A 72,089-nucleotide genomic window follows, 5' to 3' on the forward strand; every position below is an offset into this window, starting at 1 on the left:
TTTTCTGCAGCAAAGGGTTCCCAGGCTCTGCAAAGCTGGCACATCAAAGCACCAGGGGTTCCAGTCTGCTCACCATCACTACTTATCACAACCTACCTAATCACCAGCTTGAAATCCTGGGTCCCACCATACACCACTGAGCATCTTCCCCTCTTGGTCTCCACACATCACAGTCAGCACATTTGCTTCCAAATGCCTCACCTTTCTCCAAAGCCACCAAGAAGGGCATCAAACTGCCTTGCGACTGCCAGTCTGTCCTCTTGCTCATCTGTCCTCTACCCTCTGCCCTGTACTCTTTGTACAAAGCAGATCTGGTTGTGCTCTTCACCTGCTTGAAACTAACTTTAAATCAGAGCTCAGACACCTGCAGCCTGAGAGCATCCTGTCCCGCACGGAGTCCCAGACCTGCACTGAGAACCCCTGGGTGAGCCTTCAGATATGTCCTTTCCTAAACTCATTCTAAAGCCAATAAATGTGGATGTCTGGGGGTGAGATCCAGGCACTAAGAACTTCCCAGGTGACTCCAGGGACAGCCAAGATTCCACAGTTCTGTTTGCTGGTCAGATGACTGAAAAATGAGCACAGGTGTGGGAAAGTGCCTCCCCTCAGCATGTGGCCTTTGTTTTCCTCTTCCACTGCCACCAGAAATCCATGCACATCATTGAAACATTGATTACTAATTTTCTCATGTTTCAAAAGATCTCAGATGGCAAAGATTCAATTGCCCATAACTCACATTGATAACACACTTACATTGTCCATACTGGCCTGCTTTTATTAAGTTTTTAGTTATTTCTCATAAACCTACCTTGAAAATTCAAGTGTAACAACTTTCATGAAAGTATACGCTTTCCCCTGCCTCCTTCCACCTTTAGGAGTCCTTATTCTCTCACATTCTTTGAAGTTTTATGGAAGCGGCTAGTATTCCTAACATTATATGTGTATGTGTATGTGTTTGTTTGTGTGTACAAATGCATATAAATGTATAGCATATAAGTGATCCTTTAATTTAACAAAAATATTCTGTTGAATGTATCTACATTCTGTGTAGTCTGGGAAGAGATAAGGAGAGAGAGAATGGGAGAGAGATTAGTTTTGATGTGTTGTTTCATATTATGGGAGCAGACAATCAGAAATCCATGGCACTTGTCAGCAGGCCGGAAATTTAGGAAAAAGTAGATGTTGCAATCTCGAGTCAATTCCATAAGTTAGCAGGTTGATAACTCAGATGAGTCTTCTATTTTGCTACCTTGAGAAGAATCCTTTCTGCTTCAGGAACCTCAGTTCTTGCACTTAAGGCCGTCAACTGATTAGATGAGGCCCACCTACACTATAAAGGGTGGCCTATGTTACTCAAAGTCAATGTCAATCACAGCTAAGAAGTATTTTTCCACATCTGGACTGAATCTTAACCAAACAACTGGGGACCATAACCTTGCCAGCTGGACACATAAAAATAGGCATCAAAGAGTGGTGGTCCTTAAACTCACCCACTGTGCTCACTGGTTTTGACTGGAGTCAGCCTGTGGATGTACCTGGTTGCATTGATCACTCTCCTGCTTATGCACTTTTGAGAGATCTCCAGGTTTTTGCTGCTCTGAACCTCATTGCTACGAGCTTTAGGCACAGGCCTCCCTTGTGTGGGACTGTACCTGGTATATGTGCAGGGAATGTGGCTGCTGGTCACAGGGCATATGAGAGGTAAGCCCAGGGATCACACCCAGCTCTCTTCCTAGAGGCAGCATCAGTTGCCACAAGTGTCGGTCACATGTGAGATGCCCTTGGTCTAGTCTCCTTGGAGGTGTCCAGGCACTTTCTCATGGTCTCTTAGCTGTTGGCAATAAAACCTTCAGAAGCTATTTCATTATGAGGTCTATATTTATTGTCATTGATAATGTTATATTCCTTTTCTGTGTTTGATAGTCATTTGTCTTCCTTTGTAAAATTTCTGGTCATATATTTTGGTCATTTTTAACTAGATTAATTATATTTTTCTTACCAATTTGTAGGTTATCTTTACATATTTTCAATTTTCAAGTGTGTTAGTTATATTGAAACCTCTATCAGTTATATTGAAAATATATTCTTAAATTTCAAAACATTTTTAGTTTAAGACATCTTTCTACCCCAGATAATCAAGCATTGATTACATTATTCTTGTATCCATTATTTATAAATGTAAATGACAGTGTGTCTCTTAGTTGCTTTTGGTATATAGGAAAAATTAATCCTTGTGAAAATATTATTAACAATCACACAAAATTGAGTACTACTTAAGTCAATGAATCATAAGTCAAACTTCAGCAATATGGTAAAAAACTACTGACCTTTACATTCAAAGAAAAATTCATGAACTTCCTATAACAATATGGGCATATAATTTAAAAAAAACTCATACTCACTTTACATTATTCTGTAGCTAGTAACATCATGAGATGCTTTTAAAAGTCAGAAATATTGTACTATTTAGAAATACTCTGAATAGGAAAGAAATTAGCTGTAAATTTTATTCTCAAAATTGATCAATAAAGAGGAAAATACTAGTTAAGCAGACAAAAATGTACCAAAAACAGGGTATTGCTCATATATACAGAAGATATGAACAGTATAGATTTATTTCTAGTTGATTCAATCCTATTTACACATTTAAAATACAAAATTACATTTCAATCTGTCAAGAAGCTGACCACATTTAGCATCAGAAAAGGAACTTGACTTTAGCTTCTGATCATGACCTCAATATCCTGGAATAGGAAAAGGAATTTCATGGAATCTAGATGCATTTATCAACACCAATTAATAAAAGTTAATTCTGAAAAGTAATTCCTGAATGTCATCCATTCACAAATGAGTCAAAGGCATTAGGACCTTAACACTTGGTACCACTTGAAGTTGTGAACTACTCTCCTACAGTGGTTGGTTTTCATCTCGTCCAAGGATTGTTACAGTTGCTGAACTAGATGAAGTAGGGTGGCTGAGGCTGTCTGCAGACTTAGGTGTAGTTTTATAGTCACTGCTGGCTTTATCTGTTGCCTGAGACTTCTGCTTGCAGGCTGTACATCTAGTCGCCACTCAAGGCTGTGATAACTGGGAAGGCTGGGTGCCAATTCACCCAGAATAGTCCTGATCTCTTTTCTGTTGTCCAGGTAAAGCTGAAGCAATAATTTGTTCAGTTCTTCAGAGAATCCCAGAACAAAAACAGAGTCTTGGAAACCCACTTCAGAAATCATGAGCTTGGAGCTCTCAGTGAGCAGGTAGGTCAACCCTTCCACACCATGCTGGACAGTGTTACTGCTCATGTTGAGCTTCCTGGCGGCACCCTCATAGACCTTGGGGATGGTCCCTTGCCTCAGGAACTCCACCCTGATCCACCCAAACTCCACCACCACTTTGGCAGGAAGGCCAGGTGCTCCTTATGCTCTTCCGACAAGTCCAGCAGCATCTTTGCTGGGCACCCTTTTCCACCCAGCAGCACCCTGGTCTTCCTGTTTAAGACATCTTTGGACATACAGATGTCTTTAATTTTTTAAAAAAATATTTTTAGTTATAGTTGGACACAATACTTTTATTTTATTTATTTATTTTTATATGGTACTGAGAATCAAACCCAGCACCTTGCACATGGTAGGCAAGCACTCCACCGCTGAGCTCCAGCCCTAGCCCCAGATGTTTTTAATTTTATGTGCTCAAATTATTAATCTTTTCTCATGTGATCATATGTTTTTATGTGTGCATTCTTAGGAAATATTTTATAAGATCAAGTTTTAAAAGCTACCCACAATATTTTCCACTAATCATTTTAAAATTTCCTTTTAAAATATTAACATGGTTAATATATCTAGAGTTGACAATACATATGGAATGATGTGGGAATGCAAGTGTGTATTTTATTTGTGGAATGTCAGTTCTCCAGTCCCTTTTGTTAAGTAATTCTCTTTTTTCCTACTTCTCTATGATGCCATCTCCATCATGAATCCAAGTTGTCCATGTGGACAGTTCTGTTTCTGGGATTCTTAAGAATGTGTTGATAAACTTGTGTTTTTATTGTATTGATACATGATTCTTGCTACATCGGTTGAGAATGTTTCCTTCCACTACAGAGTAAAAAGAAAAAATATAATCATAAGACATCCACTTGTATAGAAGGGTAACAATAGTAATCTGTGTGATATAGCTTTCCTTGGGAAGAATATATTTTGGACATAATTTTTTTTAATGAAAGAGTATCAGAACACTGCTTATAGAACCCACTCAACACTAAGTAGCCACGAAGCAGAGACCTGTCCCCTACCAATGGACAGCTCTCTTTCTTTCATGACATCTATTCTTACCATATGAAAAGTCTTCCATGTAAAATAATTGCCACTTACTCAGTATTGTAGAGAGAGTTGTGAGAGACTCTGTGTCTAATAGAAGAAAAAATAGGCCTTAATCTTATTATGTGGGATTAGGCCCCAATTTCCTTAATAAGACTCTTACTGTACAGGAATTAAAACCAAGAATCAGTAAAAGGGATGGAATCAAACTAAAAAGTTTCTTTTCAGTAAAAGAAACAATCTGTGAGGTGAACAGAGAGCCTACATCCTGGGAGCAAATCTTTACACCTCACATATCAGATAGTGCACAAATCTCTAGGGTACATAAAGAACTCAAAAAGCTAAACACCAAAAAAACAAATAACCCAATCAACAAATGGGCTAAGGACCTGAACAGACACTTCTCAGAAGAGGATATACAATCAATCAATAAATATAAGAAAAATGCTCATCATCTCTAGCAATCAGAGAAATGCAAATCAAAACCACTCTAAGTTATCATCTCACTCCAGTCAGAATGGCAGCTATTATGAAGACAAACAACAGTAAGTGTTTGTGAGGATGTGGGGGAAAAGGTACACTCATAACTTGCTGGTGGGACTGGAAATTGGTGCAGCCAATATAGAAAACAGTATGGAGGTATGGAACCACCATTTGACCCAGCTATTCCTGTCCTCGGACTATATCCAAAGGACTTAAAAACAGCTCCTACAGGGACACAACTACATCAATGTTTATAGCAGCACAATTCACAATAGCTAAAGGAGGGAAATGCAGAAATGTGGGGATAAGAAATATAGTAGAATGAAATAGATGTGAGTCAACCTAGATGTCCTTCAGTGGATGAATGGATAAAAAAAACGTGGCATATATACACAATGGAATTTTACTCAGTATTAAAAAAGAACAAACCATGGCATTTGCATGTAAATGGATGGCACTGGAGAAGATAATACTAAGTGAAGTTAGTCAATCCCCAAAAAACAAATACTGAATGTTTCCTCTGATAAAATAAGGTTGACTCATGGTGGGGTTGGGAGGGAGAGCATGGGGGAAACAGGGTAAAGGGGTGAGAGAGAAAGGGAGGGGGCAGGGGATTAGCAAGGATGGTGAAATGTGGTGTATGAAGACTTGAATTGGGTGTCAACATACTTTTTATACAAAAAGAAATACAAAAATTGTGGTATATATGTGTATTAAGAATTGTAATTCTACAAAAAAAAAAAAAGCATTACCTTAGGTAGAGGGAAGTGAAAGGAGGGAAAGGCAGGGAATATCGGGATAAGAAAGATAGTAGAATGAAACAGACATTATTACTTTATATATATGTGACTGTATGACCAATGTGAATCTACAATATGTACACTCAGAAAAAGAGAAATTGTATCCCATCTACGTATGATATATCAAAGTATAAAAGTGCATTCTACTGTCATGTATAACTGATTAAAACAAATTAAAAATTAAAAAAGAGAGAATTGTGGCTTTGACCAATAGCGTTGCACCTGCATCTCCCAAAAGAGCAAGAGTGCATGGCTCTCAGAAAACTCCCTCTGCTGAGAAGCCTTGCTTCCCTTCAGTCTGGTCCTCACAACTAACCTCTTACACTGTTACCAAGAAAGCCTAATGTGTGCATGGGAGTGGGTATGTCATGAGGAATAGAACATTCAAACATTTAGATTGTATATTGCTTCCACTCTGCATTCTTCTTGCTCACTACCCTAGTGTGTAATTTTGCAATGAATTTCCTTTCATTTTACTGAACATTTTTAAATTCTTCAAAGACTCTGTGATTCTAGAAAGATGTGTTGTTTTGTGAGCCTCTGTGTTTTCATGCAAAATGGAATGTCTAATTGATAGGAGGTTGCTGTTACATCAAAGTAAAGTTTTGCACTTAATGTAATTTCTACATCTGAACCAGCATTTTACTATTTTAATCAGAACAACTTTATAATGACAATAGCTTAATTTATAATATAATAGCTTAATAGTTAATTGATAGGCCAGAACCACTCCAGGTTCCTCTTTAGATTTCATGGTGTTTTAGCCTTCAAAATACTTTTTTTTGGCAGGGAGGATGTACTGGGGATTGAATTTAGGGGCACTCTACCATGGAGCCACACATCCCCAGCCCTATTTTGTATTTTATTTCAGAGACACGGTCTCACTGTATTGCTTAGTGCCTGTTTTGCTGAGGCTAGCTTTGAACTCATGATCCTCCTGTCTCTGCCTCCTGAGCTGCTGTCATTACATGTGTGTGCCACTGCACCTGGATACCTTAAAAATACTTTAAACAATGACCTAGACAAAGTCTTATGTTGACAAATGTAGTATATGCCTTTATGTATTTATGTTCTTTTGCACATCCCCTAATAAAATTTTATAATTTGTCTACAGAAGTCTTAAGTCTATTATTTGATTATTTAGGCAATTTCAGTCTCTGATACTATTGTAAATAGTATATCCTGTTCAATCACGATTTCTAATCATTTGCCACTGGAATATAAAACTTTAATTTTACTTTTATATCTCAACCTTTTATTCAGGAACCTTGACTATTTCTATTTAAAAAATAAACAATATATTAAAAAAATCGTCATCATTTGAAAATAATGCAAGTTTAAGCTTTCTATATTTTAGTATTCCATTCTTCTACTTTCTTTTATTCTCATTATATTTTACTCATGAGGATCTCCAATACAAATTTGATTAAACATGGTGATACCGGGTATGATTATTCTGATTTTAAATAAACATTTCTAGGGAGGAGAGATGCTAGCAAGAAGTCTGACTAGAAGTCCTACCATCCTTCCTCCCATAAAGACAACTCCCAAAATAAGCAATGCATTTTGGTGAGGGTAAGTGAAGAGAGCCCCAGAGCACATCTAAGGATCACCAGAAGCCAGATAGAGCATGGGATCCTGGGATGTTCACACAGAGTATAGGACACACTTAGTTTCTGACACGCCATCAACAGCCAGGAGCAGCTCAGAACAAGGGAGCTTCCTCCCTGTGTGGACTAATCAAGCAAGAGGACCCCAGCAGCTCCCACCCAAACCTTGGACACCTTCCATACTCACTACTAGGACTCTTGTATTCTCATGCCACTCAGCTCTCCTGAGGGGACTGCCTGGAGTCCACACATCTGAGCTCCCAGAAGAGAAGGTGGTGACGGTGTACCCCACTCCTGTGGCCAGCACAGCTATTAGACCATGACACCTGGGGACTGGAAATACTGCTGGATTGTGTCTTGCTCAGGTGACAAACAGCCATGGCACCCCACCTTCCCTGAGACTTAGCACTGCTAAACCACCCACACTTGGTGGCCTGCCACTCCTGAGCTCAGCCCCTGTCATAGCCTACCCCATGGGGCCAGCCTGCAGTGAAGCCACACATCAGTGCTCCCAGACTCTGGTGCATCCTGCCCCTCAGGGCCTGGACTGGGACTGTAGGCTGCCTCCTGGAAGAGGCATCTGAGTGCCCACAGCAGTCATAACCTAAGTCTGACTGAAGTTTCACATCACTTCTTGGTACCTAGCAGAGCAGCCAGACTTGCAAGGACTGAGATGAATGTAGTATTCACTACTGAATGAATTTGTAGTGTCGTGGGTTCAGAAAACAGCATTGGCTGAGCTGCATCCTCACATACAGGTCAGAAAACCCTACAACCCTGGGTAAGACCGAGGACCCTGCAATGCTGGAACTGTGTGATCTTCCTAGACCTTCCACTCCTAGAACTGGATAGGCCTCTGTGGGGGGCTGTTGCATTTTCCTTCCCTGATTGGTTGCAGCTCTGTCAGTCACTTGCAGTGATCTGGCCACATTCAAAGTGGCCCTACATGGCTGCCCTGATCCTGGAAGTAGCAGAATGTGTCTTCATGCTTAGGCATGCCTTCCTATAACCCAGGGGTCAAATTACCTTACTTGTCCTTGTAACCCTGCCCCTCTTGACCTTATTTGGATGAAATTTTCTAAAGAATGAGGGTCTCCCTGGTAAAAGTCCACTCTTGGACATGCTCACTCTCACCAGCCCCTCGTGACATTCCTTGCTCTCCCATTTGGAGAGCTTGAGGCAGAGGAGCTGTCCTGGGTGTTTTATTTGGTATCCTAGGAAATTCACTGGAGTAACCTTTAGTTTGGATGCCTGTGCTGCTGGGGGTGGCAGGCCTCCCAAGATTCTGCAGTCCTGGAACTGGATAAACATCCTAGACCCTACAATGGAGTGATCTCCCAGAACCCTGCAGTTCTGGAACTGGGTGAGTTTTCTGGACCCACCCCCATTCCTGGAACTGGGTGACCCCCAAGCTGCTGAGCTGCTGAGCCACTCTGCTCCCTAGAGAGGAGTCATTATATATTTTTGTTTCCCTTCCCTTCAAAGTGCAGCACTGTGGGAGTCCATCCTTGAACTGACTGAGTTTACTCCCTGGCTAGGTGTGAGGTGCTCAGACACTTTTAATGTGGCAGAGCTCTCCCCACCCTTCTTGGGTTTGAGAGCTTTTCCATGTGATGTGGAGGCATGTCTCACCACTGCATCAAAGACCCAATCATTGCACCTGACCTTGCCACATTGCCCCCCCGCCCGCTTGACCTTCATTGGATGAAATTTTCCCCAGAATTTTTTGTTCCCCAATAAAAGCCCTATCCCTAGTGTTCTCTCTCTCTCTCTCTCTCTCTCTCTCTCTCTCTCTCTCTGTCTCTCCTCTTCAGTTAAACCTCACTGCCTCCCTGGGTGGCTTGAGGCTGAGGGTTCAAGAAGCCATCCCAGAGCTGGTTTAAAGGTAAAATGGTGTCTGTGTCTTTAATTTAAACTCCCTGAGGATTTTCCCACGTGACCAAACTGTTCACACCATCTGCACTGGCCCTGGACTAAATAGCACCACAAACTCTTCTTGCAATCATAGAACGAGAAAGGGCCGACTCTTATGTAGATCAACTAGGAGTTCCTTTGAGTTTGTTGAGATGAAAAGTGCTTAGAACAGTAACTCACCTAATAAATTCTCAGTACACTTCACCTTCACCTGGTTAAGATCAACATTTCTTATTGTGTACTATATATCCTTAGATAGTGGAACTGTGTGCCTTGCCAGTGGTCTGATGGCTTTCCAATGGCCCTGTTCATAGCCCATGGTCCTCATCCCTGCCACCTGCTCCTTCTCCCACATCCTTGGCCAGTGGTTTGCAGACAGGTGCACACCAGGATCATTTGCAGGTCATCATCTCATCTGACCTCCTTCTTAACCTGAGGCTGCTGGCCTCTCTTTCCTGGTTCCCAGGCACTGCTCATGTGATTTGCTGTCCTGGGCCCTTCTCCACATTGATAGAAGGGAGCTGAGCCATTGTGGTTGGATGGTAAACACCAGAACATATTTACAGTCCTGCAGAACTTCTAGCACCATGAAGAGTGCAGGCTCTGCAGCCAGGTGCCTGGGTGCTGGCTCAGCTCCTGCTCCAGTTCTTCCCTGGACAAGTCCATTGCACTAGCCCTACCTGCCTTCCTCTGTGAAGACTGACTCCTATGTGGAGATATGTTGGCATGTGGTCTCAATGATCTACTAAGGAAGAGGCTTAGAATTACTTGGTATGTAATAAGCAGTCAAAATTAAAAATTTTAACTTATCTTTTCTTAATATTCCTCATTAGGAGCTCTAGATCTTGGGATAGTAAAATTAATGGAAGCTAGCTGGGTTCAAATTCTGACTGAAGGACTCATTGGGAGCACAATTTGGAGCACATTATTAAACTAAGATCAGCCTGTTAGGCTATAGGATTAATACTACCTACTTCTTAACACACAGTTATTTCAGAAGTAAATAAAATAAATGGAATTAAGCACTTTGTATAATGCCTAGCATGTAATAAATAGGAATTACTAAACTTCAGTGCAGTGGTTTTTAGACTTTATGATTACTGATACCAGATTTAAGATCAAAGATATCATATAGGACCCTATTTTCATGTCAATTGGAATTTAGCTCTACTAGTATCTAGAATTGCAGTAGCAAGAAGTAGTTTTTTAAATCAGTGTGTATGAACTCTTACAACAAAAATATACTAGAAAAAAATTGAGTGAAATATAGTTTTAAAAAAGTATATTCACATATGTATATTCACTAAAGGCAGACCACAGTCAAAAAAGAGTTAGAAAATTCCTTATGAATTTCAAAAGTCTAGTTTGACCCCTGTTGAGCAGTTAGTCAAGAAAGAACTTTCACTATGTTAACACACCCCTCAGTGGCTTTGTTTCATGGAAGAATTTCCAGTCTGTTATTTTAGTGCTGTGCTACTATGCATTAGATGAACTAGTTTTCCTGGTTGGTTTTCTATTTGTAACATTCAATTGATAATCAACCCAGATTTGTATACAAGATTTGGGACTTTTAAACTCATTACGATGCTTTTTTGTATATACACAGCAAAGAGGCTATTTTCCAAATGATGTTATTTTGCCAACATCATGAATGAGATGCTGCCAATTTGACTGGTTTGTTAAGAAGGTCCTTTTTTTTAGTTTCAGGATTTCCTCTTGTAGGTCACAATTTGCTAAGTGTTTTGTTTTTTTTCAACATGTATGGTGTCTAATTTTATTGAATATTCTTTAACACATCCACAATACCAGTATCTTGATGTGATGCTTCCTCTTTATCAGTGTTGTCCAATAGACCTTTCTGCCATGACAGAAATGTACAGTATCTGCACTGCACTGTCAGGTATAATAGCCACCAGCCCATGAGCCCATGTGGTTACTGAGTTCTTGAAATAAGTGGTGGGACTGAGATAGTGAAATTTGATTTTGTAGAATTTTAATTTAAATAGTCATACAAGGGCTTTGGTTCTTGTATTGAATGACTAATATGTAGGTTAGCAGAAGACCTTTTAATTGGTGTTCATTATAATTTTCTTTTCCTGATCTTTTTCCTTGCCTGCCTTCCTTTCTTTGTTCCTTCCTTCCTTCCATTCTTTTTTCCTCCTTCTCTCCCTCACTTTTCCCTTTTCTCTTTTCTCTCCTTCCCCCATTCCTTCCTTCCTTTTTTCCTTTTTTCCTTCCTTCCTTCCTTCCTTCCTTCCTTCCTTCCTTCCTTCCTTCCTTCTTTCCTTCCTTCTTTCTAGCACTGGAGCTCAATCCCAGGGCCTCAGCATGCAAGGAAAGTGCTTTACCACTGAAACACATCCCAGCCTTCAGGAGAGTTTTCAATTAAAGTCTCCTGAAAGAAAACTGGGTGTACAAATATAATAATTACAATTTTAGAAATGGGAGGTCCATCCATGCGTTTAATTCCAGTGGCTTGGGAGTGTGAGGCAGGAGGATCATTAGCTCAAAGCCAGTCTCAATAAATTAGTGAGATCCTGTCTCAAAAAATAAGATCTCTGAATGTGACTCAGCGGTTAAGCTCCCCAGGGTTCACTCTGCAGTTCTAAGGGGAAGATAAGAATTTTACAAATGGGAAATAATGTTTTTGAAATAGTACAAGTTACATATTTTAGCTTCAATTTAAAAGTTTAGTCCTATTCTCAGACTTTATTTACAGGACATTCTGCTATTTTTTTTACTTGAAAACATGGTACTTAAACAAATCTGACTTTTTCAAATGGAAAATAGAATCCACTGAGAGTTAGCTGCCAATTCCTGATAGTATTTAGTTGTAAGTTCCACAAATACAGAAAGGTTTTTTGTTTGTTTTTAGTACTGGAAATTGAACACAGAGCCTTGCACATGTTAGGCAAGCACTTAACTGAGCTTTATTCCAGCCCAGAAAGTGTTTTTAAAGATTGTCTTGTCTCTGTTATCTAGCATGGTGATGGTGTATAGTAAATTGTCATTAAATGTTTGTTTAATTATTGTCATTAAATATCAACAACCTAAAGCTTTAAACTACACAACAGTCCTTAAATCCTACAATCCAATAGTGACATCAGTTCATGTTAGTAGCAAGATGGAGATGGGAACCAGGGCCACAGTGCAGTGATCCCTGGCTGGTAGCTGAAACCTCAGGATGCAAGCTGCATCAGCACAGGGCACTGCCACGTATGGACACATATTTGGAAACAGCCCACTAGAATCAAGGTCTATTTACCCTACAGTCTTAGGTTCAGAGTTAGAAAGGACTTTCCACATGATTTAAACCAACATTCTTTCCCCAGAAGGATTTGTCTTTACAGTGTATTAAACATGGTTGCTATGGTCTGAATATGTTCTTCCCAAATGTATATGTTGTGACAATCACTATTGTGACAGCAGCAAAAGGGAAAATGAGACTTACTATGCTCTCAAAATCAACTTAAATAAATTATGTCTCAATTCTAATGACATATACGTTTTCACTGGTTGATAGTACAGGTAGAAAAAGTATGTAATGTGATTTATAAGTCAAAACGTGTGATTAGGTCATGGAGCTCTATATTTTTTAACAGAATGAATGCCCTTATATAAGAGGCTTCACACATCATTCACATCCCTTTCCCCCCTTCTGCTTTCTGTCAACTGATGACGCAGCAATACACGCCACCTTGGACAATGTGAATATACTTAGTGTTACTTAACTGTACACTTCAAAATGGTCTAAATGGCAAATTGTAAGTGTATTTTACAATAAAAACATCGAAAGATGCATTTTCTATTGTTCAGTGTTTCCTGCTATTATTTAGTAATCACATTCATTAAGAGTACTAAGCAGCCAGGCACAGTGGCTCATGCCTGTAATCCCACTGGGAGGCTGAGGCAGGAGAATTGCAAGTTCAAAGCCAGCCTCAGCAAAAGCAAAAGCAAGGTGCTAAGAAATTCAGTGAGACCCTACTCTAAATAAAAAACAAAATAGGGTTGTGGATGTGGCTCTCTGGTACCCAAAAAAAAGCAGCACTAATCAAAATTTCACAACCTGTATTTGAGATTCAATTCTGCTTGCTGCATCTCTGAAAACTAAAAGCATGTCACTTAGCTAAGCCTCAGTTTCCTCATCTGTAACACAGGAATTATAAAATGCTTACTTACCCATTAGAAGTTGCTGTGAAATTTCAACTTGGTAAACTCTAAATACACAAAGCTCAATAAATGTTAACTCTGATTTTATTTTTAAGTTTTCAAACCAATATGATTCTTGTACTTTGTATAAAGAAGGCTAAAAACTGGCTTTAGCATTAAAAAGTCCATTTGTTCATTTCTCCTTAGTCCTTAATGTTATGGAGAACTATAATAAGATTACATGCCCTAAAACACATTTCATATTATAGTCAAGTGGTGAGCCCATGTGTTGACCACTGAGTCAATAGTTAATAATCTTAAAGTATCATACTCCAAGAGGCAAAAATTTCAGAGAAGCCACAATAACTTATTGTACTTGAAATAATTTACATATAATAATGTGTGTATAAACCTATACATACAATTTTTATCAAGTATAATATGATCATACAAAAACATTGACTCACAATATAGTTCACACATACCAAGAATGCTATTTTATTTTTGTCCCTTTTACATCATATTTTAGGCAAGATGATGAAACCCAGAAAATAACAGGAATGGTCTAGTTTATAAAAACTGGGTATTTTATAAGTGAAACACATTCAGTCATCTACATCTCTGAAATTGCAAACAATGTGACTTAATATACTCTCAAAATGAACTTAAATAAATTATTGCTCAATTCTAATGACATATACATTTTCACTAGTTGATAGTCCAGGTAGAAAAAGTATGTAAAGTGATTTATAAGTCAAAAGATTTCATACAAAAGGATTTTGGGGGGTGGGTACTGAAAATTGAACTAAGGGACACTCAATCATTGAGCCGCATCCCCACTCTTTTTATGAACTTTATTTAAAGACAGGATTGCTAAGAGTTTTGCCATTGGTAAGGCTGACTTTCTACTTGAGATCCCACCTGTCTCAGCCTCCCATGCTACTGGGATTGCAGGCATACATCCAAAGGCATGGTTTTAACCAAACCCTCATAATGTCAGGAGAAAATGCATTGAAATTAAAAATATGTGAAGCACGCATTTTTTAAGACCATTATAAAAAATACAAAACAGGTTAAAAATGTCATAAAATAAAAATTTATACAGATAAAGTTAAGGGGTTAAAAACTATCAAATGTATTAAAATCATCTAAAGTCAAATAAGACATAATTTATCTATATAATTTAAATTATAATATTATATAAATATATTGCATGTTATATAATACATATATAATATAAATTAAATACAATATATTTATATAACCTTCTAATTTATATTATATATAATACATTTATTTTATCATATATACATATAATAAAAATATATAAAATATATATATAAATTTTATGTATATTAATATATAAATATATATTCATAATATATCATATATAATTTATTTAATATACATACTTATATATTTATATATAAATTATATATATTAATATATAAATATATAAGTATGTATATTATATAAATTATATATTACATATCAAAATGTTTATGATTCATATGTATTTAATATGAATTATACATAATATATGAAATATGTGTATATTATATACACATAATAAAATAAAATATAAATTAAATATATAAATATTATTTTATTATCTATAACATATTTATTATATATCATATAATATATTTAGATTTATATTAATTTATATTATATTGCATATCATTGTAATGTAATTATATAATAATATAATTTCTATTATTAACAAGATAATAATACAATTATTATATTAGTATAATTAATATTAATATGATATATAAAACATGGATTATGTTATAATTATATATAAACAACTTATATCATATAGATATATATAAATCTATTATATGTAGTATATAATAAATAATACATAATATATAATATATAAATATATTATAATTTAAATTATATAGTTTAGTTATTTGGCTTTAGATGGTTTTAATGCTTCTGATAGTGATTTATCCCTTAGCTTTATCTGTACAAATTTTTATTTTATGACAGTTCCAAACTTTTAGTATTTTTTTTTTAATAACAAACATTTATTGGTGTCACTTATGGTAGAAAAAAGTTCCTATAGCAGATGTGCATGACCCAATCGTTAAATAGAACATTTCTGAGGTGAACACACATCCTACCCACATTTTTATATCCAGTTTTTTAAGATAGCCAATTCCTCCTCTCTCTCTTCCCCAAAACATGTGAGCAACTGCTAATGGAAAGCAGTAAACAGCCACTTGGGCTATAGCATTTTCAACTCCACTCTGAGGTGAAGATTCCAATTACATTTGAGACTTAAGTTCTCTTGGTTTTCTCCTAAGGAAAGTTCTGAGACCAGTATTTACAATATTACAGCACTAGCAGATCAGTGTCTTCAACTCGTCTCTTTCTGCTGTAGCCTCTTCACCAGTTGGGGGAGGGCCTACACTTCCATAGAATTTGCTGATAATTGGCTGAACAATTTCTTCTAGTTCCTTTTTAGTTTTGAAGTCTTCAATGTCATCTTCTTGGTGGCTTTCCAGCCATTCAATCTTTTCCTCTACAGCTTTTTCCATGGTCTCCTTATTTTCAGAGGAAAGTTTGCCTCCCAACTTTTCTTTATCTCCAATCTGATACTTTAGAGAGTAGGCATAGCTTTCCAAGTCATTTCCAAGTCATCAAGGCACTCCTTGCATCTTTTGTCTTCCTCAGCAAACTTCTCAACATCATTAACCATCTTTTCAATTTCTTCAGGTGTCAGGCAATTTTGGTCATTGGTAATTGTAATCTTATTTTTGTTCTCTTTACCTTTGTATTCAGCTGTCGCCCCCAAAAATAACATTCACATCTATCTCAAAAGTGACTTCAATCTGGGGGACCCCACAGGAGGAATTCCAGTGAGATCAAATGTACCCAGAAGGTGGTTGTCTTTTTTCAGGGGTCCTTTACCTTCATAGACCTTGATTGCAACAGTAGGTTGATTATCAGAAGCTGTAGAAAAGATCTGAGACTTCTTGGTGGGTACCACAGTGTTCTGAGCTGATTCTTGACTGTATCGAGGATCAGATGTTCTTCTTCAGGGGTGAAGGCCACATAATAAGGCCTGATGCACTTTCCCTGATCATTGGAGATGATCTCCACTGGCCATTCTTGAACGCCCTGAAGCAGGAGTAAGTGGTCCCCAGGTCGATGACGACCATGGTACCCATGTCCTTTTCTTGTCATCCTGCTCAGCCATGCTGTGCAGAGCAGCAGCAGAACCACAGCCACCAGAGAGAGCTTTATCTTGCCCTAGCTGTTGGCCACTTGCTCTCGTCAGCAGACAGCCAGAAGTCGCAGGCAATCCAGCAATAGGCTGAAGCTGACAGCAGTGAGGTTACAGGTCTCTTAAACTCAAGATGCCTCAACTCTGTTTGTCTGTGTTGTCTCTGCCAATGTCTCAAACTTTTTAGTATTGAAGTGCATTTTCTTTCTACAATTGTATTAATTACCATATGTAAAAATTGACAAGTAGAATTCTAGTAAACACAGATTCACAAGCTTTTACGCCACTATGTAAATATTTAAAAAGTTAAGTGAATTGCCAATGAATCCACACATGCTATAACAACACAAGTGGTCAAAGATGCACTAGAACATTATGTGGGAAAAAAATATATTCATACCCAATCAAGATTTTTCAGGCACTTGCATTCAGAAGCATTTTATGAGTCAGCACCAGGTTTGCTCCAAAATAAAGCTCATTTTTCCCTACTGCCCCTCTTTGTTGAGAACAATATTATACATTAAAGATGCATTTACATGAATCATTTTATAGAGAAAATTATTTTAAATTTTAAATTATAATACTTATTTTATGCAAAACTTCAAAAACACAGAATTTAAAGACAATACCAGTGAGGCACTATCATTCTATATGACTAAAACACTATCATTCTATATGACTAGCAAACACAATACAAGGCCAAAAGGCAAAATATAAACTTTGAAAATCCTATACAAAAGTGGTTCTGTTACAACATTCTTTCATAAAATAAACACAATAATAAAACGAAACAAGAAAAAGAAAAACTGAATTTTGACAACCTACACAAACTGTGGCATTTCAAATTCAAGGTCTTGTACCTCTTCCATTTGTTTTAGCCTGAGTCCCTGGCACATTGGATTCATGTCAGGCAGGCCAACCTCCTCACAGTTCTCTTTAGGCTCAGCAGCTGGTTTCAAAGCATATGCTGATGTGCTGTCTGCCTCTGGAACAGATTTCTCCACATGACTCAGGGGAGTAAGAGCTGTGCTAGGAGGCACTGTTGCTGAAGGTGAAGCTGGTCTCTCCTCAGTCCCCCTGACTTTGCTGGTCAGGATAGGTGGTTTGTAAAATGTTGTCCCGAGATGGGGCTGCAGTATTCTGGGTGCTCTTGCAGGAGCAAGACGGTGAGAATGAGAAGACAGTCTCACTGGTGCCTCTCTTGCTGAACTGGCTGGTGTGTTGGGCTGTGTGGCACCGTTGGAATGATCACCACTATCATTGATGCTCATTGTCACTTTTTCCTGGAGTACACTTGGCACAATCACTGCACTCATGCCAGTTAAGTTCTTTAGTTCACATTGTTGTTCCTGAGTTTTTTCTGAAATCTGCTGATCAAAACCATTAATTTGGGAGCCAACAGTAGTAGAGGTGTCTTTTATATTAAGTCCTTCAAAGGTAAGATTCTGGCAAAACTTGTCTGAATTGACATTTCCCACATTTCTCCTGTTTTTCTCATTAGGAGAGCTTGCAAGATGGAACCTATCTACAGGCAAACAGCAACATCTGATCTTGGTGCTTGGCATAGGCCTCTGTATATCATTTGTTGTCACATCAGATTTCAGACTAAGTGGTTTCGTGGTTTTACACATATTGTCCATCTTTTGTGATGATGATTCAAGTTCTTTGTGATCTGAAAAAGAAGAGATTTTTTTTTAACTTCATGAAGCTTGGTTAATAAGGAAGTGTGGTTATTATGAATGGGCATTCTCTCAAACAACAGAGACTTACATATTTTTTCAACAGTATTTTCTCAGTCATCTATGCAGAGGAATTAAAAATCCATACAATATTAAAGGCACATTTTTAATTAAAGCATTACTTTTTAAAATTTATCTTAATAGTATAAATAGTCACAAAGCACATAAAATTAAAAAAAAAAACCCTTCCTGTAGTAACTTGTTTTAATATACTACCCATGAATGAATATTTTCTGTGTTAAGACTTTCCTGATTTCAACAGGCAGACAATGGTGACTCTAGAACAGTAACACTATTCTGTACACCAACAAACTCCATGACCTGAATCCCAAGGACTTTGCCTGTCACTTAATCTGCTTTCCAGCTACATTCTGTCCATACTGAGGGCAACACACCAGAGAGGACTTGGATGCTTTCCCAGCTGATCCACTAATACATGGCAACATCCTCTACACAAAGGAAGGTTGAAGAGCTGTTAGAATTGCCATTGTGCTACTGGTTCTGGAGACTCCAGACTTACCTCCTTCTCTTTCTCCTCTAGTCTGGTCCCAAGGTCCCTGTTTTCTCACCTACAACCCTAGCATCTCCCACTCTGTCTTTGCTGCATGTGCCTTAGAAGCTCCTGTTACTAGAAAGGTGCAGCCCTCTGGCCATGATCCTCTTCTCCCTGCTGAGAAACATCAGACAATTGTGTGCCTTGCCACTGGTCTGATGGCTTTCCAACAGCCCTGTTCATAGCCCACAGTCCTCATCCCTGCCACCTGGTCCTTCTCCCACATCCTTGGGCAGTGGTTTGAAGACAGGTGCACAGCAGCATCACTTGATGATGATCGCAGGTCATCATCTCATCTGACCTCCTTCCTCACCTGAGGCTGCTGGCCTCTCTTCCCTGGTTCTCAGGCAGTGCTCATGTGATTTGCTGTCCTGGGCCCTTCTCCACATTGATAGAAGGGAGCTGAGCCATTGTGGTTGGATGGCAACCACCAAAACATATTTACAGTCCTGCAGAACTTCTAGCACCACTTCTAGCTGCCTGGGTGCTGTCTCAGCTCCTGCTCCAGTTCTGCCCTGGGCAAGCCTAATGCACTAGCCCTACCTGCCTTCTTCTGTCAAGACAAACTCCTATGTGGAGATATGTTGGCATGCGTTGTTAATGATCTTCTAAATAAAAGGTTCAGAATTACCTGGTATGTAATGAAAATTTCAAATATTTTAAAATTATTTATTGTTTTACTATACCTAGCTGGGAATCCAATTTCATTGGACAGCAAAACAAGGTTACATTTAGGAATGAGACAGGATGAGGTTCAAATCCTGAATCAACAATAATTTAAGGACATGACCCTTGGCATTATTTACCTTCCTGAGACTGTTAACTATGGCTTAAATGAGGCCAAGGTTCATAGCACAGAAGTGCTGATAAGATCAAATCAGATGAATGGAATCAGTGAGTCCAGTGTTTTTCTTTGCAGAGAGGAAATGGACTCTTTGTTTTCAGACTTTCTCAGGCTACACTTATTGATATTTCATTAATTTTATATATCAAATTTAACATTTATGACTATATATTGAAAAATTCAGATTAAGCTCTACTAGAGCAGTAAGGAATGGAAGGTTTTCAACCCCCTTACCAGAAATGATACACTGAAATAAAACGATTAAAAACAGTGAACAAAAAGACTGGAGCCAAGAAAATGGAAGACATGTGTGCTTAATGTGCTAAAGTTAGGCCACAGGTAAAGGGACATCAAAAAACTTTAGGAGTCTTTTTTTTTTTTTTTTTTTTTGAGTTTCAGGAGTCCAGCTTTTTTCTGTTTTGACTTTAATTGATGACAAAGAAGTGAAGGTGAAAACAAATCTCAGAAAGAGAACAAAAATAATTTATGAATTTCAAGATATCTTTTTACAAGAGAGAAACAAAGCATGATATTCATTTAAATGACATTCACTAAACTTTCTCAATGGCTAGAAAAGTTAACTAATAAAACCTTGAAGTTTGAACTTACCTCAACTTAATACCCCTTGTTTTTTTTTAAAGGATGAGTATTGTAGATGGACACAATATTTTTATCTTTATTTATTTGTTTTATATGGTACTGAGGATCCAACTCATGGCCGCACACATGCCGAGGCAAGCGTTTTACCACTGAGCTACAAGCCCAGCCCTCACCTTGGTTTTTAATCACGACTTCTTGGCAAGGTTTGAAATATGCAAGGATATATGTTACATGACCACTCACCAATGAGACATGCATCCCATTTTTCCAATGCATTTTGCTTGCGTTCTGATTCCTCAAATGATGTAGCCAATTCATAATTTTTAATTTCAATATCTGCAGTGTGAATATCCTATTGAAACAAGAAAAGTTTTAAACTAAAAGCAAAACACATCTCAAAACAAACAGTTCAAAGACTATTAACTTGTTAACATAAACATCACAAATTTAATGCAATTCTGTAATGGTCAAAACTCACTTGCTTCATAGAAAAATATTGTGACTTTGTGGAATGTTCTGTTGATATTACGGGTTTGCAAGGAGGGCTTTTATCCACCCGAGGTGCAACAACGTCAGTACTAGATGAAACATTTTGTGGCTCTAGGGACCCATCAAAGATCATCTCTGCATTGGTAATGAGGAATTCGACCAACAGGGCCTGATTGGCATATGCAACAAGAGAGGAGGAGATGGTACCAGGAGTGGTTGTAGGCCTGGGCCTCATGACACAGGGTCCAAATACCACCCCCAAGTTTTTTGAGTTCATCAGGTTTTCTTCAGAATGGTCTGCAACCCTGAAAAGAAGAACACATAAAGTGTATGAGATTTGCCTAATAGATGTCTTTAATGTTAGTTTACTATGACTTGAGAAGGTTGGAGAAAACTCGGGCTATAGATGACTACAAAACGTTTGTCAAGGGTCAAGTTTGGTGGGTCCAGGGAAAGAATCCTTTGTTTCATTATGATACTTACCACACACCAAACTGAGTTTCAGAGTACTATATTAGGATAAAATGCATGTAAGTAGAAGGAACTACTGAACTCAGTAGCAGAAGGAAGAAAAACACCTCTAAAAATTGCTCCATCATTGTATGTGGGATATACTCCCCGTTCCAGTATAAGAACTGGAAACTGAAACAGCACTGTCATTTTCTCTCTCACTGCCCAGTTAGTTTTCTTTTTTAAAAAAATAATTTTTACCTAGAGATGGACACAATACCTTTATTTTATTTATTTGTTTTTATGCAGTGCTGAGTATCAAACCCAGTGTCTCACATGTGCTAGGCAAGTGTTCTATCACTAGCCACACTCCCAGCTGCCCACAGCTAGTTTTCTAGCCTGGATGGTTCTCTCTCCTGAACACCTCTCTGTTCTATTGCCACTATCAATGTTCTGGTTTTACTTCAAACACTCTCAGCTTGATATTTCTATGACTATCCAAAGAAATCTGTCTCTGCCTGGTTTAGCTATCAGGATGATACTAGATTCATCTATGGGTAAAGAAGCTGTGATTATATATATATATATATATATATATATATATATATATATATATATATATATATATATATATATAGTGAATGGGGTAGCTTTGCTATTTGTCTTTCAGAGGATTCACCACTGATGTATAGAAATGCATTTGATTTATGGGTATTAATTTTATATCCTGCTACTTTGCCAAATTCATTTATTATTTTAGAAGTTTTCTGGTGGAGTTTTTTGGATCCTCCAAGTATAAAATATGTCGTTGGCAAAAATGGTAATTTAAGTTCTTCTTTTCCTATTTGTATTCCCTTGAATTTCTTTCACCTAATTGCTCTGGCTAGAGTGGCAAGGATTATGTTGAACAATTTTTAGATGGAATGCTTCCAATTTTTCTTCATTTAGAATGATGTTAGCCTTAGGTTTAAAATAGAGAGCTTTTACTATGTTGAGGTATATTCCTACTACCCCTAGTTTTTCTAATAGTTTGAACATGAAAAGGTACTGTATTTTGTCAAATGCTTTCTCTGCATCAATTGATATAATCATAGGTTTCTTCTCTTTAGGTTTATTGATGTGATGAATTACATTTATTGATTTCTGTATGTTGAACCAACCTTGCATCCCTGGAATACACAACTTGATCATGGTGCATTGTTTTTTTTTTTCATATGTTTTTGTATGTGGTTTGCCAGAATTTTATTGAGAATTTTTGCATCTATGTTCATCGTGTAGTTATGGGTCTGAAATTTTCTTTCCTTGATGTGTCTCTGGCTGGTTTGGGTATCAGGATGATACTAGCTTCACAGAATGAGTTTGGAAGGGTTTCCTCCTTTTCTATTTCATGGAATAATTTGAAGCCCTTCAAGATATGAATAGTTAAAAAAACTGTGGTATATATACACAATGGACTATTACTCAGCATTACAAGGGAATAAAATAATGGCATTTATAGGTAAATGGATGGAGTTGGTGAATATCATGAAGTAAGCCAATCCCCCAAAATCAAAGGCCAAAATTCTCTCTGATAAATAAATGTTGATACATAATTGGGTTCCTGGGGATGGAGGAACATTGATTGGGCTCAGGAGAGGGAAGGAAGAGGAGGGGTATGGGGTAGGAAAGATGGTGGAATGAGACAAACATCATTACCCTAAGTACATGTATGACGGCACATGTGGTATGATTCTACATCATGTACAGAGAAATGAAAATTTGTGCTCCATTTGTGTACAATGGATTGAAAAGCATTCTGCTGTCATGTATAACTGATTTGAACTAATAAATTTTTTAAAATTTTTATTTTATTTATTTATTTGTATGTGGGACTGAGGTTCGAACCCAGGGCCTTGCACAATCTCTACTGCTGAGCCACAATTCCAGCCACAAAAAATAAATTTAAAAAAAATTAAAAAAGGAGATCTTAATTACTGTCAGAAAGGTCTAGCAGGCAAATCTGAATATGTGAAATTCCTGATTCCAAGTTCTTTAGTGGGCATAGAAACACCTTGGTCAACTAATCTGCCAGGTAGGTAAGATTTTTTATCAAGTCTCTAGGAAGGGTAGCACAGTTCCTGCTACTGCTTGCTATATTGTAGCCTAATGAAATCAAATTTTCTAAATGCAAAATGCTTTCTTGTGTCTCCATGTCATTTCTCTCTGCCTCATATGCTCTTCTGCACATTCAATACCAAATCACCACTCAGTTCTTAAAATCAGACACAAGGCCTTTTGCCTCTTCTGCTCTATTCCTACCCCCAAAACTTCCTCTGCATGCCTACAAGCTGTGCACAGCTACTAGAAAAAGGATGATGGTGAACTGTGGTTATATACAGACCTGTACCCCAAGAGGATAAGCCCACAAATAGCAGAAACCCTATATTTCCACCCTAGTTTCCCCAGCCAGAGCCTGGCACACAGGAAGCATCTGAGGGAACCATGTTTGCTGCATGAACATGTATTCAATGTCTCCCTTTCCCAACACATAATAAAAACATCCTAAAAATCATTTTGAAAATCATAACAATATAAATGTACTGAATACTATTGCCCTGTTGAATTAAAAATGGCTAAGATGGTATAAAAATTCTTACCTCTTAAGATGGATGATAAGGTAATGTAGAGTGTTAAAATTGAACGGTGGCAATTTTCTTACAAGGTCCTTGGTTTTGAGAAAAATTTGGTTGATATCTGTACACATATTTGGAGATGTGTTGTCTTCAGAGTTGTCCCTTTTGGTGTCCTGTTCTTGGTTAATTTGTTGGATGACATTTGCAAGCTGCATAAATTCCTGGTACCATTGGAATAAAACCAATGGTTCTGGTAGCTAAAGAAACAAAATTATATTAAAAATACCTTTGGGCTGAGGTTGTGGCTCAGAGGTAGAGTGTTTGCCTAGCACATGCAGGGGCCTGGGTTTGATCCTCAGCACTACATAAAAAATAATAAATAAAATAAAGGTATTGCATCCCGCTACAACCAAAAAATAAATATTTTGAAAAAATCTTCTGCCTGTTTTCTTTGTTAAATTCAACTATAAGTGAGACTCAAATAATTTAGCATGTCCCCTTTAGATTAACAAAATTTTCTAAAGTCAATCTGTATTTATTGATATCATTTTCAGTATTGGGGATTGAACCTAGGACCTCAAGCATGCTATGCAAGCACTCTAGTACTGAGCTTCATCCCTGCCCATAAAATATAATATATATGTTTGGTAGAGAAGTGACTTAGAAAGCAAATCAAAATCTTGACTATAAATTATATTTATGTTAATAACAAATTAATGGATAATGAGTGAAATTCTAAACTTTAAATGAAGTTTAAGCTTTAAGCTTCATTATGGGATTTTAAAACTCTTCTATTCACATCTGCCCCCCAAATATATAATCTTCAGCTGTTTTACTGGAACAAACATAGAATAGTGAACAGAATCTATAAAATGAATCAGAAACCCATGGATTTTATGAGTAAGGGGTAAAAATATCAAAGTGCTAAAGGGCACAGATTTTACTTAGGCAAGAATGAAGATCAGCACAAGATAATAGACCTACAAAAACATACTGTCAACATCTCATGAAACTTTCAAACAGGCTGATTTGCCATGAATAGGTCAAAAGAAGTTCTTACAACAAATATCCACTGCCAAAATGAATTTTAATGTTTCTACTGACCTACAATAAAAAATTCAGTGAATCGTTGGCTACCTGATGTCCTATAATATCTGTGGGAAGTTAAGGTGTTGCCCTGTGATCAGTTTCTATCTTCAACCACTCTGGGATCTGAAGCAAGTCACATCACCTCTTGGAGCTTTAGGTCAATGAGTCAGATAAAGGCTACTCTCTAACACTATTGCAAGAATTGAGCACACTTTGCCAAATGAAAGTCTTAGACATATAAAATTCCTCAACAGAATGCAAGTTTATTGTATTGGACCCAATTCATCTCCTTTCCCTGACTGACTAAACAAGGTTAAGGATGACACATTATGAGACTTCCAGTCATTCAAAGGTATCAACCTCCATTTCTCAGTTGAGGAATCTGTAGAATGTGATTAAAGGGTTATCAATGCTTTCCTGGGCTAACATTGTAGACCCAGCAATTTATACTTAATTTCTTTCCCTCCTGCAATTCCACTAAAATACAGTAGGCTCATAAGGACTAGGAAAATAGAGAAAACAAAAAGCAACAATTCACAAGTAGAAGAGCAGATGAATAAGTCCTGATGCAGCATTTCCAAGAGAACTGACTCTTTGTCACTCAACATGATTTTCAGAATCCTAAAGGGATGTGGACAATCACTACCAGGTCCTCTGATCTTGGCTTAGGTTGCAGGTGGGCCAGCTGAGAAAGCTTAGCTCTCTATAGAATCCTGTCTCCACTCCATGTACTAGGGCAATCTCCTTTCTAAAACTCTGGAAAATTTTTCTCTGGGCAATGGGATACAGAGGCTCTCTGAATCGAGGCAATGCCAAACATAAGGAACAGAGAGGTAACTGTTTTCAAACGGGGATATGTTGGCTATATGCACACTGAAAGCCCAGATCCTACAGTCTTAGTAACCCTGGCTTCCACAGTATTGGTACTGCATCTCTAGGCAAGGAAAAAACCCTTTCCTGGGGGACTGGGGTTGTGCCTCATGGTAGGGCACTCATCTGGCATGTGTGAGGCACTAGGTTGGATCCTCAGCACCACATAAAAATAAATAAATTAATTAAAAGTATTGTGTTCATCTACAATTAGAAAAAATGCCTTCCCAGGAGGATCACACCAGTGCCAGAACAGGGAACTAGAGACATGTAGTTAGGCATATACCAAACAGTCCATCTAGACCACTTTATAGTAAAGTTCAAAGTTTTTAAAAAGCCTTGATGTGTTCAAGTGCTTCCAAAGTGATTTCAAGTCCAAACTCATGTAACTAGACACCATGAAAGACAAAAATCAAAATGGGTGGAAAAAGAACAAAATGAAGTGCCAGCATCTAAAATGATGCTGTCAATATGCTGGCAACTAGTCAGATATGGTGAAAGAGTACTGGAAATGCAACTGATCTAAATTGAGATGTGTTCTAAATGAAAAATAGATACCAGATTTCAAAGAAAAAGAGCTGCAATACAAATACATAAATAAACAAAATACCTCATAATTTGAAAAACTAGATATTCAAAATGTTAAATGATATGTTAAAATTCACTTCACTTTATTTTTAATTTTTATGTTGCTATAGAAAATTTAATGTTATATATGAGGGTCACATTGTATTTCTACAGAGGTTAGAGGCCAAATAGAGAAAAGAACCCTTAATGAGAAAAATCTATGAACATCCACAATAAAAGAGCATCATATAATCATTTAAAAAATGTGATCAAAAGAATAGAAAATCAGACTTCTTGAATATTAAAACATGATCTCACAAATGGAGTAATTTACTTATTCAAGAAGAAAAAGACAAGGAAATGTCTTAGAAAGTTTTTGAAGAAAAAAAGAACAATAAAGAAAAGGTAAGGGAACTGGAGAACAAGTATACTTGCCAAGCAAGTGCAAGACCCTGAATTTTTAATCCCCACGAGTACAAATAACAAATTTATAAATATTTATATGTGTGTTTGTGTATGGTACACACACACATCTCCAAAGAAGAGCTTCAAGTACAAGGGTGGGAGAATGGCAATAAAAATCAAGAAAAGTTCCAAGAACTAAAGTGCTCACAACTGACGGAGCTCATGGAGTGGCCAGAATACTGGATGGAAATATATCCACATCAAAGTACATCATTATAAAATCTTAGAATAATGAGGGGGGTGATGACATAGTCTATACCAATGAAAAATATTCAATATAAAATATTTTTGCTCTTTGCATTTGATGGTAGGTTTAGAATAAAACTTTAACCTTTTGTAAGTAAAATTTCAACACTTCACAGATATCGTGTGAAGAAAATTCGCACAGATCTACTAAATGCCTTCCACTTTCCAGAGCTCGACACAGGATTGCGATTTTTGCCTTGTTGCCACTGACTCTATAGATTCCCTTGAAGAGAAAAGAAAAACAGAATGCAATATTTCACTTTAGTACAAAGGGCTAAATGCAGACATCTAGACAGAGTTGATGTATCTACTTCAATTTTTATTAGTATTTAAAAAATACAAGTTGAAGTCAAATAAATTAACATTTTCCAAATAAATGTGAATAAATTTAGTTATTACAAATGGAGAGTGCTGATTTTCTTAAAATCTCTTTTTCATTAAATCAAATCACAAAGGCATTTATGTTTTTAGAGTTTTAAGAGTAAACAACATACTTGTAAACTCAAGGCAGTCCTTTCGATTTCTGAAGTACACATTTTGATTATGAAAGGAATGCCATCTGGCTCCTTTTTGGCAACACAGGACAATTCTGCTCCAAATAGGTGTATTTTCCCCCGAAGTTTACGATGTCCGCAAACGATGGTTAAGTTTGCCATGCATTTTTTATGGCAGATAAGAAGACACTATAAGAAAATGATATTTGAAAACTGATTGACTCACCTTAAAATTATTCACAACTAAGCAAAATACAGGCCGACTAATAACGACAAAAATAAGTGAAAAAGTACTATTTGTGGTTTGTGAATTACATTTAACAGGAAAACAAATAAGAAAACTACAAAAATAAACTGTGGGACTTTATTAAACATGTACTGGCAAGCTAGGTGTGATGGCATATGCCCATGATTCCAGCTACTTGAGGGGTTGAAACAGGAATTTCACAAGTTAAAGGCCAGACCAATCTAGCAAGAGCCCATTTCAAAGCACAATTTTAAGAAAAAGTGTATGGGCTGGGGATGTGGCTCAAGTGGTAATGCACTCCCCTGGTGTGCGCAGGGTGCTGGGTTGGATCCTCAGCACTACATAAAAATAAAATTTAAAAAAAGATATTGTGTCCACCGAAAACTGAAAAATAAATATTAAATCTCTCTCTCTCTCTCTCTCTCTCTCTCTCTCTCTCTGTGTGTGTGTGTGTGTGTGTGTGTGTCTCTCTCCCTCTCTCTTTCTCTTTTCTCTCTCTAAAAATATGGCATGTGCAAGACCCTAAATTTAGTTCCCAGGAGTACAAACAACAAATTTATATATATTTAAATGTGTGTTTGTGTGTGGACACACACATCTCTAAATAAGTAAAATCATAACAAAAAAGTATATAGCTAAAGAAAAAATTGTGATTCCAAAAAGATCTTACCTCTTGGCATTTAAGACCTTGAAATATGACAATGTGTTCACAGTATCTACATCTTGCTGGATATCTCCATTTTCTGAATTTATGGGTGGCAGCTGCTTTTGCCATTAATGATTGCTGAAATGTTCCAAGGGAGCTGGGTCCTTACAACAGAAATGTTAGTATGTAAGAAGGGTAAAATGACAAAAACATATACCACATGATATTGTACATGGAATAATTTTTAGACTTTGAGATTACTTATATATTACAAAAAGCTATTATTTTGAATTTCTAACATAAAAAAGCATCTCATTTATTGATCTCTTATAAAACACACATTTTTTTCTTTTTTTATTTACTTATGACAGTGGAATGTATTACAATTCATATTACACATGTAGAGCACAATAGTTCACATCTCTGGTCATATGCAAAGTATATTCATACCAATTCGTGTCTTCATACATGTATTTGGCATAATGATGACCTTCTCATTCCACCATCATTTCTAACCCCATGTTCTCTCCCTTCCCCTCGCATCCCTCTGTTTCAGAGTCCTCCCTTGTTCCCCCTCCCTACCCCACTATGAGTCAGCCTCCTTATATCAGAGAGAACATTTGGCATTTGTTTCTTTGGGCTTGCCTAGATTCACAGAGCATTATCTTCTCCCACACCATGCGTTTATCTGAAAATGCCATGATTTTATTCTCTTTTATTGCTGAGTACATAGGATTTTGGAAGAACCCTGCATGTTTTTATACAGAAATTAACAAGTTGATTCTAAAGTTTATATGAAAATGTTAAAGATATTGGAGAGCCAAAGAAATTTTAGAGAATCTAGACTGCTTGACTTTACAACTCACTGTAGAGCTACAGGATTCAAGCCAGTGTGCTTTTGGCCTAGGAAGAGACATGCAAATCAACAGAATAAAATAGAATCCAAAGTAGACTCTCTTGTATTTAGTGAAGCTATTTCTTTTTTTAAAATTCATTTAATTTTTTTAAATACATGACAACACTGGAATGCATTTCAATTCTTATTACACATACAGAGCACAATTTCTTTTATCTCTGGATATAAAGTATGTTCACTTCAGTTTATGCCAGTATATATGTTCTATTTTTTTGCATTACAATTCTTAATACACATATATACCGCAATTTTTCATATCTCTGTTTGTATATAAGGTATGTTGACACCCATTTCAAATCTTCATATATGTACTTTGTACAATGATGTCCAACACATTCCACCATCCTTGCTAATCCCCTTCCTCCTCTCTTTCCCTCCTACCCCTCCCTAGAATTAATCTCATCCTCCCATGCTGTTCCTCCCAACTCAACTATAAGTTACCCCACTTATAGCAGAGAAAATATTTGGCATTGTTTTTTAGGAATTGGCTGACTTCATTTAGCATTATCTTCTCCAACACCATCCATTTACCTGCAAATGCCATGATTTTGTTCTTTTATCATGCTGAGTAGTATTACATTGTGTATAAATGCCACATTTTTTTTTGTCCATTCATCCACTGAAGGACATCTAGGTTGGCTCCACAGTTTAGCTCCCATCTTCTCTTTCTACCCCATCTACTGTAATTCATTTCTCTCCCTGATACAAGATTTTTGGTTGGAACCCATTATCTTTCCAGTTCTAAATATGTTGTTCCAGGATCTTCTAGTTCTCAGGGAATATGTTGAAAAATCTGCTGTTAACCTAATTGGTTTACCCCTATGTGTAATCTGATTCACTTCTCTTGTGGCTCTTAAAATTCTCTCCTATTTCTGTATATTGAGAATTTTCATTATAATGTGTCTTGGTATGGGTCTGTTGTGATTTTGCACATTCAGTGTCCTGCAGGATTCTTGGATTTGGATTTCCATTTCATCCTTCATGTCTGGAAGTATTTCTGATATTATTTCATTGAATAGCTTGCACATTCCTTTGGTTTCAAACTCTGTGCCTTCCTCTATCCCAATGACTCTTAAATTTGGACTTTTTATGCTATGCCATATTTCTTGGGTTTTCTGCACATGGTTTCTTATCATTTTTGCTGTGCTGTCTACATTCTTTTCAAGATAATATACTTTGTCTTCGTGATGTCCTATCTTCTAAGTTGTATTCTCTGCTGGTGATGCTCTCATTTGTGTTTTTGGTTTTTTTTTTTTTTTTTTTTTACAAATTTGTTACCAAATTTTAATATATGTATTACCAATGCATTACTATGTGTTTTCATTGGTTAACCTAATGTTTAGTAATTATTGTACATAAAATTTATATAAGGAAATTTATATTAATGAAAAAAAGAAAATATGAAATATAGTGGGCTAGAATGTGTGCATGCATATGTATATAAGGGTTCTAAGATTTTTTACTTGAAAAAAAGGATTCCATTGCTGAAGTAGTAGTATGAAAACCACAGATAAAAACCTGTTTCTAAGATAGGAAACTACCAACAAGAGTAAGAGACTTTCTCAAGGTTACACAATCATCCAAGTGCATCTCCATGTTGATGTGATACAGCTTCCAGTATTCTACTTGCAAAAACAAGAGAGCATTATCTTAGCTATTTGGTAATTAGCTGATCCTATCAGGAGTCAAGTTATTAGCCAGATATTTTTCCTTGAAATGGATTTTATTTTATTTGCATGTCCATTAATTTTTTTTTTTTTTTGGGTACTGGGGATTAAACTGAGGAGTGTTTTACCATTGAGCTACCTCCCCAATTCCTCTTTCAGAGACAGGGTCTCACTAAATTGCTGAGGCTGATCTTGAACTTGCAATCCTTCTACCTCAGCCTTCAGAGTCACTGAGATTACAATTGTGGACCACCATGCTCAGCCCTATTAAAATCTTAACGTTCAAAAATTTCTGTCATCAATAGGTAGCAACTTAAATTTTTGGTACTTACAGTTTAGTTAAAGACTATAAAGTTGGGGCTTTGCCTTATAAATTAATTTCATTTGTGTTTTTAATTTGGTTCATATTTCTTTCATTTCAAGTAATTCTGTATATATATATATATATATATATATATATATATATATATATATATATATATCCTCAATCCTCAATCTCCCTGTAGAGGTCATTGTTTCTTGGATTTGTTTATGTAGCTCATTGTCAAAGTGATCTTTCACTATCTGTATTTGTTTTCTAATGTCTTTTCTGGGATTCCAAAACATCTGAATAATGTAAATCCTGAAATCTTTCTCTGTCACTATTTCTGCTGTTTCTAATTATTCTTCTAATGATGCATTGTCTTCAATTGTTTGTGGTATTTTTTTCCCTTGTCTTTTCATGTTGCTGGTATTTCATTCCTGCTCTGTGGGACTGGTGTGTTATTCTTTTTACCCTATAGATTTGTAGTGCTCTTGTATATTCCAAGATCCCTTCTTTGTGGGGAGAGACAATGTTGACATTCCCAAAATAAACAATACATCACCTATGTGTAAATTACTGCTATTAAGACATTCATAGTTAGTGTCAATGTCTAGTAATTCTAGATTCAATTACAATTTAAAATATAATCAGTAGTTTCATAGAAGATGTACACTTTCTTCTGGTGGTGGACAGAGAACTAGAGGTCAGGTATCTGACTTTATGTTAAGGGCAAAAGATGTGAGGGCAATGGATTAATAAAACTTAGGAAATTTGGAGGAGAACTCTAATCAAGAGAGTTAGTAGCAGGGGAATAGACAGGAGGTAATTTAGGGGAGACAAGTATGTGGGAGGACAGTAGAATGCATAAAAACAAACACGTATATGTGTTTAGAAAATTACAAGAAGTAAAAATAGTAAAAATTAGGAGGTTGAAAGAGAAAGAGAGGGAGGAAGAAAAATAAAAAGGAAGTAAAAAAGAGAAAAGAGAGAGAGAGAGAAGTAAAAAAAAGAGGGGTGGCTTATGCAATTCCTTTATATTATATTATTCTGGTGACTCAGTTCTATTTCATGCAAAGTTCTTGGTTATATGTTGGGGTTGTGAGGACCAGAGGAGGAGGGGTAGAGGAGAAAGAAAGAGGATAATATGGAAGAGAAGAAAACAAAAAACAAAACAAACAAACAAACAACAAAATACTCTCAGAGTTCCCTTTTCTTCTCTTTTAGTAGGTAGAGTTGTCTATTCCAAGCTTGGTTCTCTGCCCTCAGTGTGGTGTAGGTAACCAGTGTGAGAAGACTAAAGCTCTCCCTCTCTTGTCTGGGCTTCCCTAATCTTGGTCTCTCTGAGTTGCTCCTAGGTTTTAGCCCCCTCCCCTCTCTTGCTTATCAGGTCTCATCTGGGGGACCTCACGCCCTCCAACTTAGGATTGCACCAAGTGGGCAGTGTCCTGGTGGCACTGCACTCCTGTTCAACTGAGAGCTGATTTTGTGCTGATAGTTTCTATACCGAGTTATTACAGCTGGGGGAGTGGATTTGGAACCCAGGTACCTGTTCAGTCACAGATCCAGCTGGTAACCACACCCCCCAAAGATGGTGAGAAAGGTCAAGTCAGTCCTTTTCCCAGTCGGGGTGTCTGGTGAGGTCGGGGGAGCTGGGATGTCCTTGTGCTGTGCCTAGAACGTGGTCTGGGGACCTGCGTGGGAGCAGAGCATCCCCTGGAGTTCTGCCACTCCACCGAGGTGCTTAGTTGGTGTCTCTGCTCCCCCACTTGAGAGTCGCGCCTGTGCTCAAACTGTGGGCTTTGGGACTGAAGCCTGGAGTCTCACCTGAACACAGAGGCTCTGAGTTCTGCTTGGTGTTCGCAGCTCTGGTGGATTCTGTGAAAATCCGCTGGATGGGGTCCTGTCACATGAACTGAGATGTTGTGTTCCCTCAAGGCAAGACCCCGAGCAGGAGAAGCCACCTGATAGCTTTCTCTGATTCAGGCACAGAGCAGCTTGAAGCAGGATCTCCTCTACTCTGCCACCTTGGATCCCAGTCAACCGATTTCTGTCAGAGATGCCAAAGTAATTCCGTGGTCTTTCAATAAATGGTGCTGAAATAACAGATATCCATAATGCGAGGGATGAACATCAAACCTTATTTCAGTCAACTCTAAAATGAACAGAAACCACACACGTAAACATGCAACCTAACACTATCCGTCTTTGAATTCAGGGTTATGAAGGGCAGCTGTCTATTTTTATAAATAAAGGATGTTTTGGGAACACAGCCATGTTGATGTATTGTGTATAATTGCTTTTAAGGATTATTAAATATAATGGTAGTAGAGATAAATAACTGTTCAGGTGTTGATAATCATTTTTGAAACTGAGGTTGTATTCACAGAGTATACTGTTTGGCCTACTTTGATGCCTGCTTGAAATTTCCCATTATGAAAACTTGTTTTTGTTTTTTTAGTCTACCTTCAGATCTACTCTGGGCTATCTCAAGATCATCCCCATAAGCTCCATCACTCTCCTTCCCATTTCTCTCCAGCAAGGCTCAACCAATCCTAAAGTCCCCTGAATGTCCTGTGGAAGCCAGCCATTCATTCTAACATGCTAAGCACAAATGTGACATCATGGTGGTACTCAATGAATATTAGAAAATATATATTATAAGTAAAATTATGGAAGGTTCTGTCTGCATACACCCTGAAGTTGAAACTGAACTTGCCCTTCCCTAACACTTCTATAAACATGTTAATTAGCTCCAACCTCTTCCTTTCAAAGGAAGACTATGGGGCTAGAGTGTAGTTCAGTGGTAGAGTGCTTGCCTAGTGTGCCTGAAGCCCTGGTTCAATATGTAACACCACAACAAATAAAATAAAAAGGAAGACTGTGACATTTGAAAACTTTCTCAGCAATACACTCTGAAACTTTCTTCAAGAAAAATAAAACTCTTATCAAGGGAGGCATTATTGCCGAAAATCTGCTCTATGAACAAGGTGGCTCAATTCCTTATCATGTAATCATAAAGACAATTAATAAAATATGCTCCCAACCTTTATCAATCCCCTGTATTCTTTACACATATGAATTATTTTTGTGTGTGCGTCTCATCACCATGATGAAAATGAATGGGAAATTTAAAAGAAACAGCAAACCAACTACTCTTCAAATCTTCAAAGCAGAGCTATTGTCTGTGACTTGTTGTCTCAGATCAAGTGGTTGTGGCTTGATTTGAGAACCTGCACATACTGGCAACCTACAGAGCTCTCTTTCAGATTTCTCAGTGTCTCTGAGCAAATGGCTGCACTGTCAAAGCAGTGAGATCCTGGTAGACATTAGAGATGACCAGCAATTCTGTGCAGGAAGACCCCCCCCCCCACTTTGTGCTTATTAAAATTACCCTTTACTTTCAAGCTCACACAAAAATACCACTTCATTCCCTCCATTGAAAATAATCATTCCTTTGGCTGTAGTTTTTGGTTATTGTGTTCTGCCACTCATTAAATGGAAAGGTTCTACAGGGAGTCTGTCTAGCATAAAGTGAGATTCTGATTAATTTTCAGAATCTGAATAAATTAAAATACATAGGAATCCAAATCCTTCCAGAATCCCTTCTGGGAATCATCTTTGTTCAATGGTAGTACTAACTCCCTGGGACAAAGAGCAGTTGTAAATGCCCACATTCCTAGGTCAAGGGCTTTTACAGGTGGGAGGTGAAGGGGATGATAATTGAGAGGTTGTTCTATTTTGGGGAGGTGGAGCGGTCTGGTGTTACCCTACATTCACTGAATATAGTGATTCTTCAACTCAGCCAAGCTTCAATATCCTGCCAACTTGGGGGCTGAAACTTTTCTACCTGGGCCCATTGGGCTTTCTTCAAATTCAGTCTGCATGAGACCAGATCTATAGGTATTGTCAACCTAATGAGGCTTAAGTGTCACTATTCCTCACTTTCACAAGTCTTACAGTAGGTTAGCATTTCTATGTAGGCATTTCTGGCAAACTGACTAAAGAACTCACTGCAGGGAAAAGGATCTAAATTTCAAAGACACACATGTATATATGTATAATGTGCTGTGATTTATTTACTCATCCTAAATACTCACCTCCACATCTAATTTTGAATTCTTTTCCATGAAGAGGGAGACCCCTACACCCAAACTCAATAAGGAGGTGAAGTGAACCCAAAGAGGAAAAGAACAAAACTGATTTAGAACAAAAAGCTGCCTGCTGTTTAGAAATGGCCTTGGAATATTCACAAAACACCTAACACTCCTCCCTTCCCCCAAAAGATCCAAAGGACTCAGTGTGGAACCCTCCCCATGGTCTCTAAGACAGGGACAGTAGTGAAAAAGTGAAATAAACCAGCACCTGTCTGACTCAAAGAAAAGGACAGTCCTGGTTCACTGGTTTCCTCAGAAGGGGGGCCACCTCTGGAACACCAGATTTTTATCACCGACAGGGTCTTGGGGAATCCTGGACACATACTCACAGGGACATACCCTCCTTGTAGCAGTTGGGATCTCCCAGCTTATCAATTCCAATTTAGACCCTAACTTTCTGTGCTGAGGTCATAGTTGAAAAAAGGTGAATGGAAACAGAAGGGACAGTAATAAGGGAAGGACAGAAAAGAGATAGGATAGAGATACAGTCAGAAAGAAAGGCAAAGAGGGTGTCCCTGCACCTTTAGGCCCCCTTCCCTGCTCAAAGTAGTCATCAACAAAGGCCTAGATGAGGTGAAGTGTGTAAAGAAAAAGTAAAAAGGGAACAGCACTTGTTAGTTTCTTTACCTAGGTACTCATCAGAATGAAATTTCAGGAAATGTACCCACACTTACAAAAAGATCCCAGTGGGAAAGACGATTGTGAAGACCCGAAAAGCAAGAAGGAAAAGTCAAGTTAACCCCTGAGTATCGCTGTGGTCCTCAGCTGCCTCAGCGTCGTTATCCTGCTCCAACTGCTAACTGATCACCAAGGACCACAGTGTTCCGGTTCCCATAGTGCCCACTCCTGATGTCTACCTCTCGTGGGCGCCCATCTCAATGTTCCATCCTCGCAGAAGACCCCGCCCCGCCTGAAGCTGCCTCCCCTCCAGGACCACCACATGCCACTGTGGCCGCTCTGACCCTGGATGGCAATTGGTCAGCAGCCATCTCTGCAGTCCCCAGCCCAGTGCAGCGCCAGAGCGACAACCTCCATCCCACACTCATCCCCCTGCTTCCTCCAGTGTCCAGGACTCAGACTCCCGCCAAATGCTTGGCAAGAGAGGGCCAGAGCTCGCTGCCTCCATCCCCCACGCATTGCCCTTGGTTGCCCTATCAAGCCACCTCCAAGAAAACCCTGGCCACAGAAGCCCCTCCCCGCCATGCACTGCCAAGTCCCCCAGAAACCAGGCACTGTGCAGTGCTCATGGGGTGTAACCAGGGCCAGCAGCAGATGAGGGCGGTTGATGATCACAGGCTGTCAGCTGTGAAGCACTCTGATTCAGGCCCCGCCCCGCCCGCAGCTGCCACACCTCCCGGACCACCGTGCCAGGCCAGAGCGACCACCTCCATCCCACACTCATCCCCGTGCTTCATCCAGTGTCCAGGACTCGGACTCCCGCCAAATGCATGACAAGAGAGGGCCAGAGCTCGCTGCCTCCATCCCCCACGCATTGCCCTTGGTTGCCCTATCAAGCCACCTCCACGAAAACCCTGGCCACAGAAGCCCCTCCCCGCCATGCACTGCCAAGTCCCCCCATACCAGGCACTGTGCAGCGCTCCTGTGGGTGGAACCAGGGCCAGCAGCAGATGAGGGCGTTTGTGGATCACTGGCTGTCAGCTGTGAAGCACTGTGATTCAGGCCCCGCCCCGTCTGCAGCTGCCACACCTCCCGGACCACCGCGCTATGCTGTGGCCGCTCTGACCCTGGATGGCAATTGGTCAGCAGCCATCTCTGCAGTCCCCAGCCCAGTGCAGCGCCAGAGCGACCACCTCCATCCCACACTCATTCCCCTGCTTCCTCCAGTGTCCAGGACTCAGACTCCCGCCAAATGCATGGCGAGAGGGCCAGAGCTTGCTGCCTCCATCCCCCACGCATTGCCCTTGGTTGCCCTATCAAGCCACCTCCAAGAAAACCCTGGCCACAGAAGCCCTTCCCCGCCATGCACTGCCAAGTCCCCCAGAGACCAGGCACTGTGCAGCGCTCATGGGGGTGGAACCAGGGCCAGCAGCAGATGAGGGCGGTTGATGATCACAGGCTGTCAGCTGTGAAGCACTCTGATTCAGGCCCCCTTCCCTGCTCAAAGTAGTCATCAACAAAGGCCTAGATGAGGTGAAGTGTGTAAAGAAAAAGTAAAAAGGGAACAGCACTTGTTAGTTTCTTTACCGAGGTACTCATCAGAATGAAATTTCAGGAAATGTACCCACACTTACAAAAAGATCTCAGAGGGAAAGAATATTGTGAGGACCCGAAAAGCAAGAAGGAAAAGTCAAGTTAACCCGTGAGTATGGTGAGTATCGCTGTGGTCCACAGCTGCCTCAGCGTCCTTATCCTGCTCCAACTGCTAACTGATCACCAAGGACCACAGTGTTCCGGTTCCCATAGTGCACACTCCTGACCTCTTCCTCTCCTGGGCGCCCATCTCAATGTTCCATCCTCGCGGAAGACCCCGCCCCGCCTGCAGCTGCCTCCCCTCCAGGACCACCGCATGAGACTGTGGCCGCTCTGACCCTGGATGGCAATTGGTCAGCAGCCATCTCTGCAGTCCCCAGCCCAGTGCAGCGCCAGAGCGACCACCTCCATCCCACACTCATCCCTGTGATTCCTCCAGAGTCCAGGACTCAGACTCCCGCCAAATGAATGGCAAGAGACTGCCAGAGCTCGCTGCCTCCATCCCCCACGCATTGCCCTTGGATACTCTATCAAGCCACCTCCAGGACCACCCTGGCCACAGAAGCCCCTCCCCGCCATGCACTGCCAAGTCCCCCAGAGACCAGGCACTGTGCAGCGCTCATGGGGGTGAAACCAGGGCCAGCAGCAGATGAGGGCGGTTGTGGATCACAGGCTGTCTGCTGTGAAGCACTCTGATTCAGGCGCCGCCCCGCAAACAGCTGCCACACCACCCTGACCACTGCTCGACGCCAGAGCAACCACCTCCATCCCACACTCATCCCCGTGCTTCCTCCGGTGTCCAGCACTCAGACTCCCGCCAAATGCTTGGCAAGAGAGGGCCAGAGCTCGCTGCCTCCATCCCCCACGCGTTGCCCTTGGTTGCCCTATCAAGCCACCTCCACGAAAACCCTGGCCACAGAAGCCTCTCCCCGCCATGCACTGCCAAGTCCCCCAGAAACCAGGCACTGTGCAGTGCTCATGGGGGTGTAACCAGGGCCAGAAGCAGATGAGGGCGGTTGTGGATCACTGGCTGACAGCTGTGAAGCACTCTGATTCAAGCCCCGCCCCGTCCGCAGCTGCCACACCTCCCGGAACACTGCGCAACACCAGAGCGACCACCTCCATCCCACACTCATCCCCGTGCTTCCTCCAGGGTCCAGGACTCAGACTCCCGCCAAATGCTTGGCAAGAGAGGGCCAGAGCTCGCTGCCTCCATCCCCCACTCACTGCCCTTGGTTGCCCTATCAAGCCACCTCCACGAAAACCCTGGCCACAGAAGCCCCTCCCCGCCATGCACTGCCAAGTCCCCCAGAAACCAGGCACTGTGCAGCGCTCATGGGGGTGTAACCAGGGCCAGAAGCAGATGAGGGCGGTTGTGGATCACTGGCTGTCAGCTGTGAAGCACTCTGATTCAGGCCCCGCCCCGTCCGCAGCTGCCACACCTCCTGGACCACCGCGCAACCCCAGAGCGACCACCTCCATCCCACATTCATCCCCGTGCTTCCTCCAGTGTCCAGGACTCAGACTCCCGCCAAATGCTTGGCAAGAGAGGGCCAGAGCTCGCTGCCTCCATCCCCCACGCATTGCCCTTCTTGCCCTATCAAGCCACGTCCAGGAAAACCCTGGCCACAGAAGCCCCTCCCCGCCATGCACTGCCAAGTCCCCCAGAAACCAGGCACTGTGCAGTGCTCATGGGGTTGTAACCAGGGCCAGAAGCAGATGAGGGCGGTTGTGGATCACTGGCTGACAGCTGTGAAGCACTCTGATTCAGGCCCCGCCCCGTCCGCAGGTGCCACACCTCCTGGAACATTGCGCAACGCCAGAGCAACCACCTCCATCCCACACTCATGCCTGTGCTTCCTCCAGTGTCCAGGACTCAGACTCCCGCCAAATGCTTGGCAAGGGAGGGCCAGAGCTCGCTGCCTCCATCCCCCACGCATTGCCCTTGGTTGCCCTATCAAGCCACCTCCAAGAAAACCCTGGCCACAGAAGCCGCTCCCTACCATGCACTGCCAAGTCCCCCATAGACCAGGCACTGTGCAGCGCACATGAGGGTGGAACCAGGGCCAGCAGCAGATGAGGGCGGTTGTGGATCACAGGCTGTCTGCTGTGAAGCACTCTGATTCAGGCCCCGCCCCGCCCACAGCTGCCACACCTCTCGGACCACCACGCGACGCCAGAGCGACCACCTCCATCCCACACTCATCCCCGTGCTTCCTCCAGTGTCCAGGACTCAGACTCCCGCCAAATGCTTGGCAAGAGAGGGCCAGAGCTCCCTGCCTCCATCCCCCACGCACTGCCCTTGGTTGCCCTATCAAGCCACCTCCAGGAAAACCCTGGCCACAGAAGCCCCTCCCCGCCATGCACTGCCAAGTCCCCCAGAAACCAGGCACTGTGCAGCGATCATGGGGGTGTAACCAGGGCCAGAAGCAGATGAGGGCGGTTGTGGATCACTGGCTGTCAGCTGTGAAGCACTCTGATTCAGGCCCCGCCCCGTCCGCAGCTGCCACACCTCCTGGACCACCGCACAACCCCAGAGCTACCACCTCCATCCCACATTCATCCCTGTGCTTCCTCCAGTGTCCAGGACTCAGACTCCCGCCAAATGCTTAGCAAGAGAGGGCCAGAGCTCGCTGCCTCCATCCCCCACGCATTGCCCTTGGTTGCCCTATCAAGCCACCTCCAAAAAAACCCTGGCCACAGAAGCCGCTCCCCACAATGCACTGCCAAGTCCCCCAGAAACCAGGCACTGTGCAGCGCTCATGGGGGTGGAACCAGGGCCAGCAGCAGATGAGGGCGGTTGTGGATCACAGGCTGTCAGCTGTGAAGCACTCTGATTCAGGCCCCGCCCCGCCCGCAGCTGCCACACCTCCTGGACCACCGCGCAACCCCAGAGCGACCACCTCCATCAAACATTCATCCCCGTGCTTCCTCCAGTGTCCAGGACTCAGACTCCCGCCAAATGCTTGGCAAGAGAGGGCCAGAGCTCGCTGCCTCCATCCCCCACGCATTGCCCTTCTTGCCCTATCAAGCCACGTCCAGGAAAACCCTGGCCACAGAAGCCCCTCCCCGCCATGCACTGCCAAGTCCCCCAGAAACCAGGCACTGTGCAGTGCTCATGGGGGTGTAACCAGGGCCAGAAGCAGATGAGGGCCTTTGTGGATCACTGGCTGTCAGCTGTGAAGCACTCTGATTCAGGCCCCGCCCCGTCCGCAGCTGCCACACCTCCTGGACCACCGCGCAACCCCAGAGCGACCACCTCCATCAAACATTCATCCCCGTGCTTCCTCCAGTGTCCAGGACTCAGACTCCCGCCAAATGCTTGGCAAGAGAGGGCCAGAGCTCGCTGCTTCCATCCCCCACGCATTGCCCTTCTTGCCCTATCAAGCCACGTCCAGGAAAACCCTGGCCACAGAAGCCCCTCCCCGCCATGCACTGCCAAGTCCCCCAGAAACCAGGCACTGTGCAGCGCTCATGGGGGTGTAACCAGGGCCAGAAGCAGATGAGGGCGGTTGTGGATCACTGGCTGTCAGCTGTGAAGCACTCTGATTCAGGCCCCGCCCCGTCCGCAGCTGCCACACCTCCCGGAACACTGCACTACGCCAGAGCGACCACCTCCATCCCACACTCAACCCCGTGCTTCCTCCAGTGTCCAGGACTCAGACTCACCCCAAATGCTTGGCAAGAGAGGGCCAGAGCTCGCTGCCTCCATCCCCCACGCACTGCCCTTGGTTGCCCTATCAAGCCACCTCCACGAAAACCCTGGCCACAGAAGCCCCTCCCCGCCATGCACTGCCAAGTCCCCCAGAAACCAGGCACTGTGCAGCGCTCATGGGGGTGTAACCAGGGCCAGAAGCAGATGAGGGCGGTTGTGGATCACTGGCTGTCAGCTGTGAAGCACTCTGATTCAGGCCCCGCCCCGTCCGCAGCTGCCACACCTCCTGGACCACCGCGCAACCCCAGAGCGACCACCTCCATCAAACATTCATCCCCGTGCTTCCTCCAGTGTCCAGGACTCAGACTCCCGCCAAATGCTTGGCAAGAGAGGGCCAGAGCTCGCTGCCTCCATCCCCCACGCATTGCCCTTCTTGCCCTATCAAGCCACGTCCAGGAAAACCCTGGCCACAGAAGCCCCTCCCCGCCATGCACTGCCAAGTCCCCCAGAAACCAGGCACTGTGCAGCGCTCATGGGGGTGTAACCAGGGCCAGAAGCAGATGAGGGCGGTTGTGGATCACTGGCTGTCAGCTGTGAAGCACTCTGATTCAGGCCCCGCCCCGTCCGCAGCTGCCACACCTCCCGGAACACTGCACAACGCCAGAGCGACCACCTCCATCCCACACTCATCCCGGTGCTTCCTCCAGTGTCCAGGACTCAGACTCCCGCCAAATGCTTGGCAAGAGAGGGCCAGAGCTCGCTGCCTCCATCCCCCACGCATTGCCCTTGGTTGCCCTATCAAGCCACCTCCAAGAAAACCCTGGCCACAGAAGCCGCTCCCGACCATGCACTGCCAAGTCCCCCATAGACCAGGCACTGTGCAGCGCACATGAGGGTGGAACCAGGGCCAGCAGCAGATGAGGGCGGTTGATGATCACAGGCTGTCAGCTGTGAAGCACTCTGATTCAGGGCCCGCCCCGCCCACAGCTGCCACACCTCTCGGTCCACCGCGCGACGCCAGAGCGACCACCTCCATCCCACACTCATCCCCGTGCTTCCTCCAGTGTCCAGGACTCAGACTCCCGCCAAATGCTTGGCAAGAGAGGGCCAGAGCTCGCTGCCTCCATCCCCCACGCACTGCCCTTGGTTGCCCTATCAAGCCACCTCCACGAAAACCCTGGCCACAGAAGCCCCTCTCCGCCATGCACTGCCAAGTCCCCCAGAAACCAGGCACTGTGCAGCGCTCATGGGGGTGTAACCAGGGCCAGAAGCAGATGAGGGCGGTTGTGGATCACTGGCTGTCAGCTGTGAAGCACTCTGATTCAGGCCCCGCCCCGTCCGCAGCTGCCACACCTCCTGGACCACCGCGCAACCCCAGAGCGACCACCTCCATCAAACATTCATCCCCGTGCTTCCTCCAGTGTCCAGGACTCAGACTCCCGCCAAATGCTTGGCAAGAGAGGGCCAGAGCTCGCTGCCTCCATCCCCCACGCATTGCCCTTCTTGCCCTATCAAGCCACGTCCAGGAAAACCCTGGCCACAGAAGCCGCTCCCGACCATGCACTGCCAAGTCCCCCAGAAACCAGGCACTGTGCAGCGCTCATGGGGGTGTAACCAGGGCCAGAAGCAGATGAGGGCGGTTGTGGATCACTGGCTGTCAGCTGTGAAGCACTCTGATTCAGGCCCCGCCCCGTCCGCAGCTGCCACACCTCCTGGAACACTGCGCAACGCCAGAGCGACCACCTCCATCAAACATTCATCCCCGTGCTTCCTCCAGTGTCCAGGACTCAGACTCCCGCCAAATGCTTGGCAAGAGAGGGCCAGAGCTCGCTGCCTCCATCCCCCACGCATTGCCCTTGGTTGCCCTATCAAGTCACCTCCAAAAAAACCCTGGCCACAGAAGCCGCTCCCCACCATGCACTGCCAAGTCCCCCAGAAACCAGGCACTGTGCAGCGCTCATGGGGGTGGAACCAGGGCCAGCAGCAGATGAGGGCGGTTGTGGATCACAGGCTGTCAGCCATGAAGCACTCTGATTCAGGCCCCGCCCCGCCCGCAGCTGCCACACCTCCTGGACCACCGCGCCATGCCAGAGCGACCACCTCCATCCCACACTCATCCCCGTACTTCCTCCAGTGTCCAGGACTCAGACTCCCGCCAAATGCTTGGCAAGAGAGGGCCAGAGCTCGCTGCCTCCATCCCCCACGCATTGCCCTTCTTGCCCTATCAAGCCACGTCCAGGAAAACCCTGGCCACAGAAGCCCCCCCCCCGCCATGCACTGCCAAGTCCCCCAGAAACCAGGCACTGTGCAGCGCTCATGGGGGTGGAACCAGGGCCAGAAGCAGATGAGGGAGTTGTGGATCACTGGCTGTCAGCTGTGAAGCACTCTGATTCAGGCCCCGCCCCGTCCGCAGCTGCCACACCTCCTGGACCACCGCGCAACGCCAGAGCGACCACCTCCATCCCACACTCATCCCCGTGCTTCCTCCAGTGTCCAGGACTCAGACTCATCCCAAATGCTTGGCAAGAGAGGGCCAGAGCTCGCTGCCTCCATCCCCCACGCTTTGCCCTTGGTTGCCCTATCAAGCCACCTCCAAGAAAACCCTGGCCACAGAAGCCGCTCCCGACCATGCACTGCCAAGTCCCCCAGAGACCAGGCACTGTGCAGCGCACATGAGGGTGGAACCAGGGCCAGCAGCAGATGAGGGCGGTTGATGATCACAGGCTGTCAGCTGTGAAGCACTGTGATTCAGGCCCCGCCCCTTCCGCAGCTGCCACACCTCCCGGACCACTGCGCTATGCTGTGGCAGCTCTGACCCTGGATGGCAATTGGTCAGCAGCCATCTCTGCAGTCCCCAGCCCAGTGCAGCGCCAGAGCGACCACCTCCATCCCACACTCATCCCCCTGCTTCCTCCCGTGTCCAGGACTCAGACTCCCGCCAAATGCATGGCAAGAGAGGGCCAGAGCTAGCTGCCTCCATCCCCCACGCATTGCCCTTGGTTGCCCTATCAAGCCACCTCCAAGAAAACCCTGGCCACAGAAGCCCTTCCCCGCCATGCACTGCCAAGTCCCCCAGAGACCAGGCACTGTGCAGCGCTCATGGGGGTGGAACCAGGGCCAGCAGCAGATGAGGGCGGTTGATGATCACAGGCTGTCAGCTGTGAAGCACTCTGATTCAGGCCCCCTTCCCTGCTCAAAGTAGTCATCAACAAAGGCCTAGATGAGGTGAAGTGTGTAAAGAAAAAGTAAAAAGGGAACAGCACTTGTTAGTTTCTTTACCGAGGTACTCATCAGAATGAAATTTCAGGAAATGTACCCACACTTACAAAAAGATCCCAGAGGGAAAGACTATTGTGAGGACCCGAAAAGCAAGAAGGAAAAGTCAAGTTAACCCGTGAGTATGGTGAGTATCGCTGTGGTCCTCAGCTGCCTCAGCATCCTTATCCTGCTCCAACTGCTAACTGATCACCAAGTACCACAGTGTTCCGGTTCCCATAGTGCCCACTCCTGACGTCTACCTCTCCTGGGCGCCCATCTCAATGTTCCATCCTCGCGGAAGACCCCGCCCCGCCTGCAGCTGCCTCCCCTCCAGGACCACCGCGTGCCACTGTGGCCGCTCTGACCCTGGATGGCAATTGGTCAGCAGCCATCTCTGCAGTCCCCAGCCCAGTGCAGCGCCAGAGCGACCACCTCCATCCCACACTCATCCCTGTGCTTCCTCCAGTGTCCAGGACTCAGACTCCCGCCAAATGCTTGGCAAGAGAGGGCCAGAGCTCGCTGCCTCCATCCCCCACGCACTGCCCTTGGTTGCCCTATCAAGCCACCTCCACGAAAACCCTGGCCACAGAAGCCCCTCCCCGCCATGCACTGCCAAGTCCCCCAGAAACCAGGCACTGTGCAGCGCTCATGGGGGTGTAACCAGGGCCAGAAGCAGATGAGGGCGGTTGTGGATCACTGGCTGTCAGCTGTGAAGCACTCTGATTCAGGCCCCGCCCCGTCCGCAGCTGCCACACCTCCTGGACCACCGCGCAACCCCAGAGCGACCATCTCCATCCCACACTCATCCCCGTGCTTCCTCCAGTGTCCAGGACTCAGACTCCCGCCAAATGCTTGGCAAGAGAGGGCCAGAGCTCGCTGCCTCCATCCCGCACGCATTGCCCTTCTTGCCCTATCAAGCCACGTCCAGGAAAACCCTGGCCACAGAAGCCCCCCCCCCGCCATGCACTGCCAAGTCCCCCAGAAACCAGGCACTGTGCAGCGCTCATGGGGGTGGAACCAGGGCCAGAAGCAGATGAGGGAGTTGTGGATCACTGGCTGTCAGCTGTGAAGCACTCTGATTCAGGCCCCGCCCCGTCCGCAGCTGCCACACCTCCTGGACCACCGCGCAACGCCAGAGCGACCACCTCCATCCCACACTCATCCCCGTGCTTCCTCCAGTGTCCAGGACTCAGACTCCCGCCAAATGCTTGGCAAGAGAGGGCCAGAGCTCGCTGCCTCCATCCCCCACGCTTTGCCCTTGGTTGCCCTATCAAGCCACCTCCAAGAAAACCCTGGCCACAGAAGCCGCTCCCGACCATGCACTGCCAAGTCCCCCAGAGACCAGGCACTGTGCAGCGCACATGAGGGTGGAACCAGGGCCAGCAGCAGATGAGGGCGGTTGATGATCACAGGCTGTCAGCTGTGAAGCACTGTGATTCAGGCCCCGCCCCTTCCGCAGCTGCCACACCTCCCGGACCACTGCGCTATGCTGTGGCAGCTCTGACCCTGGATGGCAATTGGTCAGCAGCCATCTCTGCAGTCCCCAGCCCAGTGCAGCGCCAGAGCGACCACCTCCATCCCACACTCATCCCCCTGCTTCCTCCCGTGTCCAGGACTCTGACTCCCGCCAAATGCATGGCAAGAGAGGGCCAGAGCTAGCTGCCTCCATCCCCCACGCATTGCCCTTGGTTGCCCTATCAAGCCACCTCCAAGAAAACCCTGGCCACAGAAGCCCTTCCCCGCCATGCACTGCCAAGTCCCCCAGAGACCAGGCACTGTGCAGCGCTCATGGGGGTGGAACCAGGGCCAGCAGCAGATGAGGGCGGTTGATGATCACAGGCTGTCAGCTGTGAAGCACTCTGATTCAGGCCCCCTTCCCTGCTCAAAGTAGTCATCAACAAAGGCCTAGATGAGGTGAAGTGTGTAAAGAAAAAGTAAAAAGGGAACAGCACTTGTTAGTTTCTTTACCGAGGTACTCATCAGAATGAAATTTCAGGAAATGTACCCACACTTACAAAAAGATCCCAGAGGGAAAGACTATTGTGAGGACCCGAAAAGCAAGAAGGAAAAGTCAAGTTAACCCGTGAGTATGGTGAGTATCGCTGTGGTCCTCAGCTGCCTCAGCATCCTTATCCTGCTCCAACTGCTAACTGATCACCAAGTACCACAGTGTTCCGGTTCCCATAGTGCCCACTCCTGACGTCTACCTCTCCTGGGCGCCCATCTCAATGTTCCATCCTCGCGGAAGACCCCGCCCCGCCTGCAGCTGCCTCCCCTCCAGGACCACCGCGTGCCACTGTGGCCGCTCTGACCCTGGATGGCAATTGGTCAGCAGCCATCTCTGCAGTCCCCAGCCCAGTGCAGCACCAGAGCGACCACCGCCATCCGTCACTCATCCCCATGCTTCCTCCAGGGTCCAGGACTCAGACTCCCGCCAAATGCATGGCAAGAGAGGGCCAGAGCTCGCTGCCTCCATCCCCCACTCACTGCCCTTGGTTGCCCTATCAAGCCACCTCCAAGAAAACCCTGGCCACAGAAGCCCCTCCTCGCCATGCACTGCCAAGTCCCCCAGAGACCAGGCACTGTGCAGCGCTCATAGGGGTGGAACCAGGGCCAGTGGCAGATGAGGGTGGTTGTGGATCATGGGCTGTCAGCTCTGAATTTCCTCTCAGTTTTGCTGAGAGGAAGCTCCAGAGGCGCAACAGCTGTGAAACCAAGTCCAGTACCAGCAGCTCCCAGAAGACCACACCAGATGCATGGGAAAGCTGCCCAGCCCCTCTGACACTGTGGAAGAAGAAAGAGCAGAGCCCAGGTAGGCATAGCTGGGATCCTGCCAGCCTCCTGGCATCTGAGCTGGTGCAGCTGCACATGACGCTGGAGGAGAAGCACAGGGCCATAGAGACCCAGAAGAAGAGGATGGAGGCACTGTCTGCCTGGCAGTGCCTGAAGCTGGGCAAGGCCGCCTTCCTGCATGTGAAGAGGGGGAAGGCTGATGGCGCCCCACACCCACTGAGGCTCAAGCATTTTGCAAAGGAGTATGCTCAGCACAATGGCACGGACTCTTGTCCTGCTTCTTTCCAACCCAATTGACTGTGCAATCTTAGGTAAAAGGCAACTTCTTTGCTATTTTCCTAACCTCCTAAGTCAGTTTGCCTTGGGGTTCAATTCTTGAGCTCCCTGTGTAGATCTTTCCCTGAGGCATTGTTCAGTCTCCTGACCTTGGAAGCCCTGTCTAAAACAATAACTCCACCTCTAGGTTCTTTTTCTAGCCCTGTTTTTCCTTTCAGTGTTTCTTTTATGGAGCATTTTACATCCTCGGATCATGACAGAAAATCTTCAATAGGAAATATCACAATCGCCTTATTTTGTAGATGAGGAAACTGAGGCACAGAGAGTAAGAAAGCTGAGTGTGAAGTCAAGTGAGAGCCCCAGGCTGTATTCTTAACTAATGTACCAATCCACCCAATATGGCCAGTGAATGTCTTAGGAGAGGCAGTGATTCGTTCTTTTTAGTTGCTGGGAAGTGATTTTTCTCTCCTCTGCACCACCACCCATTTGTTGGCTTTGTCCATTCAGGAAATAATTAATCAACATTCATGTGTGTTTTGTGGAGCTTGCATTTGGACTGCACTTTTTAGTTTCCAGGATGATCTTTTTTTTTTCAGGGAAATTATTATAATTATTTATTTTATTTTATTTTATTATTATTAATCTCCTTTTTAGCTTCTCATTTTTTAAAATTTATTTTTATTGACTTTTTAAAAAATAAATGACAGTGGAATGCATTGCAATTCTTATTATACATATACAGCATAATTTTTCATATCTCTGGTTGTATATAAAGCATGTTGACACCAATTCATGTCTTCATACATGTACTTTGGGTAATGATGTCCATCACATTCCCCATCCTTGTTAATCCCTTGCCCCTTCCCTTTCCCTCCCACCCCTCTGCCCTATCTAGAATTCATCTCTTCCCAGTAAAAGCTGATCTTACTGCATTTTTCCAACAGATCCTAAGTTAGGTAGGGCAGGAATTGTGAGTTTTTCTGTCATTTCCATTCTAGGAGGTGTCAGAACCAGCTTGGTATTCCTTAACCCTATTAGGAGCTAGCTGCAGGTATCTAAGGAGAGGCCTGGGCACTCTGCTTCCCTAGGAAGGCCTCACACTTCTCCGCTTCTCATTGTGGTCCACCCCTCTGTACTATAAACCCTCACCAAAGACCCTCAGATCACCTCTTGTTTTGCATTCTCCATGCCAGCCCCAGGACAACCAGAACTTTGGAAGGTCCCATTCCAGCTCATGGGCAGATCTCTTCCTGAGAAGTTGTCTCCATCAACCTCTCTCACTCTGATATGTGTCCTCTCTGCCTCAAAGAAACAGAATATAACAGCAAATGATGCACACACTCACCCCTGACAGGCAGAGTTGGGGCTAGAGGCTGGGTCGATTGAGAGTCCTTGGGGGCGTTTCCAGGAAGGTCTCCTGGAGCAAGGTCCCTGAGCTGTGCCAATGGCAGATGTTACTTTACCATGCAAGACATGGCTTGCAGCCTTCTTGCTTAGGTAGCTGGATTATTCTTCCATTTTTATTTTTAGAGCCAGAGTAGAGATGATCAATGTAATTTCAATGCTCTGATCATAAACCTCCATGTTAATATTTCCCCTTTAAATTGAGTATTTATGAGTCCTTTAAGAACCACCTGGATATTCTACCTTGAGGTCCCAAAGTCATTTAGCTATAAATTATTGAACATTCTCTTAGACCTTTTTCCTTGGTCTGGACTTGATTATTTCTAATGATCATAAATGCCGCTCTAACATTCCAGACATGCACTGTTAAAGTCATGCCATCAGCCAGAATTGAAGCAGGGTACCCAGTCACCCATGTGTCCCCAGCCCAGTGCTGAGAGGTGTAATGACCTTCACACCTTTTATTGTACAGGAGAGAGGGTGAGGAGGATGCTGTGTGAGGGGTCGGACCTCATTGGGTATCTCTGTCTTACCTTCTGGAAACATGTGCTGGCCTCTCACCGAACTCCGTGAGCAGTGCCTGGTGATAACTCTGAAGCCAGTTCCTTATAAACATATTTAAAAGTGGTATGTAGCATGCTCCCAAAAGCAATGTGGGCTCCTCCTTACCTTCAGAGGTCAGGACAGTTGAGTTTTGCCAGGCTGCCATGCAGCCGTCTCTACAACCTGGTGCGGCTCAGACTCACTCCTGTGCTGGAGCCAGGCCCAGGCTCTCATCCCTACTACTCCTGACACCTCCCGACAGGCCTGTCTTCACACAGCTCTTCTGGCAGACTGAGCAGCTGCAGATACTGGCGCTGAGTCCATCAGAAGGTGCAGGCTGCCGAAGCACAGTTACAGGGAGGCGAGAGGCAGGGCAACCTCTGACTGGGCTCTGACCTTTTCTGTTCTGAGCTCTATTCCAGAGCCAGTGACCTGACAGAGCAGCGGCCCAGGCAACCATCTTCTCCTCATGTGATCTCACAAACCAGAGATGCTTTTACTCCCTTAAAAACTCCTGATGTATTTCTGAGCTTAATTTGCAAACATTTGTGTCTGGGGCTACGGGGGGCCCCCTGACCCAGCACTTGCAGCTCTTCACCTGGGTACCTGTCCAGTGCTGTCTAGTCAAGCTGCAGCTCTTGAAGGTTGTTTCCCACTCCCTGGATTATGTCTCCTCCATCCTAAGAAACTCAAATAAATCATCAGCCAGGAGGAGATGAGAAGTCCATAACAAGAAAGCAGAAAAGAGTGAAAGGAAGTCTTTAACCTCACCCTGCCTCCAGAAAAGGAGGAGGAATTGGAAGATTTGAGCTGCAAGTTAGATTTAGAAACTTTTGCCCTTCTGTTTCTTTCCAAATAAAGTGTGATAATCTCCAAAAGAACTTTTATTGAAGTCATAATAACTAGGCTTTCTATAACTATGTCATGAATTAATGAAAGATTAAATTTTCAATTTGCTTTTAAATCATCATTAGGTTTATTAATATTAACATTACTCTGCTCATGAATACCTTTTAGATGGTTTGCTGTGACACTGTGAACTAAGGGGAAAAATGTTATTTGCTAATTACTTTAGGTGAAATTCAATAGATCCTCACTTTTTGTTTAAAAACAGATAAAATAAAACCAAGAAGATGTTCATGGGACTATACCAGCATTTTGGAAACCTGAAGACAGAGGTGAGTGCAACTGGCCCCATGGAACAACTCATGAGAAGTCTGTGGGTTCCATAGTAACCATCAATCCTGCTCTCTAGAAAAGCTGTGCCACCAACAGACATGGCACAAGGAACCAGAGAATGAGAAGCAAAGTTTCCTGAACAGTCCTCTGGGAGAAAAGGCACAGATCACCCATTGCTTTTATTGTAAAAAAAAAAAAAATTGGAGTAAGGGTACCAGGGATTGAAATCAGGGTCACTCAACCACTGAGCCACATTCCTGTCCTTTTTTGTATTTTATTTAGAGACAGGATCTCACTGAGTTGCTTAGCATCTCACTTTTGCTGAGGTTGGCTTTGAACTCAGGATCCTTCTGCCTCAACCTCCTGAGCTGATGGGATTACAGGAATATGTCACCTTTTAACCTTCTCTCAAGCCATCCAATGATTAACAAAGATTTTTCTGCAGCAAAGGGTTCCCAGGCTCTGCAAAGCTGGCACATCAAAGCACCAGGGGTTCCAGTCTGCTCACCATCACTACTTATCACAACCTACCTAATCACCAGCTTGAAATCCTGGGTCCCACCATACACCACTGAGCATCTTCCCCTCTTGGTCTCCACACATCACAGTCAGCACATTTGCTTCCAAATGCCTCACCTTTCTCCAAAGCCACCAAGAAGGGCATCAAACTGCCTTGCGACTGCCAGTCTGTCCTCTTGCTCATCTGTCCTCTACCCTCTGTCCTGTACTCTTTGTACAAAGCAGATCTGGTTGTGCTCTTCACCTGCTTGAAACTAACTTTAAATCAGAGCTCAGACACCTGCAGCCTGAGAGCATCCTGTCCCGCACGGAGTCCCAGACCTGCACTGAGAACCCCTGGGTGAGCCTTCAGATATGTCCTTTCCTAAACTCATTCTAAAGCCAATAAATGTGGATGTCTGGGGGTGAGATCCAGGCACTAAGAACTTCCCAGGTGACTCCAGGGACAGCCAAGATTCCACAGTTCTGTTTGCTGGTCAGATGACTGAAAAATGAGCACAGGTGTGGGAAAGTGCCTCCCCTCAGCATGTGGCCTCTTCCACCCCCATCCACTGCCACCAGAAATCCATGCACATCATTGAAACATTGATTACTAATTTTCTCATGTTTCAAAAGATCTCAGATGGCAAAGATTCAATTGCCCATAACTCACATTGATAACACACTTACATTGTCCATACTGGCCTGCTTTTATTAAGTTTTTAGTTATTTCTCATAAACCTACCTTGAAAATTCAAGTGTAACAACTTTCATGAAAGTATACGCTTTCCCCTGCCTCCTTCCACCTTTAGGAGTCCTTATTCTCTCACATTCTTTGAAGTTTTATGGAAGCGGCTAGTATTCCTAACATTATATGTGTATGTGTATGTGTTTGTTTGTGTGTACAAATGCATATAAATGTATAGCATATAAGTGATCCTTTAATTTAACAAAAATATTCTGTTGAATGTATCTACATTCTGTGTAGTCTGGGAAGAGATAAGGAGAGAGAGAATGGGAGAGAGATTAGTTTTGATGTGTTGTTTCATATTATGGGAGCAGACAATCAGAAATCCATGGCACTTGTCAGCAGGCCGGAAATTTAGGAAAAAGTAGATGTTGCAATCTCGAGTCAATTCCATAAGTTAGCAGGTTGAAAACTCAGATGAGTCTTCTATTTTGCTACCTTGGGAAGAATCCTTTCTGCTTCAGGAACCTCAGTTCTTGCACTTAAGGCCGTCAACTGATTAGATGAGGCCCACCTACACTATAAAGGGTGGCCTATGTTACTCAAAGTCAATGTCAATCACAGCTAAGAAGTATTTTTCCACATCTGGACTGAATCTTAACCAAACAACTGGGGACCATAACCTTGCCAGCTGGACACATAAAAATAGGCATCAAAGAGTGGTGGTCCTTAAACTCACCCACTGTGCTCACTGGTTTTGACTGGAGTCAGCCTGTGGATGTACCTGGTTGCATTGATCACTCTCCTGCTTATGCACTTTTGAGAGATCTCCAGGTTTTTGCTGCTCTGAACCTCATTGCTACGAGCTTTAGGCACAGAACTCCCTTGTGTGGGACTGTACCTGGTATATGTGCAGGGAATGTGGCTGCTGGTCACAGGGCATATGAGAGGTGAGCCCAGGGATCACACCCATCTCTCTTCCTAGAAGCAGCATCAGTTGCCACAAGTGTCGGTCACATGTGAGATGCCCTTGGTCTAGTCTCCTTGGAGGTGTCCAGGCACTTTCTCATGGTCTCTTAGCTGTTGGCAATAAAACCTTCAGAAGCTATTTCATTATGAGGTCTATATTTATTGTCATTGATAATGTTATATTCCTTTTCTGTGTTTGATAGTCATTTGTCTTCCTTTGTAAAATTTCTGGTCATATATTTTGGTCATTTTTAACTAGATTAATTATATTTTTCTTACCAATTTGTAGGTTATCTTTACATATTTTCAATTTTCAAGTGTGTTAGTTATATTGAAACCTCTATCAGTTATATTGAAAATATATTCTTAAATTTCAAAACATTTTTAGTTTAAGACATCTTTCTACCCCAGATAATCAAGCATTGATTACATTATTCTTGTATCCATTATTTATAAATGTAAATGACAGTGTGTCTCTTAGTTGCTTTTGGTATATAGGAAAAATTAATCCTTGTGAAAATATTATTAACAATCACACAAAATTGAGTACTACTTAAGTCAATGAATCATAAGTCAAACTTCAGCAATATGGTAAAAAACTACTGACCTTTACATTCAAAGAAAAATTCATGAACTTCCTATAACAATATGGGCATATAATTTAAAAAAAACTCATACTCACTTTACATTATTCTGTAGCTAGTAACATCATGAGATGCTTTTAAAAGTCAGAAATATTGTACTATTTAGAAATACTCTGAATAGGAAAGAAATTAGCTGTAAATTTTATTCTCAAAATTGATCAATAAAGAGGAAAATACTAGTTAAGCAGACAAAAATGTACCAAAAACAGGGTATTGCTCATATATACAGAAGATATGAACAGTATAGATTTATTTCTAGTTGATTCAATCCTATTTACACATTTAAAATACAAAATTACATTTCAATCTGTCAAGAAGCTGACCACATTTAGCATCAGAAAAGGAACTTGACTTTAGCTTCTGATCATGACCTCAATATCCTGGAATAGGAAAAGGAATTTCATGGAATCTAGATGCATTTATCAACACCAATTAATAAAAGTTAATTCTGAAAAGTAATTCCTGAATGTCATCCATTCACAAATGAGTCAAAGGCATTAGGACCTTAACACTTGGTACCACTTGAAGTTGTGAACTACTCTCCTACAGTGGTTGGTTTTCATCTCGTCCAAGGATTGTTACAGTTGCTGAACTAGATGAAGTAGGGTGGCTGAGGCTGTCTGCAGACTTAGGTGTAGTTTTATAGTCACTGCTGGCTTTATCTGTTGCCTGAGACTTCTGCTTGCAGGCTGTACATCTAGTCGCCACTCAAGGCTGTGATAACTGGGAAGGCTGGGTGCCAATTCACCCAGAATAGTCCTGATCTCTTTTCTGTTGTCCAGGTAAAGCTGAAGCAATAATTTGTTCAGTTCTTCAGAGAATCCCAGAACAAAAACAGAGTCTTGGAAACCCACTTCAGAAATCATGAGCTTGGAGCTCTCAGTGAGCAGGTAGGTCAACCCTTCCACACCATGCTGGACAGTGTTACTGCTCATGTTGAGCTTCCTGGCGGCACCCTCATAGACCTTGGGGATGGTCCCTTGCCTCAGGAACTCCACCCTGATCCACCCAAACTCCACCACCACTTTGGCAGGAAGGCCAGGTGCTCCTTATGCTCTTCCGACAAGTCCAGCAGCATCTTTGCTGGGCACCCTTTTCCACCCAGCAGCACCCTGGTCTTCCTGTTTAAGACATCTTTGGACATACAGATGTCTTTAATTTTTTAAAAAAATATTTTTAGTTATAGTTGGACACAATACTTTTATTTTATTTATTTATTTTTATATGGTACTGAGAATCAAACCCAGCACCTTGCACATGGTAGGCAAGCACTCCACCGCTGAGCTCCAGCCCTAGCCCCAGATGTTTTTAATTTTATGTGCTCAAATTATTAATCTTTTCTCATGTGATCATATGTTTTTATGTGTGCATTCTTAGGAAATATTTTATAAGATCAAGTTTTAAAAGCTACCCACAATATTTTCCACTAATCATTTTAAAATTTCCTTTTAAAATATTAACATGGTTAATATATCTAGAGTTGACAATACATATGGAATGATGTGGGAATGCAAGTGTGTATTTTATTTGTGGAATGTCAGTTCTCCAGTCCCTTTTGTTAAGTAATTCTCTTTTTTCCTACTTCTCTATGATGCCATCTCCATCATGAATCCAAGTTGTCCATGTGGACAGTTCTGTTTCTGGGATTCTTAAGAATGTGTTGATAAACTTGTGTTTTTATTGTATTGATACATGATTCTTGCTACATCGGTTGAGAATGTTTCCTTCCACTACAGAGTAAAAAGAAAAAATATAATCATAAGACATCCACTTGTATAGAAGGGTAACAATAGTAATCTGTGTGATATAGCTTTCCTTGGGAAGAATATATTTTGGACATAATTTTTTTTTAATGAAAGAGTATCAGAACACTGCTTATAGAACGCACTCAACACAAAGTAGCCACGAAGCAGAGACCTGTCCCCTACCAATGGACAGCTCTCTTTCTTTCATGACATCTATTCTTACCATATGAAAAGTCTTCCATGTAAAATAATTGCCACTTACTCAGTATTGTAGAGAGAGTTGTGAGAGACTCTGTGTCTAATAGAAGAAAAAATAGGCCTTAATCTTATTATGTGGGATTAGGCCCCAATTTCCTTAATAAGACTCTTACTGTACAGGAATTAAAACCAAGAATCAGTAAAAGGGATGGAATCAAACTAAAAAGTTTCTTTTCAGTAAAAGAAACAATCTGTGAGGTGAACAGAGAGCCTACATCCTGGGAGCAAATCTTTACACCTCACATATCAGATAGTGCACAAATCTCTAGGGTACATAAAGAACTCAAAAAGCTAAACACCAAAAAAACAAATAACCCAATCAACAAATGGGCTAAGGACCTGAACAGACACTTCTCAGAAGAGGATATACAATCAATCAATAAATATAAGAAAAATGCTCATCATCTCTAGCAATCAGAGAAATGCAAATCAAAACCACTCTAAGTTATCATCTCACTCCAGTCAGAATGGCAGCTATTATGAAGACAAACAACAGTAAGTGTTTGTGAGGATGTGGGGGAAAAGGTACACTCATAACTTGCTGGTGGGACTGGAAATTGGTGCAGCCAATATAGAAAACAGTATGGAGGTATGGAACCACCATTTGACCCAGCTATTCCTGTCCTCGGACTATATCCAAAGGACTTAAAAACAGCATACTACAGGGACACAACTACATCAATGTTTATAGCAGCACAATTCACAATAGCTAAAGGAGGGAAATGCAGGGATGTGGGGATAAGAAATATAGTAGAATGAAATAGATGTGAGTCAACCTAGATGTCCTTCAGTGGATGAATGGATAAAAAAACGTGGCATATATACACAATGGAATTTTACTCAGTATTAAAAAAGAACAAACCATGGCATTTGCATGTAAATGGATGGCACTGGAGAAGATAATACTAAGTGAAGTTAGTCAATCCCCAAAAAACAAATACTGAATGTTTCCTCTGATAAAATAAGGTTGACTCATGGTGGGGTTGGGAGGGAGAGCATGGGGGAAACAGGGTAAAGGGGTGAGAGAGAAAGGGAGGGGGCAGGGGATTAGCAAGGATGGTGAAATGTGATGTATGAAGACTTGAATTGGGTGTCAACATACTTTATATACAAAAAGAAATACAAAAATTGTGGTATATATGTGTATTAAGAATTGTAATTCTACAAAAAAAATATAGCATTACCTTAGGTAGAGGGAAGTGAAAGGAGAGGAAGGCAGGGGATATGGGGATAAGAAAGATAGTAGAATGAAACAGACATTATTACTTTATATATATTTGTGACTGTATGACCAATGTGAATCTACAATATGTACACTCAGAAAAAGAGAAATTGCATCCCATCTACGTATGATATATCAAAGTATAAAAGTGCATTCTACTGTCATGTATAACTAATTAAAACAAATTAAAAATTAAAAAAGAGAGAATTGTGGCTTTGACCAATAGCGTTGCCCCTGCATCTCCCAAAGAGCAAGAGTGCATGGCTCTCAGAAAACTCCCTCTGCTGAGAAGCCTTGCTTCCCTTCAGTCTGGTCCTCACCATTAACCTCTTACACTGTTACCAAGAAAGCCTAATGTGTGCATGGGAGTGGGTATGTCATGAGGAATAGAACATTCCAACATTTAGATTGTATATTGCTTCCACTCTGCATTCTTCTTGCTCACTACCCTAGTGTGTAATTTTGCAATGAATTTCCTTTCATTTTACTGAACATTTTTAAATTCTTCAAAGACTCTGTGATTCTAGAATGCTGTGTTGTTTTGTGAGCCTCTGTGTTTTCATGCAAAATGGAATGTCTAATTGATAGGAGGTTGCTGTTACATCAAAGTAAAGTTTTGCACTTAATGTAATTTCTACATCTGCACCAGCATTTTACTATTTTAATCAGAACAACTTTATAATGACAATAGCTTAATTTATAATATAATAGCTTAATAGTTAATTGATAGGCCAGAACCACTCCAGGTTCCTCTTTAGATTTCATGGTGTTTTAGCCTCCAAAATACTTTTTTTTTGGCAGGGAGGATGTACTGGGGATTGAATTAGGGGCACTCTACCATGGAGCCACACATCCCCAGCCCTATTTTGTATTTTATTTCAGAGACACAGTCTCACTGAATTGCTTAGTGCCTGTTTTTGCTGAGGCTAGCTTTGAACTCATGATCCTCCTGTCTCTGCCTCCTGAGCTGCTGTCATTACATGTGTGTGCCACTGCACCTGGATACCTTAAAAATACTTTAAACAATGACCTAGACAAAGTCTTATGTTGACAAATGTAGTATATGCCTTTATGTATTTATGTTCTTTTGCACATCCCCTAATAAAATTTTATAATTTGTCTACAGAAGTCTTAAGTCTATTATTTGATTATTTAGGCAATTTCAGTCTCTGATACTATTGTAAATAGTATATCCTGTTCAATCACGATTTCTAATCATTTGCCACTGGAATATAAAACTTTAATTTTGCTTTTATATCTCAAGCTTTTATTCAGGAACCTTGACAATTTCTATTTAAAAAATAAACAATATATTTAAAAAATCGTCATCATTTGAAAATAATGCAAGTTTAAGCTTTCTATATTTTAGTATTCCATTCTTCTACTTTCTTTTATTCTCATTATATTTTACTCATGAGGATCTCCAATACAAATTTGATTAAACATGGTGATACCGGGTATGATTATTCTGATTTTAAATAAACATTTCTAGGGAGGAGAGATGCTAGCAAGAAGTCTGACTAGAAGTCCTACCATCCTTCCTCCCATAAAGACAACTCCCAAAATAAGCAATGCATTTTGGTGAGGGTAAGTGAAGAGAGCCCCAGAGCACATCTAAGGATCACCAGAAGCCAGATAGAGCATGGGATCCTGGGATGTTCACACAGAGTATAGGACACACTTAGTTTCTGACACGCCATCAACAGCCAGGAGCAGCTCAGAACAAGGGAGCTTCCTCCCTGTGTGGACTAATCAAGCAAGAGGACCCCAGCAGCTCCCACCCAAACCTTGGACACCTTCCATACTCACTACTAGGACTCTTGTATTCTCATGCCACTCAGCTCTCCTGAAGGGACTGCCTGGAGTCCACACATCTGAGCTCCCAGAAGAGAAGGAGGTGACGGTGTACCCCACTCCTGTGGCCAGCACAGCTATTAGACCATGACACCTGGGGACTGGAAATACTGCTGGATTGTGTCTTGCTCAGGTGACAAACAGCCATGGCACCCCACCTTCCCTGAGACTTAGCACTGCTAAACCACCCACACTTGGTGGCCTGCCACTCCTGAGCTCAGCCCCTGTCATAGCCTACCCCATGGGGCCAGCCTGCAGTGAAGCCACACATCAGTGCTCCCAGACTCTGGTGCATCCTGCCCCTCAGGGCCTGGACTGGGACTGTAGGCTGCCTCCTGGAAGAGGCATCTGAGTGCCCACAGCAGTCATAACCTAAGTCTGACTGAAGTTTCACATCACTTCTTGGTACCTAGCAGAGCAGCCAGACTTGCAAGGACTGAGATGAATGTAGTATTCACTACTGAATGAATTTGTAGTGTCGTGGGTTCAGAAAACAGCATTGGCTGAGCTGCATCCTCACATACAGGTCAGAAAACCCTACAACCCTGGGTAAGACCGAGGACCCTGCAATGCTGGAACTGTGTGATCTTCCTAGACCTTCCACTCCTAGAACTGGATGGGCCTCTGTGGGGGGCTGTTGCATTTTCCTTCCCTGATTGGTTGCAGCTCTGTCAGTCACTTGCAGTGATCTGGCCACATTCAAAGTGGCCCTACATGGCTGCCCTGATCCTGGAAGTAGCAGAATGTGTCTTCATGCTTAGGTATGCCTTCCTATAACCCAGGGGTCAAATTACCTTACTTGTCCTTGTAACCCTGCCCCTCTTGACCTTATTTGGATGAAATTTTCTAAAGAATGAGGGTCTCCCTGGTAAAAGTCCACTCTTGGACATGCTCACTCTCACCAGCCCCTCGTGACATTCCTTGCTCTCCCATTTGGAGAGCTTGAGGCAGAGGAGCTGTCCTGGGTGTTTTATTTGGTATCCTAGGAAATTCACTGGAGTAACCTTTAGTTTGGATGCCTGTGCTGCTGGGGGCGGCAGGCCTCCCAAGATTCTGCAGTCCTGGAACTGGATAAAAATCCTAGACCCTACAATGGAGTGATCTCCCAGAACCCTGCAGTTCTGGAACTGGGTGAGTTTTCTGGACCCACCCCCATTCCTGGAACTGGGTGACCCCCAAGCTGCTGAGCTGCTGAGCCACTCTGCTCCCTAGAGAGGAGTCATTATATATTTTTGTTTCCCTTCCCTTCAAAGTGCAGCACTGTGGGAGTCCATCCTTGAACTGACTGAGTTTACTCCCTGGCTAGGTGTGAAGTGCTCAGACACTTTTAATGTGGCAGAGCTCTCCCCACCCTTCTTGGGTTTGAGAGCTTTTCCATGTGATGTGGAGGCATGTCTCACCACTGCCTCAAAGACCCAATCATCGCACCTGACCTTGCCACATTGCCCCCCCGCCCGCTTGACCTTCATTGGATGAAATTTTCCCCAGAATTTTTTGTTCCCCAATAAAAGCCCTATCCCTAGTGTTCTCTCTCTCTCTCTCTCTCTCTCTCTCTCTCTCTCTCTCTCTCACTCTGTCTCTCCTCTTCAGTTAAACCTCACTGCCTCCCTGGGTGGCTTGAGGCTGAGGGTTCAAGAAGCCATCCCAGAGCTGGTTTAAAGGTAAAATGGTGTCTGTGTCTTTAATTTAAACTCCCTGAGGATTTTCCCACGTGACCAAACTGTTCACACCATCTGCACTGGCCCTGGACTAAATAGCACCACAAACTCTTCTTGCAATCATAGAACGAGAAAGGGCCGACTCTTATGTAGATCAACTAGGAGTTCCTTTGAGTTTGTTGAGATGAAAAGTGCTTAGAACAGTAACTCACCTAATAAATTCTCAGTACACTTCACCTTCACCTGGTTAAGATCAACATTTCTTATTGTGTACTATATATCCTTAGATAGTGGAACTGTGTGCCTTGCCAGTGGTCTGATGGCTTTCCAATGGCCCTGTTCATAGCCCATGGTCCTCATCCCTGCCACCTGCTCCTTCTTCCACATCCTTGGCCAGTGGTTTGCAGACAGGTGCACACCAGGATCATTTGCAGGTCATCATCTCATCTGACCTCCTTCTTCATCTGAGGCTGCTGGCCTCTCTTTCCTGGTTCCCAGGCACTGCTCATGTGATTTGCTGTCCTGGGCCCTTCTCCACATTGATAGAAGGGAGCTGAGCCATTGTGGTTGGATGGTAAACACCAGAACATATTTACAGTCCTGCAGAACTTCTAGCACCATGAAGAGTGCAGGCTCTGCAGCCAGGTGCCTGGGTGCTGGCTCAGCTCCTGCTCCAGTTCTTCCCTGGACAAGTCCATTGCACTAGCCCTACCTGCCTTCCTCTGTGAAGACTGACTCCTATGTGGAGATATGTTGGCATGTGGTCTCAATGATCTACTAAGGAAGAGGCTTAGAATTACTTGGTATGTAATAAGCAGTCAAAATTAAAAATTTTAACTTATCTTTTCTTAATATTCCTCATTAGGAGCTCTAGATCTTGGGATAGTAAAATTAATGGAAGCTAGCTGGGTTCAAATTCTGACTGAAGGACTCATTGGGAGCACAATTTGGAGCACATTATTAAACTAAGATCAGCCTGTTAGGCTATAGGATTAATACTACCTACTTCTTAACACACAGTTATTTCAGAAGTAAATAAAATAAATGGAATTAAGCACTTTGTATAATGCCTAGCATGTAATAAATAGGAATTACTAAACTTCAGTGCAGTGGTTTTTAGACTTTATGATTACTGATACCAGATTTAAGATCAAAGATATCATATAGGACCCTATTTTCATGTCAATTGGAATTTAGCTCTACTAGTATCTAGAATTGCAGTAGCAAGAAGTAGTTTTTTAAATCAGTGTGTATGAACTCTTACAACAAAAATATACTAGAAAAAAATTGAGTGAAATATAGTTTTAAAAAAGTATATTCACATATGTATATTCACTAAAGGCAGACCACAGTCAAAAAAGAGTTAGAAAATTCCTTATGAATTTCAAAAGTCTAGTTTGACCCCTGTTGAGCAGTTAGTCAAGAAAGAACTTTCACTATGTTAACACACCCCTCAGTGGCTTTGTTTCATGGAAGAATTTCCAGTCTGTTATTTTAGTGCTGTGCTACTATGCATTAGATGAACTAGTTTTCCTGGTTGGTTTTCTATTTGTAACATTCAATTGATAATCAACCCAGATTTGTATACAAGATTTGGGACTTTTAAACTCATTACGATGCTTTTTTGTATATACACAGCAAAGAGGCTATTTTCCAAATGATGTTATTTTGCCAACATCATGAATGAGATGCTGCCAATTTGACTGGTTTGTTAAGAAGGTCCTTTTTTTAGTTTCAGGATTTCCTCTTGTAGGTCACAATTTGCTAAGTGTTTTGTTTTTTTTTTTTAACATGTATGGTGTCTAATTTTATTGAATATTCTTTAACACATCCACAATACCAGTATCTTGATGTGATGCTTCCTCTTTATCAGTGTTGTCCAATAGACCTTTCTGCCATGACAGAAATGTACAGTATCTGCACTGCACTGTCAGGTATAATAGCCACCAGCCCATGAGCCCATGTGGTTACTGAGTTCTTGAAATAAGTGGTGGGACTGAGATAGTGAAATTTGATTTTGTAGAATTTTAATTTAAATAGTCATACAAGGGCTTTGGTTCCTGTATTGAATGACTAATATGTAGGTTAGCAGAAGACCTTTTAATTGGTGTTCATTATAATTTTCTTTTCCTGATCTTTTTCCTTGCCTGCCTTCCTTTCTTTGTTCCTTCCTTCCTTCCATTCTTTTTTCCTCCTTCTCTCCCTCACTTTTCCCTTTTCTCTTTTCTCTCCTTCCCCCATTCCTTCCTTCCTTTTTTCCTTTTTTCCTTCCTTCCTTCCTTCCTTCCTTCCTTCCTTCCTTCCTTCCTTCCTTCCTTCCTTCTTTCCTTCCTTCTTTCTAGCACTGGAGCTCAATCCCAGGGCCTCAGCATGCAAGGAAAGTGCTTTACCACTGAAACACATCCCAGCCTTCAGGAGAGTTTTCAATTAAAGTCTCCTGAAAGAAAACTGGGTGTACAAATATAATAATTACAATTTTAGAAATGGGAGGTCCATCCATGCGTTTAATTCCAGTGGCTTGGGAGTGTGAGGCAGGAGGATCATTAGCTCAAAGCCAGTCTCAATAAATTAGTGAGATCCTGTCTCAAAAAATAAGATCTCTGAATGTGACTCAGCGGTTAAGCTCCCCAGGGTTCACTCTGCAGTTCTAAGGGGAAGATAAGAATTTTACAAATGGGAAATAATGTTTTTGAAATAGTACAAGTTACATATTTTAGCTTCAATTTAAAAGTTTAGTCCTATTCTCAGACTTTATTTACAGGACATTCTGCTATTTTTTTTACTTGAAAACATGGTACTTAAACAAATCTGACTTTTTCAAATGGAAAATAGAATCCACTGAGAGTTAGCTGCCAATTCCTGATAGTATTTAGTTGTAAGTTCCACAAATACAGAAAGGTTTTTTGTTTGTTTTTAGTACTGGAAATTGAACACAGAGCCTTGCACATGTTAGGCAAGCACTTAACTGAGCTTTATTCCAGCCCAGAAAGTGTTTTTAAAGATTTTCTTGTCTCTGTTATCTAGCATGGTGATGGTGTATAGTAAATTGTCATTAAATGTTTGTTTAATTATTGTCATTAAATATCAACAACCTAAAGCTTTAAACTACACAACAGTCCTTAAATCCTACAATCCAATAGTGACATCAGTTCATGTTAGTAGCAAGATGGAGATGGGAACCAGGGCCACAGTGCAGTGATCCCTGGCTGGTAGCTGAAACCTCAGGATGCAAGCTGCATCAGCACAGGGCACTGCCATGTATGGACACATATTTGGAAACAGCCCACTAGAATCAAGGTCTATTTACCCTACAGTCTTAGGTTCAGAGTTAGAAAGGACTTTCCACATGATTTAAACCAACATTCTTTCCCCAGAAGGATTTGTCTTTACAGTGTATTAAACATGGTTGCTATGGTCTGAATATGTTCTTCCCAAATGTATATGTTGTGACAATCACTATTGTGACAGCAGCAAAAGGGAAAATGAGACTTACTATGCTCTCAAAATCAACTTAAATAAATTATGTCTCAATTCTAATGACATATACGTTTTCACTGTACAGGTAGAAAAAGTATGTAATGTGATTTATAAGTCAAAACGTGTGATTAGGTCATGGAGCTCTATATTTTTTAACAGAATGAATGCCCTTATATAAGAGGCTTCACACATCATTCACATCCCTTTCCCCCCTTCTGCTTTCTGTCAACTGATGACGCAGCAATACACGCCACCTTGGACAATGTGAATATACTTAGTGTTACTTAACTGTACACTTCAAAATGGTCTAAATGGCAAATTGTAAGTGTATTTTACAATAAAAACATCGAAAGATGCATTTTCTATTGTTCAGTGTTTCCTGCTATTATTTAGTAATCACATTCATTAAGAGTACTAAGCAGCCAGGCACAGTGGCTCATGCCTGTAATCCCACTGGGAGGCTGAGGCAGGAGAATTGCAAGTTCAAAGCCAGCCTCAGCAAAAGCAAAAGCAAGGTGCTAAGAAATTCAGTGAGACCCTACTCTAAATAAAAAACAAAATAGGGTTGTGGATGTGGCTCTCTGGTACCCAAAAAAAAGCAGCACTAATCAAAATTTCACAACCTGTATTTGAGATTCAATTCTGCTTGCTGCATCTCTGAAAACTAAAAGCATGTCACTTAGCTAAGCCTCAGTTTCCTCATCTGTAACACAGGAATTATAAAATGCTTACTTACCCATTAGAAGTTTTGTGAAATTTCAACTTGGTAAACTCTAAATACACAAAGCTCAATAAATGTTAACTCTGATTTTATTTTTAAGTTTTCAAACCAATATGATTCTTGTACTTTGTATAAAGAAGGCTAAAAACTGGCTTTAGCATTAAAAAGTCCATTTGTTCATTTCTCCTTAGTCCTTAATGTTATGGAGAACTATAATAAGATTACATGCCCTAAAACACATTTCATATTATAGTCAAGTGGTGAGCCCATGTGTTGACCACTGAGTCAATAGTTAATAATCTTAAAGTATCATACTCCAAGAGGCAAAAATTTCAGAGAAGCCACAATAACTTATTGTACTTGAAATAATTTACATATAATAATGTGTGTATAAACCTATACATACAATTTTTATCAAGTATAATATGATCATACAAAAACATTGACTCACAATATAGTTCACACATACCAAGAATGCTATTTTATTTTTGTCCCTTTTACATCATATTTTAGGCAAGATGATGAAACCCAGAAAATAACAGGAATGGTCTAGTTTATAAAAACTGGGTATTTTATAAGTGAAACACATTCAGTCATCTACATCTCTGAAATTGCAAACAATGTGACTTAATATACTCTCAAAATGAACTTAAATAAATTATTGCTCAATTCTAATGACATATACATTTTCACTAGTTGATAGTCCAGGTAGAAAAAGTATGTAAAGTGATTTATAAGTCAAAAGATTTCATACAAAAGGATTTTGGGGGGTGGGTACTGAAAATTGAACTAAGGGACACTCAATCATTGAGCCGCATCCCCACTCTTTTTATGAACTTTATTTAAAGACAGGATTGCTAAGAGTTTTGCCATTGGTAAGGCTGACTTTCTACTTGAGATCCCACCTGTCTCAGCCTCCCATGCTACTGGGATTGCAGGCATACATCCAAAGGCATGGTTTTAACCAAACCCTCATAATGTCAGGAGAAAATGCATTGAAATTAAAAATATGTGAAGCACGCATTTTTTAAGACCATTATAAAAAATACAAAACAGGTTAAAAATGTCATAAAATAAAAATTTATACAGATAAAGTTAAGGGGTTAAAAACTATCAAATGTATTAAAATCATTTAAAGTCAAATAAGACATAATTTATCTATATAATTTAAATTATAATATTATATAAATATATTGCATGTTATATAATACATATATAATATAAATTAAATACAATATATTTATATAACCTTCTAATTTATATTATATATAATACATTTATTTTATCATATATACATATAATAAAAATATATAAAATATATATATAAATTTTATGTATATTAATATACAAATATATATTCATAATATATCATATATAATTTATTTAATATACATACTTATATATTTATCTATAAATTATATATATTAATATATAAATATATAAGTATGTATATTATATAAATTATATATTACATATCAAAATGTTTATGATTCATATGTATTTAATATGAATTATACATAATATATGAAATATGTGTATATTATATACACATAATAAAATAAAATATAAATTAAATATATAAATATTATTTTATTATCTATAACATATTTATTATATATCATATAATATATTTAGATTTATATTAATTTATATTATGTTGCATATCATTGTAATGTAATTATATAATAATATAATTTCTATTATTAATAAGATAATAATACAATTATTATATTAGTATAATTAATATTAATATGATATATAAAACATGGATTATGTTATAATTATATATAAACAACTTATATCATATAGATATATATAAATCTATTATATGTAGTATATAATAAATAATACATAATATATAATATATAAATATATTATAATTTAAATTATACAGTTTAGTTATTTGGCTTTAGATGGTTTTAATGCTTCTGATAGTGATTTATCCCTTAGCTTTATCTGTACAAATTTTTATTTTATGACAGTTCCAAACTTTTAGTATTTTTTTTTTTAATAACAAACATTTATTGGTGTCACTTATGGTAGAAAAAAGTTCCTATAGCAGATGTGCATGACCCAATCGTTAAATAGAACATTTCTGAGGTGAACACACATCCTACCCACATTTTTATATCCAGTTTTTTAAGATAGCCAATTCCTCCTCTCTCTCTTCCCCAAAACATGTGAGCAACTGCTAATGGAAAGCAGTAAACAGCCACTTGGGCTATAGCATTTTCAACTCCACTCTGAGGTGAAGATTCCAATTACATTTGAGACTTAAGTTCTCTTGGTTTTCTCCTAAGGAAAGTTCTGAGACCAGTATTTACAATATTACAGCACTAGCAGATCAGTGTCTTCAACTCGTCTCTTTCTGCTGTAGCCTCTTCACCAGTTGGGGGAGGGCCTACACTTCCATAGAATTTGCTGATAATTGGCTGAACAATTTCTTCTAGTTCCTTTTTAGTTTTGAAGTCTTCAATGTCATCTTCTTGGTGGCTTTCCAGCCATTCAATCTTTTCCTCTACAGCTTTTTCCATGGTCTCCTTATTTTCAGAGGAAAGTTTGCCTCCCAACTTTTCTTTATCTCCAATCTGATACTTTAGAGAGTAGGCATAGCTTTCCAAGTCATTCCTAGTATCAAGGCACTCCTTGCATCTTTTGTCTTCCTCAGCAAGCTTCTCAACATCATTAACCATCTTTTCAATTTCTTCAGGTGTCAGGCAATTTTGGTCATTGGTAATTGTAATCTTATTTTTGTTCTCTTTACCTTTGTCTTCAGCTGTCGCCCCCAAAAATAACATTCACATCTATCTCAAAAGTGACTTCAATCTGGGGGACCCCACAGGAGGAATTCCAGTGAGATCAAATGTACCCAGAAGGTGGTTGTCTTTTTTCAGGGGTCCTTTACCTTCATAGACCTTGATTGCAACAGTAGGTTGATTATCAGAAGCTGTAGAAAAGATCTGAGACTTCTTGGTGGGTACCACAGTGTTCTGAGCTGATTCTTGACTGTATCGAGGATCAGATGTTCTTCTTCAGGGGTGAAGGCCACATAATAAGGCCTGATGCACTTTCCCTGATCATTGGAGATGATCTCCACTGGCCATTCTTGAACGCCCTGAAGCAGGAGTAAGTGGTCCCCAGGTCGATGACGACCATGGTACCCATGTCCTTTTCTTGTCATCCTGCTCAGCCATGCTGCGCAGAGCAGCAGCAGAACCACAGCCACCAGAGAGAGCTTTATCTTGCCCTAGCTGTTGGCCACTTGCTCTCGTCAGCAGACAGCCAGAAGTCGCAGGCAATCCAGCAATAGGCTGAAGCTGACAGCAGTGAGGTTACAGGTCTCTTAAACTCAAGATGCCTCAACTCTGTTTGTCTGTGTTGTCTCTGCCAATGTCTCAAACTTTTTAGTATTGAAGTGCATTTTCTTTCTACAATTGTATTAATTACCATATGTAAAAATTGACAAGTAGAATTCTAGTAAACACAGATTCACAAGCTTTTACGCCACTATGTAAATATTTAAAAAGTTAAGTGAATTGCCAATGAATCCACACATGCTATAACAACACAAGTGGTCAAAGATGCACTAGAACATTATGTGGGAAAAAAATATATTCATACCCAATCAAGATTTTTCAGGCACTTGCATTCAGAAGCATTTTATGAGTCAGCACCAGGTTTGCTCCAAAATAAAGCTCATTTTTCCCTACTGCCCCTCTTTGTTGAGAACAATATTATACATTAAAGATGCATTTACATGAATCATTTTATAGAGAAAATTATTTTAAATTTTAAATTATAATACTTATTTTATGCAAAACTTCAAAAACACAGAATTTAAAGACAATACCAGTGAGGCACTATCATTCTATATGACTAAAACACTATCATTCTATATGACTAGCAAACACAATACAAGGCCAAAAGGCAAAATATAAACTTTGAAAATCCTATACAAAAGTGGTTCTGTTACAACATTCTTTCATAAAATAAACACAATAATAAAACGAAACAAGAAAAAGAAAAACTGAATTTTGACAACCTACACAAACTGTGGCATTTCAAATTCAAGGTCTTGTACCTCTTCCATTTGTTTTAGCCTGAGTCCCTGGCACATTGGATTCATGTCAGGCAGGCCAACCTCCTCACAGTTCTCTTTAGGCTCAGCAGCTGGTTTCAAAGCATAAGCTGATGTGCTGTCTGCCTCTGGAACAGATTTCTCCACATGACTCAGGGGAGTAAGAGCTGTGCTAGGAGGCACTGTTGCTGAAGGTGAAGCTGGTCTCTCCTCAGTCCCCCTGACTTTGCTGGTCAGGATAGGTGGTTTGTAAAATGTTGTCCCGAGATGGGGCTGCAGTATTCTGGGTGCTCTTGCAGGAGCAAGACGGTGAGAATGAGAAGACAGTCTCACTGGTGCCTCTCTTGCTGAACTGGCTGGTGTGTTGGGCTGTGTGGCACCGTTGGAATGATCACCACTATCATTGATGCTCATTGTCACTTTTTCCTGGAGTACACTTGGCACAATCACTGCACTCATGCCAGTTAAGTTCTTTAGTTCACATTGTTGTTCCTGAGTTTTTTCTGAAATCTGCTGATCAAAACCATTAATTTGGGAGCCAACAGTAGTAGAGGTGTCTTTTATATTAAGTCCTTCAAAGGTAAGATTCTGGCAAAACTTGTCTGAATTGACATTTCCCACATTTCTCCTGTTTTTCTCATTAGGAGAGCTTGCAAGATGGAACCTATCTACAGGCAAACAGCAACATCTGATCTTGGTGCTTGGCATAGGCCTCTGTATATCATTTGTTGTCACATCAGATTTCAGACTAAGTGGTTTCGTGGTTTTACACATATTGTCCATCTTTTGTGATGATGATTCAAGTTCTTTGTGATCTGAAAAAGAAGAGATTTTTTTTTTTAACTTCATGAAGCTTGGTTAATAAGGAAGTGTGGTTATTATGAATGGGCATTCTCTCAAACAACAGAGACTTACATATTTTTTCAACAGTATTTTCTCAGTCATCTATGCAGAGGAATTAAAAATCCATACAATATTAAAGGCACATTTTTAATTAAAGCATTACTTTTTAAAATTTATCTTAATAGTATAAATAGTCACAAAGCACATAAAATTAAAAAAAAAAAAAACCTTCCTGTAGTAACTTGTTTTAATATACTACCCATGAATGAATATTTTCTGTGTTAAGACTTTCCTGATTTCAACAGGCAGACAATGGTGACTCTAGAACAGTAACACTATTCTGTACACCAACAAACTCCATGACCTGAATCCCAAGGACTTTGCCTGTCACTTAATCTGCTTTCCAGCTACATTCTGTCCATACTGAGGGCAACACACCAGAGAGGACTTGGATGCTTTCCCAGCTGATCCACTAATACATGGCAACATCCTCTACACAAAGGAAGGTTGAAGAGCTGTTAGAATTGCCATTGTGCTACTGGTTCTGGAGACTCCAGACTTACCTCCTTCTCTTTCTCCTCTAGTCTGGTCCCAAGGTCCCTGTTTTCTCACCTACAACCCTAGCATCTCCCACTCTGTCTTTGCTGCATGTGCCTTAGAAGCTCCTGTTACTAGAAAGGTGCAGCCCTCTGGCCATGATCCTCTTCTCCCTGCTGAGAAACATCAGACAATTGTGTGCCTTGCCAGTGGTCTGATGGCTTTCCAACAGCCCTGTTCATAGCCCACAGTCCTCATCCCTGCCACCTGGTCCTTCTCCCACATCCTTGGGCAGTGGTTTGAAGACAGGTGCACAGCAGCATCACTTGATGATGATCGCAGGTCATCATCTCATCTGACCTCCTTCCTCACCTGAGGCTGCTGGCCTCTCTTCCCTGGTTCTCAGGCAGTGCTCATGTGATTTGCTGTCCTGGGCCCTTCTCCACATTGATAGAAGGGAGCTGAGCCATTGTGGTTGGATGGCAACCACCAAAACATATTTACAGTCCTGCAGAACTTCTAGCACCACTTCTAGCTGCCTGGGTGCTGTCTCAGCTCCTGCTCCAGTTCTGCCCTGGGCAAGCCTAATGCACTAGCCCTACCTGCCTTCTTCTGTCAAGACAAACTCCTATGTGTAGATATGTTGGCATGCGTTGTTAATGATCTTCTAAAAAAAAGGTTCAGAATTACCTGGTATGTAATGAAAATTTCAAATATTTTAAAATTATTTATTGTTATTACTATACCTAGCTGGGAATCCAATTTCATTGGACAGCAAAACAAGGTTACATTTAGGAATGAGACAGGATGAGGTTCAAATCCTGAATCAACAATAATTTAAGGACATGACCCTTGGCATTATTTACCTTCCTGAGACTGTTAACTATGGCTTAAATGAGGCCAAGGTTCATAGCACAGAAGTGCTGATAAGATCAAATCAGATAAATGGAATCAGTGAGTCCAGTGTTTTTCTTTGCAGAGAGGAAATGGACTCTTTGTTTTCAGACTTTCTCAGGCTACACTTATTGATATTTCATTAATTTTATATATCAAATTTAACATTTATGACTATATATTGAAAAATTCAGATTAAGCTCTACTAGAGCAGTAAGGAATGGAAGGTTTTCAACCCCCTTACCAGAAATGATACACTGAAATAAAACGATTAAAAACAGTGAACAAAAAGACTGGAGCCAAGAAAATGGAAGACATGTGTGCTTAATGTGCTAAAGTTAGGCCACAGGTAAAGGGACATCAAAAAACTTTAGGAGTCTTTTTTTTTTTTTTTTTTTTTGAGTTTCAGGAGTCCAGCTTTTTTCTGTTTTGACTTTAATTGATGACAAAGAAGTGAAGGTGAAAACAAATCTCAGAAAGAGAACAAAAATAATTTATGAATTTCAAGATATCTTTTTACAAGAGAGAAACAAAGCATGATATTCATTTAAATGACATTCACTAAACTTTCTCAATGGCTAGAAAAGTTAACTAATAAAACCTTGAAGTTTGAACTTACCTCAACTTAATACCCCTTGTTTTTTTTTAAAGGATGAGTATTGTAGATGGACACAATATTTTTATCTTTATTTATTTGTTTTATATGGTACTGAGGATCCAACTCATGGCCGCACACATGCCGAGGCAAGCGTTTTACCACTGAGCTACAAGCCCAGCCCTCACCTTGGTTTTTAATCACGACTTCTTGGCAAGGTTTGAAATATGCAAGGATATATGTTACATGACCACTCACCAATGAGACATGCATCCCATTTTTCCAATGCATTTTGCTTGCGTTCTGATTCCTCAAATGATGTAGCCAATTCATAATTTTTAATTTCAATATCTGCAGTGTGAATATCCTATTGAAACAAGAAAAGTTTTAAACTAAAAGCAAAACACATCTCAAAACAAACAGTTCAAAGACTATTAACTTGTTAACATAAACATCACAAATTTAATGCAATTCTGTAATGGTCAAAACTCACTTGCTTCATAGAAAAATATTGTGACTTTGTGGAATGTTCTGTTGATATTACGGGTTTGCAAGGAGGGCTTTTATCCACCCGAGGTGCAACAACGTCAGTACTAGATGAAACATTTTGTGGCTCTAGGGACCCAT

General features: G+C 41.6%; 2 protein-coding genes and 2 pseudogenes across 2 annotated transcripts in view; all 4 read right to left on the bottom strand.

Moving 5' to 3' along the window:
• Positions 1 to 15,351: 15,351 nt before the first annotated feature.
• LOC143404328 (endoplasmic reticulum chaperone BiP pseudogene) lies at positions 15,352 to 16,445 on the bottom strand (annotated as a pseudogene).
• Positions 16,446 to 17,331: 886 nt separating this feature from the next.
• Positions 17,332 to 39,511, bottom strand: LOC143404329 (rho GTPase-activating protein 29-like). The gene is made up of 8 exons (XM_076862530.1): positions 39,472 to 39,511; positions 28,446 to 28,585; positions 27,529 to 27,717; positions 27,120 to 27,257; positions 23,822 to 24,054; positions 20,725 to 21,040; positions 20,490 to 20,598; positions 17,332 to 18,182 (listed from the first exon to the last, which is right to left on the bottom strand). The coding sequence occupies exons 1-8, from the start codon at positions 39,509 to 39,511 to the stop codon at positions 17,332 to 17,334; spliced, it is 2,016 nt and encodes a 671-aa protein (XP_076718645.1).
• Positions 39,512 to 66,563: 27,052 nt separating this feature from the next.
• Positions 66,564 to 67,671, bottom strand: LOC143404330 (endoplasmic reticulum chaperone BiP pseudogene; annotated as a pseudogene).
• Positions 67,672 to 68,557: 886 nt separating this feature from the next.
• The window catches only part of LOC143404331 (rho GTPase-activating protein 29-like), an 11,563-nt gene continuing 8,031 nt past the window's right edge, over positions 68,558 to 72,089 (bottom strand). Inside the window, exons 6-8 of the mRNA XM_077110064.1 lie at positions 71,956 to 72,089; positions 71,721 to 71,829; positions 68,558 to 69,408 (exon numbers count right to left, since the gene is read on the bottom strand). The exon at positions 71,956 to 72,089 is cut by the window's right edge and continues 182 nt beyond it. Of these exons, the coding sequence (XP_076966179.1) occupies positions 68,558 to 69,408; positions 71,721 to 71,829; positions 71,956 to 72,089 (1,094 nt within the window). The remainder of the gene's footprint in view (positions 69,409 to 71,720; positions 71,830 to 71,955) is intronic.

The sequence above is a fragment of the Callospermophilus lateralis genome, chromosome 7, assembly GCF_048772815.1.
Source record: "Callospermophilus lateralis isolate mCalLat2 chromosome 7, mCalLat2.hap1, whole genome shotgun sequence".
Lineage (NCBI taxonomy): Eukaryota > Metazoa > Chordata > Mammalia > Rodentia > Sciuridae > Callospermophilus > Callospermophilus lateralis.

Excerpts from the sequence above, each read along its gene's own strand:
- LOC143404329 (XM_076862530.1), bottom strand. The coding sequence starts at position 39,511 with ATGGAGGTGGTTGCTCTGGCGTTGCGCAATGTTCCAGGAG. Across the intron at positions 27,718-28,445 it reads AAGGTCTTAAATGCCAAGAG|TGTCTTCTTATCTGCCATAA; the intron begins GTAAGATCTTTT and ends ATTTTCTTATAG. Across the intron at positions 18,183-20,489 it reads ATGGGATGCATGTCTCATTG|ATCACAAAGAACTTGAATCA; the intron begins GTGAGTGGTCAT and ends CTTCTTTTTCAG.